Raw genomic sequence first — 72,089 nt, 5'->3', positions numbered from 1 at the left:
AAAGGAAAATGGATAAAAGCTCAACCTCAGGGAGTGTTAGACGCATGCAATCTAATCTACAAAAAGTTTCAACTTACACCAGTCGGCTGACCATCAGCAAAAAGTCTACAAACAATAAATGCTGAAGGGGTTTTAGAGAACTGTGTACCCTCTCCCTGCTGGTGAGACGTAAAGGGGTAACAGCCAGTAATGAGAACAGAAAGGAGCTGCATTTAAAAGTAAAAATGGAGGTACTATTCAATCCAGCAGGCGCACCATTGGACCTCTCACCTGAGAAGACAATCGAGAAGACACAGGCCGCAAAAGCTGCAGTGCAGCCTTATTCACAATAGCCAAGACAGTGAAGCAATCAAAATGTCCAACAACAGGTAAATGGATAAAGAAGAAGTGGTCCGTGTACACAATGGAATATTAGCCATGGAAGACAATGAACCATTGCTCTTTGAGGCACCACAAATGAGTCTGGAGATAATCACGAAAGATGAGGTAAGTTGGAAAGCAAAAGACCTGTGTTCTGTGATAGCACTTATAGGCGTTATCTAATAACTGACACAAATGAACATATTTCCACAGAGAAAGACACTCACAGATTTAGAAAACAAACTATGCTCATCTAAAACGACAGGTGGGGGGAATGGATAAATTAAGATTAGTGTTACTATACGTATACAAACACATATGATATACATATCTCAAAACGACCAACCATATAGCAAGGGAAGTCTGCGGAATCCTCTGTAACATTTTACATGGGAAGAGGATCTGTACTTGAATAGACATATATAATGTGCAAATGAACCAGATTGTGTACACCTAGGACAAACAATATTCTAAGCTTTACCCCAATTAAAACACTTTTAAAAACCAAGAAGAAATAATGACACATAAACTTATGGGGGTTTCTCCACGCACATTCCAATGTAATTTACAACCTAGGAACACGACTTCCAGAAAGGCTCTGCTGCCCTACACCCCAGATTTGGGAATGGAGAAATGCTGCCTCCTTGAGGCCACTTCCCACAACAGCAGCTTTAAACCCATTGCTAAAGGTCACTAAATATTCACCAAACTTGCAGTTTGGGAAATGACACCTGCTCTCTAAAAAAACGCTGGGGTGGAAAATCGACCAAATAACTCAAAAGAGGGCAACCTTCAAAGAAGACAATTTCAAGAGTTATATCGTACTGCCAATTGTTTCCTTTTTTTAACGGAAAAGAAAACGGCGGAGAAAAATGATGAGTTTTACGAATTTTCAAAGACATGCAAACCCAAATTACAAAAACCTATCAGCTCACAGCAGCCAGAAGGGCCATTAGCATCAATGCTGTAAACAATAAATGCTGAAGCGATTGTGGAGAAATGCGTACCCTCGATTCTAAGGGGGACGTGGTAAGAGCCACTAATGAAAACACAAAGAAGGTGCTTTGAAAAGGGAAACACGGTGCTACCAGTCAATCAATCACACCCACTGCTGGGCCTATCACCTGAGAAAATGAGAATCAAAAAGTCACAGGCTGGCAATCCTGCACTCCAACAATATTTACCATAGCCAACACTTGGAAGCAATGAAAATGTCCATCAACCGAGGAATGCACAAAGAAGAAGTGGTCCACGTACACAGTGGAAAATTACTCCAATAAAAAATAAAAATTAAATTTAAAAATCCAACGAAAGTAAGGAGACATCAGCTTGTGTGGGTTTGTCCGGGCACACTCCACTCTAATTTATAACCGAGAAACACCACAGGCCGCCAGGGCTTTTCCCTAGTTCCCAGGGTGGGGAACATAGAAAGGCTGCCGCCCTCTGGCAGTTACCTGCAAAAGCAGTTTTAAAGCCTGTGCTAATGGTCATTTCATAGGAACAAGTACTGCAGAACTGTAAATGAAACCTGCCCTCAAAATGTCTTCAGGGAGGTAACGGCCAAAACATTTCAAAAGGTGACACGTACGTTAAGAGAACACTTTGAAGAACTAAGGGGTAATCACTGCTTGAAAAATAAAAAGGACATGCCTTAAAGCTCAATTTCAACGGATTATGAGGCACATGCGAATTCAACCACAAAGAGGTATCAGCTCACACTTGTCAGAATAACCATGAGCAAGAAAACTACAAACAATAAATGCTGAAGGTGTTGTGGAGAAATGCATACCCTCAACTTCAAGGGGGACGTAAGTTGGAAAGGGCCACGAATGAGAACAGAATGGAGGTGCCTTAAAAAGGTAAACATTGTGCTACCATATGATCCAGCAGGCCCACTCCTCCACCTATAATCTAAGAAGAGAGAATTGGAAAGACACAGGCAGGCAAATCTGCATTGCCCAGTATTACAATAGCCAAGATATGGAAGTAACCAAAAAGACCACCAACAGATGGGTGGGCAAAGAAGAACTCCTCCATGTACAGATGGAATATTCGCTAGTGAAAAAAATGAAACAATGCCATTTGCAGCACCATAGATGAGTCTAGACGTAATCACGCCACGTGTAGTAAGTGAGAAAGCAAAAGGCACATATCCTATCATATCACTTTCAGGAGTTACTTAAAAATTGATACCAATGAAGATATTTCCACAGAGAAAGGCAATCACAGATTCATTAAAAAACTTATGGTTCACCAAATAGAAAGGGATGAGGATTGGATACATTGCCATATTGGGGTTAACAGAGATATACAAACCATGTGAAATATATAACCCCCAAAGACGTACGGAAGACCAGGAGAAGACTACTCAACATTGTGTCATAACCTACATTGGCAAAGGATGCGAGGAAGAATAGATACATGTATATGTGTGAAAGAACCACATCTTGCACACCTAGAACAAACAAACCATTGTAATCAAATTTGCTGGGATAAAAAATAAAAAGTAAATTACAAATACGAACAAGAAGTAATGAGACATAAAGTTAAAGGGCTTTTTCCTGGCACATTCCATTCTAATATACAACCTCGAACACCACTTCCATTAAGGCTCTGTTTCCCTAGGAACCAAATTTGGTAAAGGAGAAATGCTGCCACCTAGTGGCCGTTTCCTGCAAGAGCAGCTTTAAAGTCACAGCTAATGGTCACTTAACATTCACAAGGACTCAGGGCTGTAAAGGACACTTGCCCTAAATATTTGTGCTGAAGTAGGGAATGGACAAAAAATTCAAAACAGGCAAATGTTTCAAGAAGAGATTAGGAAGAGTTAAGTTTTACTCACACTCTTTGTAAAAAAAAGGAAAATGGATAAAAGCTCAACCTCAGGGAGTGTTAGACGCATGCAATCTAATCTACAAAAAGTTTCAACTTACACCAGTCGGCTGACCATCAGCAAAAAGTCTACAAACAATAAATGCTGAAGGGGTTTTAGAGAACTGTGTACCCTCTCCCTGCTGGTGAGACGTAAAGGGGTAACAGCCAGTAATGAGAACAGAAAGGAGCTGCATTTAAAAGTAAAAATGGAGGTACTATTCAATCCAGCAGGCGCACCATTGGACCTCTCACCTGAGAAGACAATCGAGAAGACACAGGCCGCAAAAGCTGCAGTGCAGCCTTATTCACAATAGCCAAGACAGTGAAGCAATCAAAATGTCCAACAACAGGTAAATGGATAAAGAAGAAGTGGTCCGTGTACACAATGGAATATTAGCCATGGAAGACAATGAACCATTGCTCTTTGAGGCACCACAAATGAGTCTGGAGATAATCACGAAAGATGAGGTAAGTTGGAAAGCAAAAGACCTGTGTTCTGTGATAGCACTTATAGGCGTTATCTAATAACTGACACAAATGAACATATTTCCACAGAGAAAGACACTCACAGATTTAGAAAACAAACTATGCTCATCTAAAACGACAGGTGGGGGGAATGGATAAATTAAGATTAGTGTTACTATACGTATACAAACACATATGATATACATATCTCAAAAAGACCAACCATATAGCAAGGGAAGTCTGCGGAATCCTCTGTAACATTTTACATGGGAAGAGGATCTGTACTTGAATAGACATATATAATGTGCAAATGAACCAGATTGTGTACACCTAGGACAAACAATATTCTAAGCTTTACCCCAATTAAAACACTTTTAAAAACCAAGAAGAAATAATGACACATAAACTTATGGGGGTTTCTCCACGCACATTCCAATGTAATTTACAACCTAGGAACACGACTTCCAGAAAGGCTCTGCTGCCCTACACCCCAGATTTGGGAATGGAGAAATGCTGCCTCCTTGAGGCCACTTCCCACAACAGCAGCTTTAAACCCATTGCTAAAGGTCACTAAATATTCACCAAACTTGCAGTTTGGGAAATGACACCTGCTCTCTAAAAAAACGCTGGGGTGGAAAATCGACCAAATAACTCAAAAGAGGGCAACCTTCAAAGAAGACAATTTCAAGAGTTATATCGTACTGCCAATTGTTTCCTTTTTTTAACGGAAAAGAAAACGGCGGAGAAAAATGATGAGTTTTACGAATTTTCAAAGACATGCAAACCCAAATTACAAAAACCTATCAGCTCACAGCAGCCAGAAGGGCCATTAGCATCAATGCTGTAAACAATAAATGCTGAAGCGATTGTGGAGAAATGCGTACCCTCGATTCTAAGGGGGACGTGGTAAGAGCCACTAATGAAAACACAAAGAAGGTGCTTTGAAAAGGGAAACACGGTGCTACCAGTCAATCAATCACACCCACTGCTGGGCCTATCACCTGAGAAAATGAGAATCAAAAAGTCACAGGCTGGCAATCCTGCACTCCAACAATATTTACCATAGCCAACACTTGGAAGCAATGAAAATGTCCATCAACCGAGGAATGCACAAAGAAGAAGTGGTCCACGTACACAGTGGAAAATTACTCCAATAAAAAATAAAAATTAAATTTAAAAATCCAACGAAAGTAAGGAGACATCAGCTTGTGTGGGTTTGTCCGGGCACACTCCACTCTAATTTATAACCGAGAAACACCACAGGCCGCCAGGGCTTTTCCCTAGTTCCCAGGGTGGGGAACATAGAAAGGCTGCCGCCCTCTGGCAGTTACCTGCAAAAGCAGTTTTAAAGCCTGTGCTAATGGTCATTTCATAGGAACAAGTACTGCAGAACTGTAAATGAAACCTGCCCTCAAAATGTCTTCAGGGAGGTAACGGCCAAAACATTTCAAAAGGTGACACGTACGTTAAGAGAACACTTTGAAGAACTAAGGGGTAATCACTGCTTGAAAAATAAAAAGGACATGCCTTAAAGCTCAATTTCAACGGATTATGAGGCACATGCGAATTCAACCACAAAGAGGTATCAGCTCACACTTGTCAGAATAACCATGAGCAAGAAAACTACAAACAATAAATGCTGAAGGTGTTGTGGAGAAATGCATACCCTCAACTTCAAGGGGGACGTAAGTTGGAAAGGGCCACGAATGAGAACAGAATGGAGGTGCCTTAAAAAGGTAAACATTGTGCTACCATATGATCCAGCAGGCCCACTCCTCCACCTATAATCTAAGAAGAGAGAATTGGAAAGACACAGGCAGGCAAATCTGCATTGCCCAGTATTACAATAGCCAAGATATGGAAGTAACCAAAAAGACCACCAACAGATGGGTGGGCAAAGAAGAACTCCTCCATGTACAGATGGAATATTCGCTAGTGAAAAAAATGAAACAATGCCATTTGCAGCACCATAGATGAGTCTAGACGTAATCACGCCACGTGTACTAAGTGAGAAAGCAAAAGGCACATATCCTATCATATCACTTTCAGGAGTTACTTAAAAATTGATACCAATGAAGATATTTCCACAGAGAAAGGCAATCACAGATTCATTAAAAAACTTATGGTTCACCAAATAGAAAGGGATGAGGATTGGATACATTGCCATATTGGGGTTAACAGAGATATACAAACCATGTGAAATATATAACCCCCAAAGACGTACGGAAGACCAGGAGAAGACTACTCAACATTGTGTCATAACCTACATTGGCAAAGGATGCGAGGAAGAATAGATACATGTATATGTGTGAAAGAACCACATCTTGCACACCTAGAACAAACAAACCATTGTAATCAAATTTGCTGGGATAAAAAATAAAAAGTAAATTACAAATACGAACAAGAAGTAATGAGACATAAAGTTAAAGGGCTTTTTCCTGGCACATTCCATTCTAATATACAACCTCGAACACCACTTCCATTAAGGCTCTGTTTCCCTAGGAACCAAATTTGGTAAAGGAGAAATGCTGCCACCTAGTGGCCGTTTCCTGCAAGAGCAGCTTTAAAGTCACAGCTAATGGTCACTTAACATTCACAAGGACTCAGGGCTGTAAAGGACACTTGCCCTAAATATTTGTGCTGAAGTAGGGAATGGACAAAAAATTCAAAACAGGCAAATGTTTCAAGAAGAGATTAGGAAGAGTTAAGTTTTACTCACACTCTTTGTAAAAAAAAGGAAAATGGATAAAAGCTCAACCTCAGGGAGTGTTAGACGCATGCAATCTAATCTACAAAAAGTTTCAACTTACACCAGTCGGCTGACCATCAGCAAAAAGTCTACAAACAATAAATGCTGAAGGGGTTTTAGAGAACTGTGTACCCTCTCCCTGCTGGTGAGACGTAAAGGGGTAACAGCCAGTAATGAGAACAGAAAGGAGCTGCATTTAAAAGTAAAAATGGAGGTACTATTCAATCCAGCAGGCGCACCATTGGACCTCTCACCTGAGAAGACAATCGAGAAGACACAGGCCGCAAAAGCTGCAGTGCAGCCTTATTCACAATAGCCAAGACAGTGAAGCAATCAAAATGTCCAACAACAGGTAAATGGATAAAGAAGAAGTGGTCCGTGTACACAATGGAATATTAGCCATGGAAGACAATGAACCATTGCTCTTTGAGGCACCACAAATGAGTCTGGAGATAATCACGAAAGATGAGGTAAGTTGGAAAGCAAAAGACCTGTGTTCTGTGATAGCACTTATAGGCGTTATCTAATAACTGACACAAATGAACATATTTCCACAGAGAAAGACACTCACAGATTTAGAAAACAAACTATGCTCATCTAAAACGACAGGTGGGGGGAATGGATAAATTAAGATTAGTGTTACTATACGTATACAAACACATATGATATACATATCTCAAAACGACCAACCATATAGCAAGGGAAGTCTGCGGAATCCTCTGTAACATTTTACATGGGAAGAGGATCTGTACTTGAATAGACATATATAATGTGCAAATGAACCAGATTGTGTACACCTAGGACAAACAATATTCTAAGCTTTACCCCAATTAAAACACTTTTAAAAACCAAGAAGAAATAATGACACATAAACTTATGGGGGTTTCTCCACGCACATTCCAATGTAATTTACAACCTAGGAACACGACTTCCAGAAAGGCTCTGCTGCCCTACACCCCAGATTTGGGAATGGAGAAATGCTGCCTCCTTGAGGCCACTTCCCACAACAGCAGCTTTAAACCCATTGCTAAAGGTCACTAAATATTCACCAAACTTGCAGTTTGGGAAATGACACCTGCTCTCTAAAAAAACGCTGGGGTGGAAAATCGACCAAATAACTCAAAAGAGGGCAACCTTCAAAGAAGACAATTTCAAGAGTTATATCGTACTGCCAATTGTTTCCTTTTTTAACGGAAAAGAAAACGGCGGAGAAAAATGATGAGTTTTACGAATTTTCAAAGACATGCAAACCCAAATTACAAAAACCTATCAGCTCACAGCAGCCAGAAGGGCCATTAGCATCAATGCTGTAAACAATAAATGCTGAAGCGATTGTGGAGAAATGCGTACCCTCGATTCTAAGGGGGACGTGGTAAGAGCCACTAATGAAAACACAAAGAAGGTGCTTTGAAAAGGGAAACACGGTGCTACCAGTCAATCAATCACACCCACTGCTGGGCCTATCACCTGAGAAAATGAGAATCAAAAAGTCACAGGCTGGCAATCCTGCACTCCAACAATATTTACCATAGCCAACACTTGGAAGCAATGAAAATGTCCATCAACCGAGGAATGCACAAAGAAGAAGTGGTCCACGTACACAGTGGAAAATTACTCCAATAAAAAATAAAAATTAAATTTAAAAATCCAACGAAAGTAAGGAGACATCAGCTTGTGTGGGTTTGTCCGGGCACACTCCACTCTAATTTATAACCGAGAAACACCACAGGCCGCCAGGGCTTTTCCCTAGTTCCCAGGGTGGGGAACATAGAAAGGCTGCCGCCCTCTGGCAGTTACCTGCAAAAGCAGTTTTAAAGCCTGTGCTAATGGTCATTTCATAGGAACAAGTACTGCAGAACTGTAAATGAAACCTGCCCTCAAAATGTCTTCAGGGAGGTAACGGCCAAAACATTTCAAAAGGTGACACGTACGTTAAGAGAACACTTTGAAGAACTAAGGGGTAATCACTGCTTGAAAAATAAAAAGGACATGCCTTAAAGCTCAATTTCAACGGATTATGAGGCACATGCGAATTCAACCACAAAGAGGTATCAGCTCACACTTGTCAGAATAACCATGAGCAAGAAAACTACAAACAATAAATGCTGAAGGTGTTGTGGAGAAATGCATACCCTCAACTTCAAGGGGGACGTAAGTTGGAAAGGGCCACGAATGAGAACAGAATGGAGGTGCCTTAAAAAGGTAAACATTGTGCTACCATATGATCCAGCAGGCCCACTCCTCCACCTATAATCTAAGAAGAGAGAATTGGAAAGACACAGGCAGGCAAATCTGCATTGCCCAGTATTACAATAGCCAAGATATGGAAGTAACCAAAAAGACCACCAACAGATGGGTGGGCAAAGAAGAACTCCTCCATGTACAGATGGAATATTCGCTAGTGAAAAAAATGAAACAATGCCATTTGCAGCACCATAGATGAGTCTAGACGTAATCACGCCACGTGTAGTAAGTGAGAAAGCAAAAGGCACATATCCTATCATATCACTTTCAGGAGTTACTTAAAAATTGATACCAATGAAGATATTTCCACAGAGAAAGGCAATCACAGATTCATTAAAAAACTTATGGTTCACCAAATAGAAAGGGATGAGGATTGGATACATTGCCATATTGGGGTTAACAGAGATATACAAACCATGTGAAATATATAACCCCCAAAGACGTACGGAAGACCAGGAGAAGACTACTCAACATTGTGTCATAACCTACATTGGCAAAGGATGCGAGGAAGAATAGATACATGTATATGTGTGAAAGAACCACATCTTGCACACCTAGAACAAACAAACCATTGTAATCAAATTTGCTGGGATAAAAAATAAAAAGTAAATTACAAATACGAACAAGAAGTAATGAGACATAAAGTTAAAGGGCTTTTTCCTGGCACATTCCATTCTAATATACAACCTCGAACACCACTTCCATTAAGGCTCTGTTTCCCTAGGAACCAAATTTGGTAAAGGAGAAATGCTGCCACCTAGTGGCCGTTTCCTGCAAGAGCAGCTTTAAAGTCACAGCTAATGGTCACTTAACATTCACAAGGACTCAGGGCTGTAAAGGACACTTGCCCTAAATATTTGTGCTGAAGTAGGGAATGGACAAAAAATTCAAAACAGGCAAATGTTTCAAGAAGAGATTAGGAAGAGTTAAGTTTTACTCACACTCTTTGTAAAAAAAAGGAAAATGGATAAAAGCTCAACCTCAGGGAGTGTTAGACGCATGCAATCTAATCTACAAAAAGTTTCAACTTACACCAGTCGGCTGACCATCAGCAAAAAGTCTACAAACAATAAATGCTGAAGGGGTTTTAGAGAACTGTGTACCCTCTCCCTGCTGGTGAGACGTAAAGGGGTAACAGCCAGTAATGAGAACAGAAAGGAGCTGCATTTAAAAGTAAAAATGGAGGTACTATTCAATCCAGCAGGCGCACCATTGGACCTCTCACCTGAGAAGACAATCGAGAAGACACAGGCCGCAAAAGCTGCAGTGCAGCCTTATTCACAATAGCCAAGACAGTGAAGCAATCAAAATGTCCAACAACAGGTAAATGGATAAAGAAGAAGTGGTCCGTGTACACAATGGAATATTAGCCATGGAAGACAATGAACCATTGCTCTTTGAGGCACCACAAATGAGTCTGGAGATAATCACGAAAGATGAGGTAAGTTGGAAAGCAAAAGACCTGTGTTCTGTGATAGCACTTATAGGCGTTATCTAATAACTGACACAAATGAACATATTTCCACAGAGAAAGACACTCACAGATTTAGAAAACAAACTATGCTCATCTAAAACGACAGGTGGGGGGAATGGATAAATTAAGATTAGTGTTACTATACGTATACAAACACATATGATATACATATCTCAAAAAGACCAACCATATAGCAAGGGAAGTCTGCGGAACCCTCTGTAACATTTTACATGGGAAGAGGATCTGTACTTGAATAGACATATATAATGTACAAATGAACCAGATTGTGTACACCTAGGACAAACAATATTCTATGCTTTACCCCAATTAAAACACTTTTAAAAACCAAGAAGAAATAATGACACATAAACTTATGGGGGTTTCTCCACGCACATTCCAATGGAATTTACAACCTAGGAACACGACTTCCAGAAAGGCTCTGCTGCCCTACTCCCCAGATTTGGGAATGGAGAAATGCTGCCTCCTTGAGGCCACTTCCCACAACAGCAGCTTTAAACCCATTGCTAAAGGTCACTAAATATTCACCAAACTTGCAGTTCGGGAAATGACACCTGCTCTCTAAAAAAACGCTGGGGTGGAAAATCGACCAAATAACTCAAAAGAGGGCAACCTTCAAAGAAGACAATTTCAAGAGTTATATCGTACTGCCAATTGTTTCCTTTTTTTAACGGAAAAGAAAACGGCGGAGAAAAATGATGAGTTTTACGAATTTTCAAAGACATGCAAACCCAAATTACAAAAACCTATCAGCTCACAGCAGCCAGAAGGGCCATTAGCATCAATGCTGTAAACAATAAATGCTGAAGCGATTGTGGAGAAATGCGTACCCTCGATTCTAAGGGGGACGTGGTAAGAGCCACTAATGAAAACACAAAGAAGGTGCTTTGAAAAGGGAAACACGGTGCTACCAGTCAATCAATCACACCCACTGCTGGGCCTATCACCTGAGAAAATGAGAATCAAAAAGTCACAGGCTGGCAATCCTGCACTCCAACAATATTTACCATAGCCAACACTTGGAAGCAATGAAAATGTCCATCAACCGAGGAATGCACAAAGAAGAAGTGGTCCACGTACACAGTGGAAAATTACTCCAATAAAAAATAAAAATTAAATTTAAAAATCCAACGAAAGTAAGGAGACATCAGCTTGTGTGGGTTTGTCCGGGCACACTCCACTCTAATTTATAACCGAGAAACACCACAGGCCGCCAGGGCTTTTCCCTAGTTCCCAGGGTGGGGAACATAGAAAGGCTGCCGCCCTCTGGCAGTTACCTGCAAAAGCAGTTTTAAAGCCTGTGCTAATGGTCATTTCATAGGAACAAGTACTGCAGAACTGTAAATGAAACCTGCCCTCAAAATGTCTTCAGGGAGGTAACGGCCAAAACATTTCAAAAGGTGACACGTACGTTAAGAGAACACTTTGAAGAACTAAGGGGTAATCACTGCTTGAAAAATAAAAAGGACATGCCTTAAAGCTCAATTTCAACGGATTATGAGGCACATGCGAATTCAACCACAAAGAGGTATCAGCTCACACTTGTCAGAATAACCATGAGCAAGAAAACTACAAACAATAAATGCTGAAGGTGTTGTGGAGAAATGCATACCCTCAACTTCAAGGGGGACGTAAGTTGGAAAGGGCCACGAATGAGAACAGAATGGAGGTGCCTTAAAAAGGTAAACATTGTGCTACCATATGATCCAGCAGGCCCACTCCTCCACCTATAATCTAAGAAGAGAGAATTGGAAAGACACAGGCAGGCAAATCTGCATTGCCCAGTATTACAATAGCCAAGATATGGAAGTAACCAAAAAGACCACCAACAGATGGGTGGGCAAAGAAGAACTCCTCCATGTACAGATGGAATATTCGCTAGTGAAAAAAATGAAACAATGCCATTTGCAGCACCATAGATGAGTCTAGACGTAATCACGCCACGTGTACTAAGTGAGAAAGCAAAAGGCACATATCCTATCATATCACTTTCAGGAGTTACTTAAAAATTGATACCAATGAAGATATTTCCACAGAGAAAGGCAATCACAGATTCATTAAAAAACTTATGGTTCACCAAATAGAAAGGGATGAGGATTGGATACATTGCCATATTGGGGTTAACAGAGATATACAAACCATGTGAAATATATAACCCCCAAAGACGTACGGAAGACCAGGAGAAGACTACTCAACATTGTGTCATAACCTACATTGGCAAAGGATGCGAGGAAGAATAGATACATGTATATGTGTGAAAGAACCACATCTTGCACACCTAGAACAAACAAACCATTGTAATCAAATTTGCTGGGATAAAAAATAAAAAGTAAATTACAAATACGAACAAGAAGTAATGAGACATAAAGTTAAAGGGCTTTTTCCTGGCACATTCCATTCTAATATACAACCTCGAACACCACTTCCATTAAGGCTCTGTTTCCCTAGGAACCAAATTTGGTAAAGGAGAAATGCTGCCACCTAGTGGCCGTTTCCTGCAAGAGCAGCTTTAAAGTCACAGCTAATGGTCACTTAACATTCACAAGGACTCAGGGCTGTAAAGGACACTTGCCCTAAATATTTGTGCTGAAGTAGGGAATGGACAAAAAATTCAAAACAGGCAAATGTTTCAAGAAGAGATTAGGAAGAGTTAAGTTTTACTCACACTCTTTGTAAAAAAAAGGAAAATGGATAAAAGCTCAACCTCAGGGAGTGTTAGACGCATGCAATCTAATCTACAAAAAGTTTCAACTTACACCAGTCGGCTGACCATCAGCAAAAAGTCTACAAACAATAAATGCTGAAGGGGTTTTAGAGAACTGTGTACCCTCTCCCTGCTGGTGAGACGTAAAGGGGTAACAGCCAGTAATGAGAACAGAAAGGAGCTGCATTTAAAAGTAAAAATGGAGGTACTATTCAATCCAGCAGGCGCACCATTGGACCTCTCACCTGAGAAGACAATCGAGAAGACACAGGCCGCAAAAGCTGCAGTGCAGCCTTATTCACAATAGCCAAGACAGTGAAGCAATCAAAATGTCCAACAACAGGTAAATGGATAAAGAAGAAGTGGTCCGTGTACACAATGGAATATTAGCCATGGAAGACAATGAACCATTGCTCTTTGAGGCACCACAAATGAGTCTGGAGATAATCACGAAAGATGAGGTAAGTTGGAAAGCAAAAGACCTGTGTTCTGTGATAGCACTTATAGGCGTTATCTAATAACTGACACAAATGAACATATTTCCACAGAGAAAGACACTCACAGATTTAGAAAACAAACTATGCTCATCTAAAACGACAGGTGGGGGGAATGGATAAATTAAGATTAGTGTTACTATACGTATACAAACACATATGATATACATATCTCAAAACGACCAACCATATAGCAAGGGAAGTCTGCGGAATCCTCTGTAACATTTTACATGGGAAGAGGATCTGTACTTGAATAGACATATATAATGTGCAAATGAACCAGATTGTGTACACCTAGGACAAACAATATTCTAAGCTTTACCCCAATTAAAACACTTTTAAAAACCAAGAAGAAATAATGACACATAAACTTATGGGGGTTTCTCCACGCACATTCCAATGTAATTTACAACCTAGGAACACGACTTCCAGAAAGGCTCTGCTGCCCTACACCCCAGATTTGGGAATGGAGAAATGCTGCCTCCTTGAGGCCACTTCCCACAACAGCAGCTTTAAACCCATTGCTAAAGGTCACTAAATATTCACCAAACTTGCAGTTTGGGAAATGACACCTGCTCTCTAAAAAAACGCTGGGGTGGAAAATCGACCAAATAACTCAAAAGAGGGCAACCTTCAAAGAAGACAATTTCAAGAGTTATATCGTACTGCCAATTGTTTCCTTTTTTTAACGGAAAAGAAAACGGCGGAGAAAAATGATGAGTTTTACGAATTTTCAAAGACATGCAAACCCAAATTACAAAAACCTATCAGCTCACAGCAGCCAGAAGGGCCATTAGCATCAATGCTGTAAACAATAAATGCTGAAGCGATTGTGGAGAAATGCGTACCCTCGATTCTAAGGGGGACGTGGTAAGAGCCACTAATGAAAACACAAAGAAGGTGCTTTGAAAAGGGAAACACGGTGCTACCAGTCAATCAATCACACCCACTGCTGGGCCTATCACCTGAGAAAATGAGAATCAAAAAGTCACAGGCTGGCAATCCTGCACTCCAACAATATTTACCATAGCCAACACTTGGAAGCAATGAAAATGTCCATCAACCGAGGAATGCACAAAGAAGAAGTGGTCCACGTACACAGTGGAAAATTACTCCAATAAAAAATAAAAATTAAATTTAAAAATCCAACGAAAGTAAGGAGACATCAGCTTGTGTGGGTTTGTCCGGGCACACTCCACTCTAATTTATAACCGAGAAACACCACAGGCCGCCAGGGCTTTTCCCTAGTTCCCAGGGTGGGGAACATAGAAAGGCTGCCGCCCTCTGGCAGTTACCTGCAAAAGCAGTTTTAAAGCCTGTGCTAATGGTCATTTCATAGGAACAAGTACTGCAGAACTGTAAATGAAACCTGCCCTCAAAATGTCTTCAGGGAGGTAACGGCCAAAACATTTCAAAAGGTGACACGTACGTTAAGAGAACACTTTGAAGAACTAAGGGGTAATCACTGCTTGAAAAATAAAAAGGACATGCCTTAAAGCTCAATTTCAACGGATTATGAGGCACATGCGAATTCAACCACAAAGAGGTATCAGCTCACACTTGTCAGAATAACCATGAGCAAGAAAACTACAAACAATAAATGCTGAAGGTGTTGTGGAGAAATGCATACCCTCAACTTCAAGGGGGACGTAAGTTGGAAAGGGCCACGAATGAGAACAGAATGGAGGTGCCTTAAAAAGGTAAACATTGTGCTACCATATGATCCAGCAGGCCCACTCCTCCACCTATAATCTAAGAAGAGAGAATTGGAAAGACACAGGCAGGCAAATCTGCATTGCCCAGTATTACAATAGCCAAGATATGGAAGTAACCAAAAAGACCACCAACAGATGGGTGGGCAAAGAAGAACTCCTCCATGTACAGATGGAATATTCGCTAGTGAAAAAAATGAAACAATGCCATTTGCAGCACCATAGATGAGTCTAGACGTAATCACGCCACGTGTAGTAAGTGAGAAAGCAAAAGGCACATATCCTATCATATCACTTTCAGGAGTTACTTAAAAATTGATACCAATGAAGATATTTCCACAGAGAAAGGCAATCACAGATTCATTAAAAAACTTATGGTTCACCAAATAGAAAGGGATGAGGATTGGATACATTGCCATATTGGGGTTAACAGAGATATACAAACCATGTGAAATATATAACCCCCAAAGACGTACGGAAGACCAGGAGAAGACTACTCAACATTGTGTCATAACCTACATTGGCAAAGGATGCGAGGAAGAATAGATACATGTATATGTGTGAAAGAACCACATCTTGCACACCTAGAACAAACAAACCATTGTAATCAAATTTGCTGGGATAAAAAATAAAAAGTAAATTACAAATACGAACAAGAAGTAATGAGACATAAAGTTAAAGGGCTTTTTCCTGGCACATTCCATTCTAATATACAACCTCGAACACCACTTCCATTAAGGCTCTGTTTCCCTAGGAACCAAATTTGGTAAAGGAGAAATGCTGCCACCTAGTGGCCGTTTCCTGCAAGAGCAGCTTTAAAGTCACAGCTAATGGTCACTTAACATTCACAAGGACTCAGGGCTGTAAAGGACACTTGCCCTAAATATTTGTGCTGAAGTAGGGAATGGACAAAAAATTCAAAACAGGCAAATGTTTCAAGAAGAGATTAGGAAGAGTTAAGTTTTACTCACACTCTTTGTAAAAAAAAAGGAAAATGGATAAAAGCTCAACCTCAGGGAGTGTTAGACGCATGCAATCTAATCTACAAAAAGTTTCAACTTACACCAGTCGGCTGACCATCAGCAAAAAGTCTACAAACAATAAATGCTGAAGGGGTTTTAGAGAACTGTGTACCCTCTGCCTGCTGGTGAGACGTAAAGGGGTAACAGCCAATAATGAGAACAGAAAGGAGCTGCGTTTAAAAGTAAAAATGGAGGTACTATTCAATCCAGCAGGCGCACCATTGGACCTCTCACCTGGGAAGACAATCGAGAAGACACAGGCCGCAAAAGCTGCAGTGCAGCCTTATTCACAATAGCCAAGACAGTGAAGCAATCAAAATGTCCAACAACAGGTAAATGGATAAAGAAGAAGTGGTCCGTGTACACAATGGAATATTAGCCATGGAAGACAATGAACCATTGCTCTTTGAGGCACCACAAATGAGTCTGGAGATAATCACGAAAGATGAGGTAAGTTGGAAAGCAAAAGACCTGTGTTCTATGATAGCACTTATAGGCGTTATCTAATAACTGACACAAATGAACATATTTCCACAGAGAAAGACACTCACGGATTTAGAAAACAAACTATGCTCATCTAAAACGACAGGTGGGGGGAATGGATAAATTAAGATTAGTGTTACTATACGTATACAAACACATATGATATACATATCTCAAAAAGACCAACCATATAGCAAGGGAAGTCTGCGGAACCCTCTGTAACATTTTACATGGGAAGAGGATCTGTACTTGAATAGACATATATAATGTACAAATGAACCAGATTGTGTACACCTAGGACAAACAATATTCTAAGCTTTACCCCAATTAAAACACTTTTAAAAACCAAGAAGAAATAATGACACATAAACTTATGGGGGTTTCTCCACGCACATTCCAATGTAATTTACAACCTAGGAACACGACGTCCAGAAAGGCTCTGCTGCCCTACTCCCCAGATTTGGGAATGGAGAAATGCTGCCTCCTTGAGGCCACTTCCCACAACAGCAGCTTTAAACCCATTGCTAAAGGTCACTAAATATTCACCAAACTTGCAGTTTGGGAAATGACACCTGCTCTCTAAAAAAACGCTGGGGTGGAAAATCGACCAAATAACTCAAAAGAGGGCAACCTTCAAAGAAGACAATTTCAAGAGTTATATCGTACTGCCAATTGTTTCCTTTTTTTAACGGAAAAGAAAACGGCGGAGAAAAATGATGAGTTTTACGAATTTTCAAAGACATGCAAACCCAAATTACAAAAACCTATCAGCTCACAGCAGCCAGAAGGGCCATTAGCATCAATGCTGTAAACAATAAATGCTGAAGCGATTGTGGAGAAATGCGTACCCTCGATTCTAAGGGGGACGTGGTAAGAGCCACTAATGAAAACACAAAGAAGGTGCTTTGAAAAGGGAAACACGGTGCTACCAGTCAATCAATCACACCCACTGCTGGGCCTATCACCTGAGAAAATGAGAATCAAAAAGTCACAGGCTGGCAATCCTGCACTCCAACAATATTTACCATAGCCAACACTTGGAAGCAATGAAAATGTCCATCAACCGAGGAATGCACAAAGAAGAAGTGGTCCACGTACACAGTGGAAAATTACTCCAATAAAAAATAAAAATTAAATTTAAAAATCCAACGAAAGTAAGGAGACATCAGCTTGTGTGGGTTTGTCCGGGCACACTCCACTCTAATTTATAACCGAGAAACACCACAGGCCGCCAGGGCTTTTCCCTAGTTCCCAGGGTGGGGAACATAGAAAGGCTGCCGCCCTCTGGCAGTTACCTGCAAAAGCAGTTTTAAAGCCTGTGCTAATGGTCATTTCATAGGAACAAGTACTGCAGAACTGTAAATGAAACCTGCCCTCAAAATGTCTTCAGGGAGGTAACGGCCAAAACATTTCAAAAGGTGACACGTACGTTAAGAGAACACTTTGAAGAACTAAGGGGTAATCACTGCTTGAAAAATAAAAAGGACATGCCTTAAAGCTCAATTTCAACGGATTATGAGGCACATGCGAATTCAACCACAAAGAGGTATCAGCTCACACTTGTCAGAATAACCATGAGCAAGAAAACTACAAACAATAAATGCTGAAGGTGTTGTGGAGAAATGCATACCCTCAACTTCAAGGGGGACGTAAGTTGGAAAGGGCCACGAATGAGAACAGAATGGAGGTGCCTTAAAAAGGTAAACATTGTGCTACCATATGATCCAGCAGGCCCACTCCTCCACCTATAATCTAAGAAGAGAGAATTGGAAAGACACAGGCAGGCAAATCTGCATTGCCCAGTATTACAATAGCCAAGATATGGAAGTAACCAAAAAGACCACCAACAGATGGGTGGGCAAAGAAGAACTCCTCCATGTACAGATGGAATATTCGCTAGTGAAAAAAATGAAACAATGCCATTTGCAGCACCATAGATGAGTCTAGACGTAATCACGCCACGTGTACTAAGTGAGAAAGCAAAAGGCACATATCCTATCATATCACTTTCAGGAGTTACTTAAAAATTGATACCAATGAAGATATTTCCACAGAGAAAGGCAATCACAGATTCATTAAAAAACTTATGGTTCACCAAATAGAAAGGGATGAGGATTGGATACATTGCCATATTGGGGTTGACAGAGATATACAAACCATGTGAAATATATAACCCCCAAAGACGTACGGAAGACCAGGAGAAGACTACTCAACATTGTGTCATAACCTACATTGGCAAAGGATGCGAGGAAGAATAGATACATGTATATGTGTGAAAGAACCACATCTTGCACACCTAGAACAAACAAACCATTGTAATCAAATTTGCTGGGATAAAAAATAAAAAGTAAATTACAAATACGAACAAGAAGTAATGAGACATAAAGTTAAAGGGCTTTTTCCTGGCACATTCCATTCTAATATACAACCTCGAACACCACTTCCATTAAGGCTCTGTTTCCCTAGGAACCAAATTTGGTAAAGGAGAAATGCTGCCACCTAGTGGCCGTTTCCTGCAAGAGCAGCTTTAAAGTCACAGCTAATGGTCACTTAACATTCACAAGGACTCAGGGCTGTAAAGGACACTTGCCCTAAATATTTGTGCTGAAGTAGGGAATGGACAAAAAATTCAAAACAGGCAAATGTTTCAAGAAGAGATTAGGAAGAGTTAAGTTTTACTCACACTCTTTGTAAAAAAAAAGGAAAATGGATAAAAGCTCAACCTCAGGGAGTGTTAGACGCATGCAATCTAATCTACAAAAAGTTTCAACTTACACCAGTCGGCTGACCATCAGCAAAAAGTCTACAAACAATAAATGCTGAAGGGGTTTTAGAGAACTGTGTACCCTCTGCCTGCTGGTGAGACGTAAAGGGGTAACAGCCAATAATGAGAACAGAAAGGAGCTGCGTTTAAAAGTAAAAATGGAGGTACTATTCAATCCAGCAGGCGCACCATTGGACCTCTCACCTGAGAAGACAATCGAGAAGACACAGGCCGCAAAAGCTGCAGTGCAGCCTTATTCACAATAGCCAAGACAGTGAAGCAATCAAAATGTCCAACAACAGGTAAATGGATAAAGAAGAAGTGGTCCGTGTACACAATGGAATATTAGCCATGGAAGACAATGAACCATTGCTCTTTGAGGCACCACAAATGAGTCTGGAGATAATCACAAAAGATGAGGTAAGTTGGAAAGCAAAAGACCTGTGTTCTATGATAGCACTTATAGGCGTTATCTAATAACTGACACAAATGAACATATTTCCACAGAGAAAGACACTCACGGATTTAGAAAACAAACTATGCTCATCTAAAACGACAGGTGGGGGGAATGGATAAATTAAGATTAGTGTTACTATACGTATACAAACACATATGGTATACATATCTGAAAAAGACCAACCATATAGCAAGGGAAGTCTGCGGAACCCTCTGTAACATTTTACATGGGAAGAGGATCTGTACTTGAATAGACATATATAATGTACAAATGAACCAGATTGTGTACACCTAGGACAAACAATATTCTATGCTTTACCCCAATTAAAACACTTTTAAAAACCAAGAAGAAATAATGACACATAAACTTATGGGGGTTTCTCCACGCACATTCCAATGGAATTTACAACCTAGGAACACGACTTCCAGAAAGGCTCTGCTGCCCTACTCCCCAGATTTGGGAATGGAGAAATGCTGCCTCCTTGAGGCCACTTCCCACAACAGCAGCTTTAAACCCATTGCTAAAGGTCACTAAATATTCACCAAACTTGCAGTTCGGGAAATGACACCTGCTCTCTAAAAAAACGCTGGGGTGGAAAATCGACCAAATAACTCAAAAGAGGGCAACCTTCAAAGAAGACAATTTCAAGAGTTATATCGTACTGCCAATTGTTTCCTTTTTTTAACGGAAAAGAAAACGGCGGAGAAAAATGATGAGTTTTACGAATTTTCAAAGACATGCAAACCCAAATTACAAAAACCTATCAGCTCACAGCAGCCAGAAGGGCCATTAGCATCAATGCTGTAAACAATAAATGCTGAAGCGATTGTGGAGAAATGCGTACCCTCGATTCTAAGGGGGACGTGGTAAGAGCCACTAATGAAAACACAAAGAAGGTGCTTTGAAAAGGGAAACACGGTGCTACCAGTCAATCAATCACACCCACTGCTGGGCCTATCACCTGAGAAAATGAGAATCAAAAAGTCACAGGCTGGCAATCCTGCACTCCAACAATATTTACCATAGCCAACACTTGGAAGCAATGAAAATGTCCATCAACCGAGGAATGCACAAAGAAGAAGTGGTCCACGTACACAGTGGAAAATTACTCCAATAAAAAATAAAAATTAAATTTAAAAATCCAACGAAAGTAAGGAGACATCAGCTTGTGTGGGTTTGTCCGGGCACACTCCACTCTAATTTATAACCGAGAAACACCACAGGCCGCCAGGGCTTTTCCCTAGTTCCCAGGGTGGGGAACATAGAAAGGCTGCCGCCCTCTGGCAGTTACCTGCAAAAGCAGTTTTAAAGCCTGTGCTAATGGTCATTTCATAGGAACAAGTACTGCAGAACTGTAAATGAAACCTGCCCTCAAAATGTCTTCAGGGAGGTAACGGCCAAAACATTTCAAAAGGTGACACGTACGTTAAGAGAACACTTTGAAGAACTAAGGGGTAATCACTGCTTGAAAAATAAAAAGGACATGCCTTAAAGCTCAATTTCAACGGATTATGAGGCACATGCGAATTCAACCACAAAGAGGTATCAGCTCACACTTGTCAGAATAACCATGAGCAAGAAAACTACAAACAATAAATGCTGAAGGTGTTGTGGAGAAATGCATACCCTCAACTTCAAGGGGGACGTAAGTTGGAAAGGGCCACGAATGAGAACAGAATGGAGGTGCCTTAAAAAGGTAAACATTGTGCTACCATATGATCCAGCAGGCCCACTCCTCCACCTATAATCTAAGAAGAGAGAATTGGAAAGACACAGGCAGGCAAATCTGCATTGCCCAGTATTACAATAGCCAAGATATGGAAGTAACCAAAAAGACCACCAACAGATGGGTGGGCAAAGAAGAACTCCTCCATGTACAGATGGAATATTCGCTAGTGAAAAAAATGAAACAATGCCATTTGCAGCACCATAGATGAGTCTAGACGTAATCACGCCACGTGTACTAAGTGAGAAAGCAAAAGGCACATATCCTATCATATCACTTTCAGGAGTTACTTAAAAATTGATACCAATGAAGATATTTCCACAGAGAAAGGCAATCACAGATTCATTAAAAAACTTATGGTTCACCAAATAGAAAGGGATGAGGATTGGATACATTGCCATATTGGGGTTAACAGAGATATACAAACCATGTGAAATATATAACCCCCAAAGACGTACGGAAGACCAGGAGAAGACTACTCAACATTGTGTCATAACCTACATTGGCAAAGGATGCGAGGAAGAATAGATACATGTATATGTGTGAAAGAACCACATCTTGCACACCTAGAACAAACAAACCATTGTAATCAAATTTGCTGGGATAAAAAATAAAAAGTAAATTACAAATACGAACAAGAAGTAATGAGACATAAAGTTAAAGGGCTTTTTCCTGGCACATTCCATTCTAATATACAACCTCGAACACCACTTCCATTAAGGCTCTGTTTCCCTAGGAACCAAATTTGGTAAAGGAGAAATGCTGCCACCTAGTGGCCGTTTCCTGCAAGAGCAGCTTTAAAGTCACAGCTAATGGTCACTTAACATTCACAAGGACTCAGGGCTGTAAAGGACACTTGCCCTAAATATTTGTGCTGAAGTAGGGAATGGACAAAAAATTCAAAACAGGCAAATGTTTCAAGAAGAGATTAGGAAGAGTTAAGTTTTACTCACACTCTTTGTAAAAAAAAAGGAAAATGGATAAAAGCTCAACCTCAGGGAGTGTTAGACGCATGCAATCTAATCTACAAAAAGTTTCAACTTACACCAGTCGGCTGACCATCAGCAAAAAGTCTACAAACAATAAATGCTGAAGGGGTTTTAGAGAACTGTGTACCCTCTGCCTGCTGGTGAGACGTAAAGGGGTAACAGCCAATAATGAGAACAGAAAGGAGCTGCGTTTAAAAGTAAAAATGGAGGTACTATTCAATCCAGCAGGCGCACCATTGGACCTCTCACCTGAGAAGACAATCGAGAAGACACAGGCCGCAAAAGCTGCAGTGCAGCCTTATTCACAATAGCCAAGACAGTGAAGCAATCAAAATGTCCAACAACAGGTAAATGGATAAAGAAGAAGTGGTCCGTGTACACAATGGAATATTAGCCATGGAAGACAATGAACCATTGCTCTTTGAGGCACCACAAATGAGTCTGGAGATAATCACGAAAGATGAGGTAAGTTGGAAAGCAAAAGACCTGTGTTCTATGATAGCACTTATAGGCGTTATCTAATAACTGACACAAATGAACATATTTCCACAGAGAAAGACACTCACGGATTTAGAAAACAAACTATGCTCATCTAAAACGACAGGTGGGGGGAATGGATAAATTAAGATTAGTGTTACTATACGTATACAAACACATATGATATACATATCTGAAAAAGACCAACCATATAGCAAGGGAAGTCTGCGGAACCCTCTGTAACATTTTACATGGGAAGAGGATCTGTACTTGAATAGACATATATAATGTACAAATGAACCAGATTGTGTACACCTAGGACAAACAATATTCTAAGCTTTACCCCAATTAAAACACTTTTAAAAACCAAGAAGAAATAATGACACATAAACTTATGGGGGTTTCTCCACGCACATTCCAATGTAATTTACAACCTAGGAACACGACTTCCAGAAAGGCTCTGCTGCCCTACTCCCCAGATTTGGGAATGGAGAAATGCTGCCTCCTTGAGGCCACTTCCCACAACAGCAGCTTTAAACCCATTGCTAAAGGTCACTAAATATTCACCAAACTTGCAGTTCGGGAAATGACACCTGCTCTCTAAAAAAACGCTGGGGTGGAAAATCGACCAAATAACTCAAAAGAGGGCAACCTTCAAAGAAGACAATTTCAAGAGTTATATCGTACTGCCAATTGTTTCCTTTTTTTAACGGAAAAGAAAACGGCGGAGAAAAATGATGAGTTTTACGAATTTTCAAAGACATGCAAACCCAAATTACAAAAACCTATCAGCTCACAGCAGCCAGAAGGGCCATTAGCATCAATGCTGTAAACAATAAATGCTGAAGCGATTGTGGAGAAATGCGTACCCTCGATTCTAAGGGGGACGTGGTAAGAGCCACTAATGAAAACACAAAGAAGGTGCTTTGAAAAGGGAAACACGGTGCTACCAGTCAATCAATCACACCCACTGCTGGGCCTATCACCTGAGAAAATGAGAATCAAAAAGTCACAGGCTGGCAATCCTGCACTCCAACAATATTTACCATAGCCAACACTTGGAAGCAATGAAAATGTCCATCAACCGAGGAATGCACAAAGAAGAAGTGGTCCACGTACACAGTGGAAAATTACTCCAATAAAAAATAAAAATTAAATTTAAAAATCCAACGAAAGTAAGGAGACATCAGCTTGTGTGGGTTTGTCCGGGCACACTCCACTCTAATTTATAACCGAGAAACACCACAGGCCGCCAGGGCTTTTCCCTAGTTCCCAGGGTGGGGAACATAGAAAGGCTGCCGCCCTCTGGCAGTTACCTGCAAAAGCAGTTTTAAAGCCTGTGCTAATGGTCATTTCATAGGAACAAGTACTGCAGAACTGTAAATGAAACCTGCCCTCAAAATGTCTTCAGGGAGGTAACGGCCAAAACATTTCAAAAGGTGACACGTACGTTAAGAGAACACTTTGAAGAACTAAGGGGTAATCACTGCTTGAAAAATAAAAAGGACATGCCTTAAAGCTCAATTTCAACGGATTATGAGGCACATGCGAATTCAACCACAAAGAGGTATCAGCTCACACTTGTCAGAATAACCATGAGCAAGAAAACTACAAACAATAAATGCTGAAGGTGTTGTGGAGAAATGCATACCCTCAACTTCAAGGGGGACGTAAGTTGGAAAGGGCCACGAATGAGAACAGAATGGAGGTGCCTTAAAAAGGTCAACATTGTGCTACCATATGATCCAGCAGGCCCACTCCTCCACCTATAATCTAAGAAGAGAGAATTGGAAAGACACAGGCAGGCAAATCTGCATTGCCCAGTATTACAATAGCCAAGATATGGAAGTAACCAAAAAGACCACCAACAGATGGGTGGGCAAAGAAGAACTCCTCCATGTACAGATGGAATATTCGCTAGTGAAAAAAATGAAACAATGCCATTTGCAGCACCATAGATGAGTCTAGACGTAATCACGCCACGTGTACTAAGTGAGAAAGCAAAAGGCACATATCCTATCATATCACTTTCAGGAGTTACTTAAAAATTGATACCAATGAAGATATTTCCACAGAGAAAGGCAATCACAGATTCATTAAAAAACTTATGGTTCACCAAATAGAAAGGGATGAGGATTGGATACATTGCCATATTGGGGTTGACAGAGATATACAAACCATGTGAAATATATAACCCCCAAAGACGTACGGAAGACCAGGAGAAGACTACTCAACATTGTGTCATAACCTACATTGGCAAAGGATGCGAGGAAGAATAGATACATGTATATGTGTGAAAGAACCACATCTTGCACACCTAGAACAAACAAACCATTGTAATCAAATTTGCTGGGATAAAAAATAAAAAGTAAATTACAAATACGAACAAGAAGTAATGAGACATAAAGTTAAAGGGCTTTTTCCTGGCACATTCCATTCTAATATACAACCTCGAACACCACTTCCATTAAGGCTCTGTTTCCCTAGGAACCAAATTTGGTAAAGGAGAAATGCTGCCACCTAGTGGCCGTTTCCTGCAAGAGCAGCTTTAAAGTCACAGCTAATGGTCACTTAACATTCACAAGGACTCAGGGCTGTAAAGGACACTTGCCCTAAATATTTGTGCTGAAGTAGGGAATGGACAAAAAATTCAAAACAGGCAAATGTTTCAAGAAGAGATTAGGAAGAGTTAAGTTTTACTCACACTCTTTGTAAAAAAAAAGGAAAATGGATAAAAGCTCAACCTCAGGGAGTGTTAGACGCATGCAATCTAATCTACAAAAAGTTTCAACTTACACCAGTCGGCTGACCATCAGCAAAAAGTCTACAAACAATAAATGCTGAAGGGGTTTTAGAGAACTGTGTACCCTCTGCCTGCTGGTGAGACGTAAAGGGGTAACAGCCAATAATGAGAACAGAAAGGAGCTGCGTTTAAAAGTAAAAATGGAGGTACTATTCAATCCAGCAGGCGCACCATTGGACCTCTCACCTGAGAAGACAATCGAGAAGACACAGGCCGCAAAAGCTGCAGTGCAGCCTTATTCACAATAGCCAAGACAGTGAAGCAATCAAAATGTCCAACAACAGGTAAATGGATAAAGAAGAAGTGGTCCGTGTACACAATGGAATATTAGCCATGGAAGACAATGAACCATTGCTCTCTGAGGCACCACAAATGAGTCTGGAGATAATCACGAAAGATGAGGTAAGTTGGAAAGCAAAAGACCTGTGTTCTATGATAGCACTTATAGGCGTTATCTAATAACTGACACAAATGAACATATTTCCACAGAGAAAGACACTCACGGATTTAGAAAACAAACTATGCTCATCTAAAACGACAGGTGGGGGGAATGGATAAATTAAGATTAGTGTTACTATACGTATACAAACACATATGGTATACATATCTGAAAAAGACCAACCATATAGCAAGGGAAGTCTGCGGAACCCTCTGTAACATTTTACATGGGAAGAGGATCTGTACTTGAATAGACATATATAATGTACAAATGAACCAGATTGTGTACACCTAGGACAAACAATATTCTAAGCTTTACCCCAATTAAAACACTTTTAAAAACCAAGAAGAAATAATGACACATAAACTTATGGGGGTTTCTCCACGCACATTCCAATGGAATTTACAACCTAGGAACACGACTTCCAGAAAGGCTCTGCTGCCCTACTCCCCAGATTTGGGAATGGAGAAATGCTGCCTCCTTGAGGCCACTTCCCACAACAGCAGCTTTAAACCCATTGCTAAAGGTCACTAAATATTCACCAAACTTGCAGTTCGGGAAATGACACCTGCTCTCTAAAAAAACGCTGGGGTGGAAAATCGACCAAATAACTCAAAAGAGGGCAACCTTCAAAGAAGACAATTTCAAGAGTTATATCGTACTGCCAATTGTTTCCTTTTTTTAACGGAAAAGAAAACGGCGGAGAAAAATGATGAGTTTTACGAATTTTCAAAGACATGCAAACCCAAATTACAAAAACCTATCAGCTCACAGCAGCCAGAAGGGCCATTAGCATCAATGCTGTAAACAATAAATGCTGAAGCGATTGTGGAGAAATGCGTACCCTCGATTCTAAGGGGGACGTGGTAAGAGCCACTAATGAAAACACAAAGAAGGTGCTTTGAAAAGGGAAACACGGTGCTACCAGTCAATCAATCACACCCACTGCTGGGCCTATCACCTGAGAAAATGAGAATCAAAAAGTCACAGGCTGGCAATCCTGCACTCCAACAATATTTACCATAGCCAACACTTGGAAGCAATGAAAATGTCCATCAACCGAGGAATGCACAAAGAAGAAGTGGTCCACGTACACAGTGGAAAATTACTCCAATAAAAAATAAAAATTAAATTTAAAAATCCAACGAAAGTAAGGAGACATCAGCTTGTGTGGGTTTGTCCGGGCACACTCCACTCTAATTTATAACCGAGAAACACCACAGGCCGCCAGGGCTTTTCCCTAGTTCCCAGGGTGGGGAACATAGAAAGGCTGCCGCCCTCTGGCAGTTACCTGCAAAAGCAGTTTTAAAGCCTGTGCTAATGGTCATTTCATAGGAACAAGTACTGCAGAACTGTAAATGAAACCTGCCCTCAAAATGTCTTCAGGGAGGTAACGGCCAAAACATTTCAAAAGGTGACACGTACGTTAAGAGAACACTTTGAAGAACTAAGGGGTAATCACTGCTTGAAAAATAAAAAGGACATGCCTTAAAGCTCAATTTCAACGGATTATGAGGCACATGCGAATTCAACCACAAAGAGGTATCAGCTCACACTTGTCAGAATAACCATGAGCAAGAAAACTACAAACAATAAATGCTGAAGGTGTTGTGGAGAAATGCATACCCTCAACTTCAAGGGGGACGTAAGTTGGAAAGGGCCACGAATGAGAACAGAATGGAGGTGCCTTAAAAAGGTCAACATTGTGCTACCATATGATCCAGCAGGCCCACTCCTCCACCTATAATCTAAGAAGAGAGAATTGGAAAGACACAGGCAGGCAAATCTGCATTGCCCAGTATTACAATAGCCAAGATATGGAAGTAACCAAAAAGACCACCAACAGATGGGTGGGCAAAGAAGAACTCCTCCATGTACAGATGGAATATTCGCTAGTGAAAAAAATGAAACAATGCCATTTGCAGCACCATAGATGAGTCTAGACGTAATCACGCCACGTGTACTAAGTGAGAAAGCAAAAGGCACATATCCTATCATATCACTTTCAGGAGTTACTTAAAAATTGATACCAATGAAGATATTTCCACAGAGAAAGGCAATCACAGATTCATTAAAAAACTTATGGTTCACCAAATAGAAAGGGATGAGGATTGGATACATTGCCATATTGGGGTTAACAGAGATATACAAACCATGTGAAATATATAACCCCCAAAGACGTACGGAAGACCAGGAGAAGACTACTCAACATTGTGTCATAACCTACATTGGCAAAGGATGCGAGGAAGAATAGATACATGTATATGTGTGAAAGAACCACATCTTGCACACCTAGAACAAACAAACCATTGTAATCAAATTTGCTGGGATAAAAAATAAAAAGTAAATTACAAATACGAACAAGAAGTAATGAGACATAAAGTTAAAGGGCTTTTTCCTGGCACATTCCATTCTAATATACAACCTCGAACACCACTTCCATTAAGGCTCTGTTTCCCTAGGAACCAAATTTGGTAAAGGAGAAATGCTGCCACCTAGTGGCCGTTTCCTGCAAGAGCAGCTTTAAAGTCACAGCTAATGGTCACTTAACATTCACAAGGACTCAGGGCTGTAAAGGACACTTGCCCTAAATATTTGTGCTGAAGTAGGGAATGGACAAAAAATTCAAAACAGGCAAATGTTTCAAGAAGAGATTAGGAAGAGTTAAGTTTTACTCACACTCTTTGTAAAAAAAAAGGAAAATGGATAAAAGCTCAACCTCAGGGAGTGTTAGACGCATGCAATCTAATCTACAAAAAGTTTCAACTTACACCAGTCGGCTGACCATCAGCAAAAAGTCTACAAACAATAAATGCTGAAGGGGTTTTAGAGAACTGTGTACCCTCTGCCTGCTGGTGAGACGTAAAGGGGTAACAGCCAATAATGAGAACAGAAAGGAGCTGCGTTTAAAAGTAAAAATGGAGGTACTATTCAATCCAGCAGGCGCACCATTGGACCTCTCACCTGAGAAGACAATCGAGAAGACACAGGCCGCAAAAGCTGCAGTGCAGCCTTATTCACAATAGCCAAGACAGTGAAGCAATCAAAATGTCCAACAACAGGTAAATGGATAAAGAAGAAGTGGTCCGTGTACACAATGGAATATTAGCCATGGAAGACAATGAACCATTGCTCTTTGAGGCACCACAAATGAGTCTGGAGATAATCACGAAAGATGAGGTAAGTTGGAAAGCAAAAGACCTGTGTTCTATGATAGCACTTATAGGCGTTATCTAATAACTGACACAAATGAACATATTTCCACAGAGAAAGACACTCACGGATTTAGAAAACAAACTATGCTCATCTAAAACGACAGGTGGGGGGAATGGATAAATTAAGATTAGTGTTACTATACGTATACAAACACATATGGTATACATATCTGAAAAAGACCAACCATATAGCAAGGGAAGTCTGCGGAACCCTCTGTAACATTTTACATGGGAAGAGGATCTGTACTTGAATAGACATATATAATGTACAAATGAACCAGATTGTGTACACCTAGGAAAAACAATATTCTATGCTTTACCCCAATTAAAACACTTTTAAAAACCAAGAAGAAATAATGACACATAAACTTATGGGGGTTTCTCCACGCACATTCCAATGGAATTTACAACCTAGGAACACGACTTCCAGAAAGGCTCTGCTGCCCTACTCCCCAGATTTGGGAATGGAGAAATGCTGCCTCCTTGAGGCCACTTCCCACAACAGCAGCTTTAAACCCATTGCTAAAGGTCACTAAATATTCACCAAACTTGCAGTTCGGGAAATGACACCTGCTCTCTAAAAAAACGCTGGGGTGGAAAATCGACCAAATAACTCAAAAGAGGGCAACCTTCCAAGAAGACAATTTCAAGAGTTATATCGTACTGCCAATTGTTTCCTTTTTTTAACGGAAAAGAAAACGGCGGAGAAAAATGATGAGTTTTACGAATTTTCAAAGACATGCAAACCCAAATTACAAAAACCTATCAGCTCACAGCAGCCAGAAGGGCCATTAGCATCAATGCTGTAAACAATAAATGCTGAAGCGATTGTGGAGAAATGCGTACCCTCGATTCTAAGGGGGACGTGGTAAGAGCCACTAATGAAAACACAAAGAAGGTGCTTTGAAAAGGGAAACACGGTGCTACCAGTCAATCAATCACACCCACTGCTGGGCCTATCACCTGAGAAAATGAGAATCAAAAAGTCACAGGCTGGCAATCCTGCACTCCAACAATATTTACCATAGCCAACACTTGGAAGCAATGAAAATGTCCATCAACCGAGGAATGCACAAAGAAGAAGTGGTCCACGTACACAGTGGAAAATTACTCCAATAAAAAATAAAAATTAAATTTAAAAATCCAACGAAAGTAAGGAGACATCAGCTTGTGTGGGTTTGTCCGGGCACACTCCACTCTAATTTATAACCGAGAAACACCACAGGCCGCCAGGGCTTTTCCCTAGTTCCCAGGGTGGGGAACATAGAAAGGCTGCCGCCCTCTGGCAGTTACCTGCAAAAGCAGTTTTAAAGCCTGTGCTAATGATCATTTCATAGGAACAAGTACTGCAGAACTGTAAATGAAACCTGCCCTCAAAATGTCTTCAGGGAGGTAACGGCCAAAACATTTCAAAAGGTGACACGTACGTTAAGAGAACACTTTGAAGAACTAAGGGGTAATCACTGCTTGAAAAATAAAAAGGACATGCCTTAAAGCTCAATTTCAACGGATTATGAGGCACATGCGAATTCAACCACAAAGAGGTATCAGCTCACACTTGTCAGAATAACCATGAGCAAGAAAACTACAAACAATAAACGCTGAAGGTGTTGTGGAGAAATGCATACCCTCAACTTCAAGGGGGACGTAAGTTGGAAAGGGCCACGAATGAGAACAGAATGGAGGTGCCTTAAAAAGGTAAACATTGTGCTACCATATGATCCAGCAGGCCCACTCCTCCACCTATAATCTAAGAAGAGAGAATTGGAAAGACACAGGCAGGCAAATCTGCATTGCCCAGTATTACAATAGCCAAGATATGGAAGTAACCAAAAAGACCACCAACAGATGGGTGGGCAAAGAAGAACTCCTCCATGTACAGATGGAATATTCGCTAGTGAAAAAAATGAAACAATGCCATTTGCAGCACCATAGATGAGTCTAGACGTAATCACGCCACGTGTACTAAGTGAGAAAGCAAAAGGCACATATCCTATCATATCACTTTCAGGAGTTACTTAAAAATTGATACCAATGAAGATATTTCCACAGAGAAAGGCAATCACAGATTCATTAAAAAACTTATGGTTCACCAAATAGAAAGGGATGAGGATTGGATACATTGCCATATTGGGGTTAACAGAGATATACAAACCATGTGAAATATATAACCCCCAAAGACGTACGGAAGACCAGGAGAAGACTACTCAACATTGTGTCATAACCTACATTGGCAAAGGATGCGAGGAAGAATAGATACATGTATATGTGTGAAAGAACCACATCTTGCACACCTAGAACAAACAAACCATTGTAATCAAATTTGCTGGGATAAAAAATAAAAAGTAAATTACAAATACGAACAAGAAGTAATGAGACATAAAGTTAAAGGGCTTTTTCCTGGCACATTCCATTCTAATATACAACCTAGAACACCACTTCCATTAAGGCTCTGTTTCCCTAGGAACCAAATTTGGTAAAGGAGAAATGCTGCCACCTAGTGGCCGTTTCCTGCAAGAGCAGCTTTAAAGTCACAGCTAATGGTCACTTAACATTCACAAGGACTCAGGGCTGTAAAGGACACTTGCCCTAAATATTTGTGCTGAAGTAGGGAATGGACAAAAAATTCAAAACAGGCAAATGTTTCAAGAAGAGATTAGGAAGAGTTAAGTTTTACTCACACTCTTTGTAAAAAAAAGGAAAATGGATAAAAGCTCAACTTCAGGGAGTGTTAGACGCATGCAATCTAATCTACAAAAAGTTTCAACTTACACCAGTCGGCTGACCATCAGCAAAAAGTCTACAAACAATAAATGCTGAAGGGGTTTTAGAGAACTGTGTACCCTCTCCCTGCTGGTGAGACGTAAAGGGGTAACAGCCAGTAATGAGAACAGAAAGGAGCTGCATTTAAAAGTAAAAATGGAGGTACTATTCAATCCAGCAGGCGCACCATTGGACCTCTAACCTGAGAAGACAATCGAGAAGACACAGGCCGCAAAAGCTGCAGTGCAGCCTTATTCACAATAGCCAAGACAGTGAAGCAATCAAAATGTCCAACAACAGGTAAATGGATAAAGAAGAAGTGGTCCGTGTACACAATGGAATATTAGCCATGGAAGACAATGAACCATTGCTCTTTGAGGCACCACAAATGAGTCTGGAGATAATCACGAAAGATGAGGTAAGTTGGAAAGCAAAAGACCTGTGTTCTGTGATAGCACTTATAGGCGTTATCTAATAACTGACACAAATGAACATATTTCCACAGAGAAAGACACTCACAGATTTAGAAAACAAACTATGCTCATCTAAAACGACAGGTGGGGGGAATGGATAAATTAAGATTAGTGTTACTATACGTATACAAACACATATGATATACATATCTCAAAACGACCAACCATATAGCAAGGGAAGTCTGCGGAATCCTCTGTAACATTTTACATGGGAAGAGGATCTGTACTTGAATAGACATATATAATGTGCAAATGAACCAGATTGTGTACACCTAGGACAAACAATATTCTAAGCTTTACCCCAATTAAAACACTTTTAAAAACCAAGAAGAAATAATGACACATAAACTTATGGGGGTTTCTCCACGCACATTCCAATGTAATTTACAACCTAGGAACACGACTTCCAGAAAGGCTCTGCTGCCCTACACCCCAGATTTGGGAATGGAGAAATGCTGCCTCCTTGAGGCCACTTCCCACAACAGCAGCTTTAAACCCATTGCTAAAGGTCACTAAATATTCACCAAACTTGCAGTTTGGGAAATGACACCTGCTCTCTAAAAAAACGCTGGGGTGGAAAATCGACCAAATAACTCAAAAGAGGGCAACCTTCAAAGAAGACAATTTCAAGAGTTATATCGTACTGCCAATTGTTTCCTTTTTTTAACGGAAAAGAAAACGGCGGAGAAAAATGATGAGTTTTACGAATTTTCAAAGACATGCAAACCCAAATTACAAAAACCTATCAGCTCACAGCAGCCAGAAGGGCCATTAGCATCAATGCTGTAAACAATAAATGCTGAAGCGATTGTGGAGAAATGCGTACCCTCGATTCTAAGGGGGACGTGGTAAGAGCCACTAATGAAAACACAAAGAAGGTGCTTTGAAAAGGGAAACACGGTGCTACCAGTCAATCAATCACACCCACTGCTGGGCCTATCACCTGAGAAAATGAGAATCAAAATGTCACAGGCTGGCAATCCTGCACTCCAACAATATTTACCATAGCCAACACTTGGAAGCAATGAAAATGTCCATCAACCGAGGAATGCACAAAGAAGAAGTGGTCCACGTACACAGTGGAAAATTACTCCAATAAAAAATAAAAATTAAATTTAAAAATCCAACGAAAGTAAGGAGACATCAGCTTGTGTGGGTTTGTCCGGGCACACTCCACTCTAATTTATAACCGAGAAACACCACAGGCCGCCAGGGCTTTTCCCTAGTTCCCAGGGTGGGGAACATAGAAAGGCTGCCGCCCTCTGGCAGTTACCTGCAAAAGCAGTTTTAAAGCCTGTGCTAATGGTCATTTCATAGGAACAAGTACTGCAGAACTGTAAATGAAACCTGCCCTCAAAATGTCTTCAGGGAGGTAACGGCCAAAACATTTCAAAAGGTGACACGTACGTTAAGAGAACACTTTGAAGAACTAAGGGGTAATCACTGCTTGAAAAATAAAAAGGACATGCCTTAAAGCTCAATTTCAACGGATTATGAGGCACATGCGAATTCAACCACAAAGAGGTATCAGCTCACACTTGTCAGAATAACCATGAGCAAGAAAACTACAAACAATAAATGCTGAAGGTGTTGTGGAGAAATGCATACCCTCAACTTCAAGGGGGACGTAAGTTGGAAAGGGCCACGAATGAGAACAGAATGGAGGTGCCTTAAAAAGGTAAACATTGTGCTACCATATGATCCAGCAGGCCCACTCCTCCACCTATAATCTAAGAAGAGAGAATTGGAAAGACACAGGCAGGCAAATCTGCATTGCCCAGTATTACAATAGCCAAGATATGGAAGTAACCAAAAAGACCACCAACAGATGGGTGGGCAAAGAAGAACTCCTCCATGTACAGATGGAATATTCGCTAGTGAAAAAAATGAAACAATGCCATTTGCAGCACCATAGATGAGTCTAGACGTAATCACGCCACGTGTACTAAGTGAGAAAGCAAAAGGCACATATCCTATCATATCACTTTCAGGAGTTACTTAAAAATTGATACCAATGAAGATATTTCCACAGAGAAAGGCAATCACAGATTCATTAAAAAACTTATGGTTCACCAAATAGAAAGGGATGAGGATTGGATACATTGCCATATTGGGGTTAACAGAGATATACAAACCATGTGAAATATATAACCCCCAAAGACGTACGGAAGACCAGGAGAAGACTACTCAACATTGTGTCATAACCTACATTGGCAAAGGATGCGAGGAAGAATAGATACATGTATATGTGTGAAAGAACCACATCTTGCACACCTAGAACAAACAAACCATTGTAATCAAATTTGCTGGGATAAAAAATAAAAAGTAAATTACAAATACGAACAAGAAGTAATGAGACATAAAGTTAAAGGGCTTTTTCCTGGCACATTCCATTCTAATATACAACCTAGAACACCACTTCCATTAAGGCTCTGTTTCCCTAGGAACCAAATTTGGTAAAGGAGAAATGCTGCCACCTAGTGGCCGTTTCCTGCAAGAGCAGCTTTAAAGTCACAGCTAATGGTCACTTAACATTCACAAGGACTCAGGGCTGTAAAGGACACTTGCCCTAAATATTTGTGCTGAAGTAGGGAATGGACAAAAAATTCAAAACAGGCAAATGTTTCAAGAAGAGATTAGGAAGAGTTAAGTTTTACTCACACTCTTTGTAAAAAAAAAGGAAAATGGATAAAAGCTCAACCTCAGGGAGTGTTAGACGCATGCAATCTAATCTACAAAAAGTTTCAACTTACACCAGTCGGCTGACCATCAGCAAAAAGTCTACAAACAATAAATGCTGAAGGGGTTTTAGAGAACTGTGTACCCTCTGCCTGCTGGTGAGACGTAAAGGGGTAACAGCCAATAATGAGAACAGAAAGGAGCTGCGTTTAAAAGTAAAAATGGAGGTACTATTCAATCCAGCAGGCGCACCATTGGACCTCTCACCTGAGAAGACAATCGAGAAGACACAGGCCGCAAAAGCTGCAGTGCAGCCTTATTCACAATAGCCAAGACAGTGAAGCAATCAAAATGTCCAACAACAGGTAAATGGATAAAGAAGAAGTGGTCCGTGTACACAATGGAATATTAGCCATGGAAGACAATGAACCATTGCTCTTTGAGGCACCACAAATGAGTCTGGAGATAATCACGAAAGATGAGGTAAGTTGGAAAGCAAAAGACCTGTGTTCTATGATAGCACTTATAGGCGTTATCTAATAACTGACACAAATGAACATATTTCCACAGAGAAAGACACTCACGGATTTAGAAAACAAACTATGCTCATCTAAAACGACAGGTGGGGGGAATGGATAAATTAAGATTAGTGTTACTATACGTATACAAACACATATGATATACATATCTCAAAAAGACCAACCATATAGCAAGGGAAGTCTGCGGAACCCTCTGTAACATTTTACATGGGAAGAGGATCTGTACTTGAATAGACATATATAATGTACAAATGAACCAGATTGTGTACACCTAGGACAAACAATATTCTAAGCTTTACCCCAATTAAAACACTTTTAAAAACCAAGAAGAAATAATGACACATAAACTTATGGGGGTTTCTCCACGCACATTCCAATGTAATTTACAACCTAGGAACACGACTTCCAGAAAGGCTCTGCTGCCCTACTCCCCAGATTTGGGAATGGAGAAATGCTGCCTCCTTGAGGCCACTTCCCACAACAGCAGCTTTAAACCCATTGCTAAAGGTCACTAAATATTCACCAAACTTGCAGTTCGGGAAATGACACCTGCTCTCTAAAAAAACGCTGGGGTGGAAAATCGACCAAATAACTCAAAAGAGGGCAACCTTCAAAGAAGACAATTTCAAGAGTTATATCGTACTGCCAATTGTTTCCTTTTTTTAACGGAAAAGAAAACGGCGGAGAAAAATGATGAGTTTTACGAATTTTCAAAGACATGCAAACCCAAATTACAAAAACCTATCAGCTCACAGCAGCCAGAAGGGCCATTAGCATCAATGCTGTAAACAATAAATGCTGAAGCGATTGTGGAGAAATGCGTACCCTCGATTCTAAGGGGGACGTGGTAAGAGCCACTAATGAAAACACAAAGAAGGTGCTTTGAAAAGGGAAACACGGTGCTACCAGTCAATCAATCACACCCACTGCTGGGCCTATCACCTGAGAAAATGAGAATCAAAAAGTCACAGGCTGGCAATCCTGCACTCCAACAATATTTACCATAGCCAACACTTGGAAGCAATGAAAATGTCCATCAACCGAGGAATGCACAAAGAAGAAGTGGTCCACGTACACAGTGGAAAATTACTCCAATAAAAAATAAAAATTAAATTTAAAAATCCAACGAAAGTAAGGAGACATCAGCTTGTGTGGGTTTGTCCGGGCACACTCCACTCTAATTTATAACCGAGAAACACCACAGGCCGCCAGGGCTTTTCCCTAGTTCCCAGGGTGGGGAACATAGAAAGGCTGCCGCCCTCTGGCAGTTACCTGCAAAAGCAGTTTTAAAGCCTGTGCTAATGGTCATTTCATAGGAACAAGTACTGCAGAACTGTAAATGAAACCTGCCCTCGAAATGTCTTCAGGGAGGTAACGGCCAAAACATTTCAAAAGGTGACACGTACGTTAAGAGAACACTTTGAAGAACTAAGGGGTAATCACTGCTTGAAAAATAAAAAGGACATGCCTTAAAGCTCAATTTCAACGGATTATGAGGCACATGCGAATTCAACCACAAAGAGGTATCAGCTCACACTTGTCAGAATAACCATGAGCAAGAAAACTACAAACAATAAATGCTGAAGGTGTTGTGGAGAAATGCATACCCTCAACTTCAAGGGGGACGTAAGTTGGAAAGGGCCACGAATGAGAACAGAATGGAGGTGCCTTAAAAAGGTAAACATTGTGCTACCATATGATCCAGCAGGCCCACTCCTCCACCTATAATCTAAGAAGAGAGAATTGGAAAGACACAGGCAGGCAAATCTGCATTGCCCAGTATTACAATAGCCAAGATATGGAAGTAACCAAAAAGACCACCAACAGATGGGTGGGCAAAGAAGAACTCCTCCATGTACAGATGGAATATTCGCTAGTGAAAAAAATGAAACAATGCCATTTGCAGCACCATAGATGAGTCTAGACGTAATCACGCCACGTGTAGTAAGTGAGAAAGCAAAAGGCACATATCCTATCATATCACTTTCAGGAGTTACTTAAAAATTGATACCAATGAAGATATTTCCACAGAGAAAGGCAATCACAGATTCATTAAAAAACTTATGGTTCACCAAATAGAAAGGGATGAGGATTGGATACATTGCCATATTGGGGTTAACAGAGATATACAAACCATGTGAAATATATAACCCCCAAAGACGTACGGAAGACCAGGAGAAGACTACTCAACATTGTGTCATAACCTACATTGGCAAAGGATGCGAGGAAGAATAGATACATGTATATGTGTGAAAGAACCACATCTTGCACACCTAGAACAAACAAACCATTGTAATCAAATTTGCTGGGATAAAAAATAAAAAGTAAATTACAAATACGAACAAGAAGTAATGAGACATAAAGTTAAAGGGCTTTTTCCTGGCACATTCCATTCTAATATACAACCTAGAACACCACTTCCATTAAGGCTCTGTTTCCCTAGGAACCAAATTTGGTAAAGGAGAAATGCTGCCACCTAGTGGCCGTTTCCTGCAAGAGCAGCTTTAAAGTCACAGCTAATGGTCACTTAACATTCACAAGGACTCAGGGCTGTAAAGGACACTTGCCCTAAATATTTGTGCTGAAGTAGGGAATGGACAAAAAATTCAAAACAGGCAAATGTTTCAAGAAGAGATTAGGAAGAGTTAAGTTTTACTCACACTCTTTGTAAAAAAAAAGGAAAATGGATAAAAGCTCAACCTCAGGGAGTGTTAGACGCATGCAATCTAATCTACAAAAAGTTTCAACTTACACCAGTCGGCTGACCATCAGCAAAAAGTCTACAAACAATAAATGCTGAAGGGGTTTTAGAGAACTGTGTACCCTCTGCCTGCTGGTGAGACGTAAAGGGGTAACAGCCAATAATGAGAACAGAAAGGAGCTGCGTTTAAAAGTAAAAATGGAGGTACTATTCAATCCAGCAGGCGCACCATTGGACCTCTCACCTGAGAAGACAATCGAGAAGACACAGGCCGCAAAAGCTGCAGTGCAGCCTTATTCACAATAGCCAAGACAGTGAAGCAATCAAAATGTCCAACAACAGGTAAATGGATAAAGAAGAAGTGGTCCGTGTACACAATGGAATATTAGCCATGGAAGACAATGAACCATTGCTCTTTGAGGCACCACAAATGAGTCTGGAGATAATCACGAAAGATGAGGTAAGTTGGAAAGCAAAAGACCTGTGTTCTATGATAGCACTTATAGGCGTTATCTAATAACTGACACAAATGAACATATTTCCACAGAGAAAGACACTCACGGATTTAGAAAACAAACTATGCTCATCTAAAACGACAGGTGGGGGGAATGGATAAATTAAGATTAGTGTTACTATACGTATACAAACACATATGGTATACATATCTCAAAAAGACCAACCATATAGCAAGGGAAGTCTGCGGAACCCTCTGTAACATTTTACATGGGAAGAGGATCTGTACTTGAATAGACATATATAATGTACAAATGAACCAGATTGTGTACACCTAGGACAAACAATATTCTAAGCTTTACCCCAATTAAAACACTTTTAAAAACCAAGAAGAAATAATGACACATAAACTTATGGGGGTTTCTCCACGCACATTCCAATGTAATTTACAACCTAGGAACACGACTTCCAGAAAGGCTCTGCTGCCCTACTCCCCAGATTTGGGAATGGAGAAATGCTGCCTCCTTGAGGCCACTTCCCACAACAGCAGCTTTAAACCCATTGCTAAAGGTCACTAAATATTCACCAAACTTGCAGTTCGGGAAATGACACCTGCTCTCTAAAAAAACGCTGGGGTGGAAAATCGACCAAATAACTCAAAAGAGGGCAACCTTCAAAGAAGACAATTTCAAGAGTTATATCGTACTGCCAATTGTTTCCTTTTTTTAACGGAAAAGAAAACGGCGGAGAAAAATGATGAGTTTTACGAATTTTCAAAGACATGCAAACCCAAATTACAAAAACCTATCAGCTCACAGCAGCCAGAAGGGCCATTAGCATCAATGCTGTAAACAATAAATGCTGAAGCGATTGTGGAGAAATGCGTACCCTCGATTCTAAGGGGGACGTGGTAAGAGCCACTAATGAAAACACAAAGAAGGTGCTTTGAAAAGGGAAACACGGTGCTACCAGTCAATCAATCACACCCACTGCTGGGCCTATCACCTGAGAAAATGAGAATCAAAAAGTCACAGGCTGGCAATCCTGCACTCCAACAATATTTACCATAGCCAACACTTGGAAGCAATGAAAATGTCCATCAACCGAGGAATGCACAAAGAAGAAGTGGTCCACGTACACAGTGGAAAATTACTCCAATAAAAAATAAAAATTAAATTTAAAAATCCAACGAAAGTAAGGAGACATCAGCTTGTGTGGGTTTGTCCGGGCACACTCCACTCTAATTTATAACCGAGAAACACCACAGGCCGCCAGGGCTTTTCCCTAGTTCCCAGGGTGGGGAACATAGAAAGGCTGCCGCCCTCTGGCAGTTACCTGCAAAAGCAGTTTTAAAGCCTGTGCTAATGGTCATTTCATAGGAACAAGTACTGCAGAACTGTAAATGAAACCTGCCCTCAAAATGTCTTCAGGGAGGTAACGGCCAAAACATTTCAAAAGGTGACACGTACGTTAAGAGAACACTTTGAAGAACTAAGGGGTAATCACTGCTTGAAAAATAAAAAGGACATGCCTTAAAGCTCAATTTCAACGGATTATGAGGCACATGCGAATTCAACCACAAAGAGGTATCAGCTCACACTTGTCAGAATAACCATGAGCAAGAAAACTACAAACAATAAATGCTGAAGGTGTTGTGGAGAAATGCATACCCTCAACTTCAAGGGGGACGTAAGTTGGAAAGGGCCACGAATGAGAACAGAATGGAGGTGCCTTAAAAAGGTAAACATTGTGCTACCATATGATCCAGCAGGCCCACTCCTCCACCTATAATCTAAGAAGAGAGAATTGGAAAGACACAGGCAGGCAAATCTGCATTGCCCAGTATTACAATAGCCAAGATATGGAAGTAACCAAAAAGACCACCAACAGATGGGTGGGCAAAGAAGAACTCCTCCATGTACAGATGGAATATTCGCTAGTGAAAAAAATGAAACAATGCCATTTGCAGCACCATAGATGAGTCTAGACGAAATCACGCCACGTGTACTAAGTGAGAAAGCAAAAGGCACATATCCTATCATATCACTTTCAGGAGTTACTTAAAAATTGATACCAATGAAGATATTTCCACAGAGAAAGGCAATCACAGATTCATTAAAAAACTTATGGTTCACCAAATAGAAAGGGATGAGGATTGGATACATTGCCATATTGGGGTTAACAGAGATATACAAACCATGTGAAATATATAACCCCCAAAGACGTACGGAAGACCAGGAGAAGACTACTCAACATTGTGTCATAACCTACATTGGCAAAGGATGCGAGGAAGAATAGATACATGTATATGTGTGAAAGAACCACATCTTGCACACCTAGAACAAACAAACCATTGTAATCAAATTTGCTGGGATAAAAAATAAAAAGTAAATTACAAATACGAACAAGAAGTAATGAGACATAAAGTTAAAGGGCTTTTTCCTGGCACATTCCATTCTAATATACAACCTCGAACACCACTTCCATTAAGGCTCTGTTTCCCTAGGAACCAAATTTGGTAAAGGAGAAATGCTGCCACCTAGTGGCCGTTTCCTGCAAGAGCAGCTTTAAAGTCACAGCTAATGGTCACTTAACATTCACAAGGACTCAGGGCTGTAAAGGACACTTGCCCTAAATATTTGTGCTGAAGTAGGGAATGGACAAAAAATTCAAAACAGGCAAATGTTTCAAGAAGAGATTAGGAAGAGTTAAGTTTTACTCACACTCTTTGTAAAAAAAAAGGAAAATGGATAAAAGCTCAACCTCAGGGAGTGTTAGACGCATGCAATCTAATCTACAAAAAGTTTCAACTTACACCAGTCGGCTGACCATCAGCAAAAAGTCTACAAACAATAAATGCTGAAGGGGTTTTAGAGAACTGTGTACCCTCTGCCTGCTGGTGAGACGTAAAGGGGTAACAGCCAATAATGAGAACAGAAAGGAGCTGCGTTTAAAAGTAAAAATGGAGGTACTATTCAATCCAGCAGGCGCACCATTGGACCTCTCACCTGAGAAGACAATCGAGAAGACACAGGCCGCAAAAGCTGCAGTGCAGCCTTATTCACAATAGCCAAGACAGTGAAGCAATCAAAATGTCCAACAACAGGTAAATGGATAAAGAAGAAGTGGTCCGTGTACACAATGGAATATTAGCCATGGAAGACAATGAACCATTGCTCTTTGAGGCACCACAAATGAGTCTGGAGATAATCACGAAAGATGAGGTAAGTTGGAAAGCAAAAGACCTGTGTTCTATGATAGCACTTATAGGCGTTATCTAATAACTGACACAAATGAACATATTTCCACAGAGAAAGACACTCACGGATTTAGAAAACAAACTATGCTCATCTAAAACGACAGGTGGGGGGAATGGATAAATTAAGATTAGTGTTACTATACGTATACAAACACATATGATATACATATCTCAAAAAGACCAACCATATAGCAAGGGAAGTCTGCGGAACCCTCTGTAACATTTTACATGGGAAGAGGATCTGTACTTGAATAGACATATATAATGTACAAATGAACCAGATTGTGTACACCTAGGACAAACAATATTCTAAGCTTTACCCCAATTAAAACACTTTTAAAAACCAAGAAGAAATAATGACACATAAACTTATGGGGGTTTCTCCACGCACATTCCAATGTAATTTACAACCTAGGAACACGACTTCCAGAAAGGCTCTGCTGCCCTACTCCCCAGATTTGGGAATGGAGAAATGCTGCCTCCTTGAGGCCACTTCCCACAACAGCAGCTTTAAACCCATTGCTAAAGGTCACTAAATATTCACCAAACTTGCAGTTTGGGAAATGACACCTGCTCTCTAAAAAAACGCTGGGGTGGAAAATCGACCAAATAACTCAAAAGAGGGCAACCTTCAAAGAAGACAATTTCAAGAGTTATATCGTACTGCCAATTGTTTCCTTTTTTTAACGGAAAAGAAAACGGCGGAGAAAAATGATGAGTTTTACGAATTTTCAAAGACATGCAAACCCAAATTACAAAAACCTATCAGCTCACAGCAGCCAGAAGGGCCATTAGCATCAATGCTGTAAACAATAAATGCTGAAGCGATTGTGGAGAAATGCGTACCCTCGATTCTAAGGGGGACGTGGTAAGAGCCACTAATGAAAACACAAAGAAGGTGCTTTGAAAAGGGAAACACGGTGCTACCAGTCAATCAATCACACCCACTGCTGGGCCTATCACCTGAGAAAATGAGAATCAAAAAGTCACAGGCTGGCAATCCTGCACTCCAACAATATTTACCATAGCCAACACTTGGAAGCAATGAAAATGTCCATCAACCGAGGAATGCACAAAGAAGAAGTGGTCCACGTACACAGTGGAAAATTACTCCAATAAAAAATAAAAATTAAATTTAAAAATCCAACGAAAGTAAGGAGACATCAGCTTGTGTGGGTTTGTCCGGGCACACTCCACTCTAATTTATAACCGAGAAACACCACAGGCCGCCAGGGCTTTTCCCTAGTTCCCAGGGTGGGGAACATAGAAAGGCTGCCGCCCTCTGGCAGTTACCTGCAAAAGCAGTTTTAAAGCCTGTGCTAATGGTCATTTCATAGGAACAAGTACTGCAGAACTGTAAATGAAACCTGCCCTCAAAATGTCTTCAGGGAGGTAACGGCCAAAACATTTCAAAAGGTGACACGTACGTTAAGAGAACACTTTGAAGAACTAAGGGGTAATCACTGCTTGAAAAATAAAAAGGACATGCCTTAAAGCTCAATTTCAACGGATTATGAGGCACATGCGAATTCAACCACAAAGAGGTATCAGCTCACACTTGTCAGAATAACCATGAGCAAGAAAACTACAAACAATAAATGCTGAAGGTGTTGTGGAGAAATGCATACCCTCAACTTCAAGGGGGACGTAAGTTGGAAAGGGCCACGAATGAGAACAGAATGGAGGTGCCTTAAAAAGGTAAACATTGTGCTACCATATGATCCAGCAGGCCCACTCCTCCACCTATAATCTAAGAAGAGAGAATTGGAAAGACACAGGCAGGCAAATCTGCATTGCCCAGTATTACAATAGCCAAGATATGGAAGTAACCAAAAAGACCACCAACAGATGGGTGGGCAAAGAAGAACTCCTCCATGTACAGATGGAATATTCGCTAGTGAAAAAAATGAAACAATGCCATTTGCAGCACCATAGATGAGTCTAGACGTAATCACGCCACGTGTACTAAGTGAGAAAGCAAAAGGCACATATCCTATCATATCACTTTCAGGAGTTACTTAAAAATTGATACCAATGAAGATATTTCCACAGAGAAAGGCAATCACAGATTCATTAAAAAACTTATGGTTCACCAAATAGAAAGGGATGAGGATTGGATACATTGCCATATTGGGGTTAACAGAGATATACAAACCATGTGAAATATATAACCCCCAAAGACGTACGGAAGACCAGGAGAAGACTACTCAACATTGTGTCATAACCTACATTGGCAAAGGATGCGAGGAAGAATAGATACATGTATATGTGTGAAAGAACCACATCTTGCACACCTAGAACAAACAAACCATTGTAATCAAATTTGCTGGGATAAAAAATAAAAAGTAAATTACAAATACGAACAAGAAGTAATGAGACATAAAGTTAAAGGGCTTTTTCCTGGCACATTCCATTCTAATATACAACCTAGAACACCACTTCCATTAAGGCTCTGTTTCCCTAGGAACCAAATTTGGTAAAGGAGAAATGCTGCCACCTAGTGGCCGTTTCCTGCAAGAGCAGCTTTAAAGTCACAGCTAATGGTCACTTAACATTCACAAGGACTCAGGGCTGTAAAGGACACTTGCCCTAAATATTTGTGCTGAAGTAGGGAATGGACAAAAAATTCAAAACAGGCAAATGTTTCAAGAAGAGATTAGGAAGAGTTAAGTTTTACTCACACTCTTTGTAAAAAAAAAGGAAAATGGATAAAAGCTCAACCTCAGGGAGTGTTAGACGCATGCAATCTAATCTACAAAAAGTTTCAACTTACACCAGTCGGCTGACCATCAGCAAAAAGTCTACAAACAATAAATGCTGAAGGGGTTTTAGAGAACTGTGTACCCTCTGCCTGCTGGTGAGACGTAAAGGGGTAACAGCCAATAATGAGAACAGAAAGGAGCTGCGTTTAAAAGTAAAAATGGAGGTACTATTCAATCCAGCAGGCGCACCATTGGACCTCTCACCTGAGAAGACAATCGAGAAGACACAGGCCGCAAAAGCTGCAGTGCAGCCTTATTCACAATAGCCAAGACAGTGAAGCAATCAAAATGTCCAACAACAGGTAAATGGATAAAGAAGAAGTGGTCCGTGTACACAATGGAATATTAGCCATGGAAGACAATGAACCATTGCTCTTTGAGGCACCACAAATGAGTCTGGAGATAATCACGAAAGATGAGGTAAGTTGGAAAGCAAAAGACCTGTGTTCTATGATAGCACTTATAGGCGTTATCTAATAACTGACACAAATGAACATATTTCCACAGAGAAAGACACTCACGGATTTAGAAAACAAACTATGCTCATCTAAAACGACAGGTGGGGGGAATGGATAAATTAAGATTAGTGTTACTATACGTATACAAACACATATGGTATACATATCTCAAAAAGACCAACCATATAGCAAGGGAAGTCTGCGGAACCCTCTGTAACATTTTACATGGGAAGAGGATCTGTACTTGAATAGACATATATAATGTACAAATGAACCAGATTGTGTACACCTAGGACAAACAATATTCTAAGCTTTACCCCAATTAAAACACTTTTAAAAACCAAGAAGAAATAATGACACATAAACTTATGGGGGTTTCTCCACGCACATTCCAATGTAATTTACAACCTAGGAACACGACTTCCAGAAAGGCTCTGCTGCCCTACTCCCCAGATTTGGGAATGGAGAAATGCTGCCTCCTTGAGGCCACTTCCCACAACAGCAGCTTTAAACCCATTGCTAAAGGTCACTAAATATTCACCAAACTTGCAGTTCGGGAAATGACACCTGCTCTCTAAAAAAACGCTGGGGTGGAAAATCGACCAAATAACTCAAAAGAGGGCAACCTTCAAAGAAGACAATTTCAAGAGTTATATCGTACTGCCAATTGTTTCCTTTTTTTAACGGAAAAGAAAACGGCGGAGAAAAATGATGAGTTTTACGAATTTTCAAAGACATGCAAACCCAAATTACAAAAACCTATCAGCTCACAGCAGCCAGAAGGGCCATTAGCATCAATGCTGTAAACAATAAATGCTGAAGCGATTGTGGAGAAATGCGTACCCTCGATTCTAAGGGGGACGTGGTAAGAGCCACTAATGAAAACACAAAGAAGGTGCTTTGAAAAGGGAAACACGGTGCTACCAGTCAATCAATCACACCCACTGCTGGGCCTATCACCTGAGAAAATGAGAATCAAAAAGTCACAGGCTGGCAATCCTGCACTCCAACAATATTTACCATAGCCAACACTTGGAAGCAATGAAAATGTCCATCAACCGAGGAATGCACAAAGAAGAAGTGGTCCACGTACACAGTGGAAAATTACTCCAATAAAAAATAAAAATTAAATTTAAAAATCCAACGAAAGTAAGGAGACATCAGCTTGTGTGGGTTTGTCCGGGCACACTCCACTCTAATTTATAACCGAGAAACACCACAGGCCGCCAGGGCTTTTCCCTAGTTCCCAGGGTGGGGAACATAGAAAGGCTGCCGCCCTCTGGCAGTTACCTGCAAAAGCAGTTTTAAAGCCTGTGCTAATGGTCATTTCATAGGAACAAGTACTGCAGAACTGTAAATGAAACCTGCCCTCAAAATGTCTTCAGGGAGGTAACGGCCAAAACATTTCAAAAGGTGACACGTACGTTAAGAGAACACTTTGAAGAACTAAGGGGTAATCACTGCTTGAAAAATAAAAAGGACATGCCTTAAAGCTCAATTTCAACGGATTATGAGGCACATGCGAATTCAACCACAAAGAGGTATCAGCTCACACTTGTCAGAATAACCATGAGCAAGAAAACTACAAACAATAAATGCTGAAGGTGTTGTGGAGAAATGCATACCCTCAACTTCAAGGGGGACGTAAGTTGGAAAGGGCCACGAATGAGAACAGAATGGAGGTGCCTTAAAAAGGTAAACATTGTGCTACCATATGATCCAGCAGGCCCACTCCTCCACCTATAATCTAAGAAGAGAGAATTGGAAAGACACAGGCAGGCAAATCTGCATTGCCCAGTATTACAATAGCCAAGATATGGAAGTAACCAAAAAGACCACCAACAGATGGGTGGGCAAAGAAGAACTCCTCCATGTACAGATGGAATATTCGCTAGTGAAAAAAATGAAACAATGCCATTTGCAGCACCATAGATGAGTCTAGACGAAATCACGCCACGTGTACTAAGTGAGAAAGCAAAAGGCACATATCCTATCATATCACTTTCAGGAGTTACTTAAAAATTGATACCAATGAAGATATTTCCACAGAGAAAGGCAATCACAGATTCATTAAAAAACTTATGGTTCACCAAATAGAAAGGGATGAGGATTGGATACATTGCCATATTGGGGTTAACAGAGATATACAAACCATGTGAAATATATAACCCCCAAAGACGTACGGAAGACCAGGAGAAGACTACTCAACATTGTGTCATAACCTACATTGGCAAAGGATGCGAGGAAGAATAGATACATGTATATGTGTGAAAGAACCACATCTTGCACACCTAGAACAAACAAACCATTGTAATCAAATTTGCTGGGATAAAAAATAAAAAGTAAATTACAAATACGAACAAGAAGTAATGAGACATAAAGTTAAAGGGCTTTTTCCTGGCACATTCCATTCTAATATACAACCTCGAACACCACTTCCATTAAGGCTCTGTTTCCCTAGGAACCAAATTTGGTAAAGGAGAAATGCTGCCACCTAGTGGCCGTTTCCTGCAAGAGCAGCTTTAAAGTCACAGCTAATGGTCACTTAACATTCACAAGGACTCAGGGCTGTAAAGGACACTTGCCCTAAATATTTGTGCTGAAGTAGGGAATGGACAAAAAATTCAAAACAGGCAAATGTTTCAAGAAGAGATTAGGAAGAGTTAAGTTTTACTCACACTCTTTGTAAAAAAAAAGGAAAATGGATAAAAGCTCAACCTCAGGGAGTGTTAGACGCATGCAATCTAATCTACAAAAAGTTTCAACTTACACCAGTCGGCTGACCATCAGCAAAAAGTCTACAAACAATAAATGCTGAAGGGGTTTTAGAGAACTGTGTACCCTCTGCCTGCTGGTGAGACGTAAAGGGGTAACAGCCAATAATGAGAACAGAAAGGAGCTGCGTTTAAAAGTAAAAATGGAGGTACTATTCAATCCAGCAGGCGCACCATTGGACCTCTCACCTGAGAAGACAATCGAGAAGACACAGGCCGCAAAAGCTGCAGTGCAGCCTTATTCACAATAGCCAAGACAGTGAAGCAATCAAAATGTCCAACAACAGGTAAATGGATAAAGAAGAAGTGGTCCGTGTACACAATGGAATATTAGCCATGGAAGACAATGAACCATTGCTCTTTGAGGCACCACAAATGAGTCTGGAGATAATCACGAAAGATGAGGTAAGTTGGAAAGCAAAAGACCTGTGTTCTATGATAGCACTTATAGGCGTTATCTAATAACTGACACAAATGAACATATTTCCACAGAGAAAGACACTCACGGATTTAGAAAACAAACTATGCTCATCTAAAACGACAGGTGGGGGGAATGGATAAATTAAGATTAGTGTTACTATACGTATACAAACACATATGATATACATATCTCAAAACGACCAACCATATAGCAAGGGAAGTCTGCGGAACCCTCTGTAACATTTTACATGGGAAGAGGATCTGTACTTGAATAGACATATATAATGTACAAATGAACCAGATTGTGTACACCTAGGACAAACAATATTCTAAGCTTTACCCCAATTAAAACACTTTTAAAAACCAAGAAGAAATAATGACACATAAACTTATGGGGGTTTCTCCACGCACATTCCAATGTAATTTACAACCTAGGAACACGACTTCCAGAAAGGCTCTGCTGCCCTACTCCCCAGATTTGGGAATGGAGAAATGCTGCCTCCTTGAGGCCACTTCCCACAACAGCAGCTTTAAACCCATTGCTAAAGGTCACTAAATATTCACCAAACTTGCAGTTTGGGAAATGACACCTGCTCTCTAAAAAAACGCTGGGGTGGAAAATCGACCAAATAACTCAAAAGAGGGCAACCTTCCAAGAAGACAATTTCAAGAGTTATATCGTACTGCCAATTGTTTCCTTTTTTTAACGGAAAAGAAAACGGCGGAGAAAAATGATGAGTTTTACGAATTTTCAAAGACATGCAAACCCAAATTACAAAAACCTATCAGCTCACAGCAGCCAGAAGGGCCATTAGCATCAATGCTGTAAACAATAAATGCTGAAGCGATTGTGGAGAAATGCGTACCCTCGATTCTAAGGGGGACGTGGTAAGAGCCACTAATGAAAACACAAAGAAGGTGCTTTGAAAAGGGAAACACGGTGCTACCAGTCAATCAATCACACCCACTGCTGGGCCTATCACCTGAGAAAATGAGAATCAAAAAGTCACAGGCTGGCAATCCTGCACTCCAACAATATTTACCATAGCCAACACTTGGAAGCAATGAAAATGTCCATCAACCGAGGAATGCACAAAGAAGAAGTGGTCCACGTACACAGTGGAAAATTACTCCAATAAAAAATAAAAATTAAATTTAAAAATCCAACGAAAGTAAGGAGACATCAGCTTGTGTGGGTTTGTCCGGGCACACTCCACTCTAATTTATAACCGAGAAACACCACAGGCCGCCAGGGCTTTTCCCTAGTTCCCAGGGTGGGGAACATAGAAAGGCTGCCGCCCTCTGGCAGTTACCTGCAAAAGCAGTTTTAAAGCCTGTGCTAATGGTCATTTCATAGGAACAAGTACTGCAGAACTGTAAATGAAACCTGCCCTCAAAATGTCTTCAGGGAGGTAACGGCCAAAACATTTCAAAAGGTGACACGTACGTTAAGAGAACACTTTGAAGAACTAAGGGGTAATCACTGCTTGAAAAATAAAAAGGACATGCCTTAAAGCTCAATTTCAACGGATTATGAGGCACATGCGAATTCAACCACAAAGAGGTATCAGCTCACACTTGTCAGAATAACCATGAGCAAGAAAACTACAAACAATAAATGCTGAAGGTGTTGTGGAGAAATGCATACCCTCAACTTCAAGGGGGACGTAAGTTGGAAAGGGCCACGAATGAGAACAGAATGGAGGTGCCTTAAAAAGGTAAACATTGTGCTACCATATGATCCAGCAGGCCCACTCCTCCACCTATAATCTAAGAAGAGAGAATTGGAAAGACACAGGCAGGCAAATCTGCATTGCCCAGTATTACAATAGCCAAGATATGGAAGTAACCAAAAAGACCACCAACAGATGGGTGGGCAAAGAAGAACTCCTCCATGTACAGATGGAATATTCGCTAGTGAAAAAAATGAAACAATGCCATTTGCAGCACCATAGATGAGTCTAGACGTAATCACGCCACGTGTAGTAAGTGAGAAAGCAAAAGGCACATATCCTATCATATCACTTTCAGGAGTTACTTAAAAATTGATACCAATGAAGATATTTCCACAGAGAAAGGCAATCACAGATTCATTAAAAAACTTATGGTTCACCAAATAGAAAGGGATGAGGATTGGATACATTGCCATATTGGGGTTAACAGAGATATACAAACCATGTGAAATATATAACCCCCAAAGACGTACGGAAGACCAGGAGAAGACTACTCAACATTGTGTCATAACCTACATTGGCAAAGGATGCGAGGAAGAATAGATACATGTATATGTGTGAAAGAACCACATCTTGCACACCTAGAACAAACAAACCATTGTAATCAAATTTGCTGGGATAAAAAATAAAAAGTAAATTACAAATACGAACAAGAAGTAATGAGACATAAAGTTAAAGGGCTTTTTCCTGGCACATTCCATTCTAATATACAACCTCGAACACCACTTCCATTAAGGCTCTGTTTCCCTAGGAACCAAATTTGGTAAAGGAGAAATGCTGCCACCTAGTGGCCGTTTCCTGCAAGAGCAGCTTTAAAGTCACAGCTAATGGTCACTTAACATTCACAAGGACTCAGGGCTGTAAAGGACACTTGCCCTAAATATTTGTGCTGAAGTAGGGAATGGACAAAAAATTCAAAACAGGCAAATGTTTCAAGAAGAGATTAGGAAGAGTTAAGTTTTACTCACACTCTTTGTAAAAAAAAAGGAAAATGGATAAAAGCTCAACCTCAGGGAGTGTTAGACGCATGCAATCTAATCTACAAAAAGTTTCAACTTACACCAGTCGGCTGACCATCAGCAAAAAGTCTACAAACAATAAATGCTGAAGGGGTTTTAGAGAACTGTGTACCCTCTGCCTGCTGGTGAGACGTAAAGGGGTAACAGCCAATAATGAGAACAGAAAGGAGCTGCGTTTAAAAGTAAAAATGGAGGTACTATTCAATCCAGCAGGCGCACCATTGGACCTCTCACCTGAGAAGACAATCGAGAAGACACAGGCCGCAAAAGCTGCAGTGCAGCCTTATTCACAATAGCCAAGACAGTGAAGCAATCAAAATGTCCAACAACAGGTAAATGGATAAAGAAGAAGTGGTCCGTGTACACAATGGAATATTAGCCATGGAAGACAATGAACCATTGCTCTTTGAGGCACCACAAATGAGTCTGGAGATAATCACGAAAGATGAGGTAAGTTGGAAAGCAAAAGACCTGTGTTCTATGATAGCACTTATAGGCGTTATCTAATAACTGACACAAATGAACATATTTCCACAGAGAAAGACACTCACGGATTTAGAAAACAAACTATGCTCATCTAAAACGACAGGTGGGGGGAATGGATAAATTAAGATTAGTGTTACTATACGTATACAAACACATATGGTATACATATCTCAAAAAGACCAACCATATAGCAAGGGAAGTCTGCGGAACCCTCTGTAACATTTTACATGGGAAGAGGATCTGTACTTGAATAGACATATATAATGTACAAATGAACCAGATTGTGTACACCTAGGACAAACAATATTCTAAGCTTTACCCCAATTAAAACACTTTTAAAAACCAAGAAGAAATAATGACACATAAACTTATGGGGGTTTCTCCACGCACATTCCAATGTAATTTACAACCTAGGAACACGACTTCCAGAAAGGCTCTGCTGCCCTACTCCCCAGATTTGGGAATGGAGAAATGCTGCCTCCTTGAGGCCACTTCCCACAACAGCAGCTTTAAACCCATTGCTAAAGGTCACTAAATATTCACCAAACTTGCAGTTCGGGAAATGACACCTGCTCTCTAAAAAAACGCTGGGGTGGAAAATCGACCAAATAACTCAAAAGAGGGCAACCTTCCAAGAAGACAATTTCAAGAGTTATATCGTACTGCCAATTGTTTCCTTTTTTTAACGGAAAAGAAAACGGCGGAGAAAAATGATGAGTTTTACGAATTTTCAAAGACATGCAAACCCAAATTACAAAAACCTATCAGCTCACAGCAGCCAGAAGGGCCATTAGCATCAATGCTGTAAACAATAAATGCTGAAGCGATTGTGGAGAAATGCGTACCCTCGATTCTAAGGGGGACGTGGTAAGAGCCACTAATGAAAACACAAAGAAGGTGCTTTGAAAAGGGAAACACGGTGCTACCAGTCAATCAATCACACCCACTGCTGGGCCTATCACCTGAGAAAATGAGAATCAAAAAGTCACAGGCTGGCAATCCTGCACTCCAACAATATTTACCATAGCCAACACTTGGAAGCAATGAAAATGTCCATCAACCGAGGAATGCACAAAGAAGAAGTGGTCCACGTACACAGTGGAAAATTACTCCAATAAAAAATAAAAATTAAATTTAAAAATCCAACGAAAGTAAGGAGACATCAGCTTGTGTGGGTTTGTCCGGGCACACTCCACTCTAATTTATAACCGAGAAACACCACAGGCCGCCAGGGCTTTTCCCTAGTTCCCAGGGTGGGGAACATAGAAAGGCTGCCGCCCTCTGGCAGTTACCTGCAAAAGCAGTTTTAAAGCCTGTGCTAATGGTCATTTCATAGGAACAAGTACTGCAGAACTGTAAATGAAACCTGCCCTCAAAATGTCTTCAGGGAGGTAACGGCCAAAACATTTCAAAAGGTGACACGTACGTTAAGAGAACACTTTGAAGAACTAAGGGGTAATCACTGCTTGAAAAATAAAAAGGACATGCCTTAAAGCTCAATTTCAACGGATTATGAGGCACATGCGAATTCAACCACAAAGAGGTATCAGCTCACACTTGTCAGAATAACCATGAGCAAGAAAACTACAAACAATAACTGCTGAAGGTGTTGTGGAGAAATGCATACCCTCAACTTCAAGGGGGACGTAAGTTGGAAAGGGCCACGAATGAGAACAGAATGGAGGTGCCTTAAAAAGGTAAACATTGTGCTACCATATGATCCAGCAGGCCCACTCCTCCACCTATAATCTAAGAAGAGAGAATTGGAAAGACACAGGCAGGCAAATCTGCATTGCCCAGTATTACAATAGCCAAGATATGGAAGTAACCAAAAAGACCACCAACAGATGGGTGGGCAAAGAAGAACTCCTCCATGTACAGATGGAATATTCGCTAGTGAAAAAAATGAAACAATGCCATTTGCAGCACCATAGATGAGTCTAGACGTAATCACGCCACGTGTAGTAAGTGAGAAAGCAAAAGGCACATATCCTATCATATCACTTTCAGGAGTTACTTAAAAATTGATACCAATGAAGATATTTCCACAGAGAAAGGCAATCACAGATTCATTAAAAAACTTATGGTTCACCAAATAGAAAGGGATGAGGATTGGATACATTGCCATATTGGGGTTAACAGAGATATACAAACCATGTGAAATATATAACCCCCAAAGACGTACGGAAGACCAGGAGAAGACTACTCAACATTGTGTCATAACCTACATTGGCAAAGGATGCGAGGAAGAATAGATACATGTATATGTGTGAAAGAACCACATCTTGCACACCTAGAACAAACAAACCATTGTAATCAAATTTGCTGGGATAAAAAATAAAAAGTAAATTACAAATACGAACAAGAAGTAATGAGACATAAAGTTAAAGGGCTTTTTCCTGGCACATTCCATTCTAATATACAACCTCGAACACCACTTCCATTAAGGCTCTGTTTCCCTAGGAACCAAATTTGGTAAAGGAGAAATGCTGCCACCTAGTGGCCGTTTCCTGCAAGAGCAGCTTTAAAGTCACAGCTAATGGTCACTTAACATTCACAAGGACTCAGGGCTGTAAAGGACACTTGCCCTAAATATTTGTGCTGAAGTAGGGAATGGACAAAAAATTCAAAACAGGCAAATGTTTCAAGAAGAGATTAGGAAGAGTTAAGTTTTACTCACACTCTTTGTAAAAAAAAAGGAAAATGGATAAAAGCTCAACCTCAGGGAGTGTTAGACGCATGCAATCTAATCTACAAAAAGTTTCAACTTACACCAGTCGGCTGACCATCAGCAAAAAGTCTACAAACAATAAATGCTGAAGGGGTTTTAGAGAACTGTGTACCCTCTGCCTGCTGGTGAGACGTAAAGGGGTAACAGCCAATAATGAGAACAGAAAGGAGCTGCGTTTAAAAGTAAAAATGGAGGTACTATTCAATCCAGCAGGCGCACCATTGGACCTCTCACCTGAGAAGACAATCGAGAAGACACAGGCCGCAAAAGCTGCAGTGCAGCCTTATTCACAATAGCCAAGACAGTGAAGCAATCAAAATGTCCAACAACAGGTAAATGGATAAAGAAGAAGTGGTCCGTGTACACAATGGAATATTAGCCATGGAAGACAATGAACCATTGCTCTTTGAGGCACCACAAATGAGTCTGGAGATAATCACGAAAGATGAGGTAAGTTGGAAAGCAAAAGACCTGTGTTCTATGATAGCACTTATAGGCGTTATCTAATAACTGACACAAATGAACATATTTCCACAGAGAAAGACACTCACGGATTTAGAAAACAAACTATGCTCATCTAAAACGACAGGTGGGGGGAATGGATAAATTAAGATTAGTGTTACTATACGTATACAAACACATATGGTATACATATCTCAAAAAGACCAACCATATAGCAAGGGAAGTCTGCGGAACCCTCTGTAACATTTTACATGGGAAGAGGATCTGTACTTGAATAGACATATATAATGTACAAATGAACCAGATTGTGTACACCTAGGACAAACAATATTCTATGCTTTACCCCAATTAAAACACTTTTAAAAACCAAGAAGAAATAATGACACATAAACTTATGGGGGTTTCTCCACGCACATTCCAATGGAATTTACAACCTAGGAACACGACTTCCAGAAAGGCTCTGCTGCCCTACTCCCCAGATTTGGGAATGGAGAAATGCTGCCTCCTTGAGGCCACTTCCCACAACAGCAGCTTTAAACCCATTGCTAAAGGTCACTAAATATTCACCAAACTTGCAGTTCGGGAAATGACACCTGCTCTCTAAAAAAACGCTGGGGTGGAAAATCGACCAAATAACTCAAAAGAGGGCAACCTTCCAAGAAGACAATTTCAAGAGTTATATCGTACTGCCAATTGTTTCCTTTTTTTAACGGAAAAGAAAACGGCGGAGAAAAATGATGAGTTTTACGAATTTTCAAAGACATGCAAACCCAAATTACAAAAACCTATCAGCTCACAGCAGCCAGAAGGGCCATTAGCATCAATGCTGTAAACAATAAATGCTGAAGCGATTGTGGAGAAATGCGTACCCTCGATTCTAAGGGGGACGTGGTAAGAGCCACTAATGAAAACACAAAGAAGGTGCTTTGAAAAGGGAAACACGGTGCTACCAGTCAATCAATCACACCCACTGCTGGGCCTATCACCTGAGAAAATGAGAATCAAAAAGTCACAGGCTGGCAATCCTGCACTCCAACAATATTTACCATAGCCAACACTTGGAAGCAATGAAAATGTCCATCAACCGAGGAATGCACAAAGAAGAAGTGGTCCACGTACACAGTGGAAAATTACTCCAATAAAAAATAAAAATTAAATTTAAAAATCCAACGAAAGTAAGGAGACATCAGCTTGTGTGGGTTTGTCCGGGCACACTCCACTCTAATTTATAACCGAGAAACACCACAGGCCGCCAGGGCTTTTCCCTAGTTCCCAGGGTGGGGAACATAGAAAGGCTGCCGCCCTCTGGCAGTTACCTGCAAAAGCAGTTTTAAAGCCTGTGCTAATGGTCATTTCATAGGAACAAGTACTGCAGAACTGTAAATGAAACCTGCCCTCAAAATGTCTTCAGGGAGGTAACGGCCAAAACATTTCAAAAGGTGACACGTACGTTAAGAGAACACTTTGAAGAACTAAGGGGTAATCACTGCTTGAAAAATAAAAAGGACATGCCTTAAAGCTCAATTTCAACGGATTATGAGGCACATGCGAATTCAACCACAAAGAGGTATCAGCTCACACTTGTCAGAATAACCATGAGCAAGAAAACTACAAACAATAAATGCTGAAGGTGTTGTGGAGAAATGCATACCCTCAACTTCAAGGGGGACGTAAGTTGGAAAGGGCCACGAATGAGAACAGAATGGAGGTGCCTTAAAAAGGTAAACATTGTGCTACCATATGATCCAGCAGGCCCACTCCTCCACCTATAATCTAAGAAGAGAGAATTGGAAAGACACAGGCAGGCAAATCTGCATTGCCCAGTATTACAATAGCCAAGATATGGAAGTAACCAAAAAGACCACCAACAGATGGGTGGGCAAAGAAGAACTCCTCCATGTACAGATGGAATATTCGCTAGCGAAAAAAATGAAACAATGCCATTTGCAGCACCATAGATGAGTCTAGACGTAATCACGCCACGTGTAGTAAGTGAGAAAGCAAAAGGCACATATCCTATCATATCACTTTCAGGAGTTACTTAAAAATTGATACCAATGAAGATATTTCCACAGAGAAAGGCAATCACAGATTCATTAAAAAACTTATGGTTCACCAAATAGAAAGGGATGAGGATTGGATACATTGCCATATTGGGGTTAACAGAGATATACAAACCATGTGAAATATATAACCCCCAAAGACGTACGGAAGACCAGGAGAAGACTACTCAACATTGTGTCATAACCTACATTGGCAAAGGATGCGAGGAAGAATAGATACATGTATATGTGTGAAAGAACCACATCTTGCACACCTAGAACAAACAAACCATTGTAATCAAATTTGCTGGGATAAAAAATAAAAAGTAAATTACAAATACGAACAAGAAGTAATGAGACATAAAGTTAAAGGGCTTTTTCCTGGCACATTCCATTCTAATATACAACCTCGAACACCACTTCCATTAAGGCTCTGTTTCCCTAGGAACCAAATTTGGTAAAGGAGAAATGCTGCCACCTAGTGGCCGTTTCCTGCAAGAGCAGCTTTAAAGTCACAGCTAATGGTCACTTAACATTCACAAGGACTCAGGGCTGTAAAGGACACTTGCCCTAAATATTTGTGCTGAAGTAGGGAATGGACAAAAAATTCAAAACAGGCAAATGTTTCAAGAAGAGATTAGGAAGAGTTAAGTTTTACTCACACTCTTTGTAAAAAAAAAGGAAAATGGATAAAAGCTCAACCTCAGGGAGTGTTAGACGCATGCAATCTAATCTACAAAAAGTTTCAACTTACACCAGTTGGCTGACCATCAGCAAAAAGTCTACAAACAATAAATGCTGAAGGGGTTTTAGAGAACTGTGTACCCTCTGCCTGCTGGTGAGACGTAAAGGGGTAACAGCCAATAATGAGAACAGAAAGGAGCTGCGTTTAAAAGTAAAAATGGAGGTACTATTCAATCCAGCAGGCGCACCATTGGACCTCTCACCTGAGAAGACAATCGAGAAGACACAGGCCGCAAAAGCTGCAGTGCAGCCTTATTCACAATAGCCAAGACAGTGAAGCAATCAAAATGTCCAACAACAGGTAAATGGATAAAGAAGAAGTGGTCCGTGTACACAATGGAATATTAGCCATGGAAGACAATGAACCATTGCTCTTTGAGGCACCACAAATGAGTCTGGAGATAATCACGAAAGATGAGGTAAGTTGGAAAGCAAAAGACCTGTGTTCTATGATAGCACTTATAGGCGTTATCTAATAACTGACACAAATGAACATATTTCCACAGAGAAAGACACTCACGGATTTAGAAAACAAACTATGCTCATCTAAAACGACAGGTGGGGGGAATGGATAAATTAAGATTAGTGTTACTATACGTATACAAACACATATGGTATACATATCTCAAAAAGACCAACCATATAGCAAGGGAAGTCTGCGGAACCCTCTGTAACATTTTACATGGGAAGAGGATCTGTACTTGAATAGACATATATAATGTACAAATGAACCAGATTGTGTACACCTAGGACAAACAATATTCTAAGCTTTACCCCAATTAAAACACTTTTAAAAACCAAGAAGAAATAATGACACATAAACTTATGGGGGTTTCTCCACGCACATTCCAATGTAATTTACAACCTAGGAACACGACTTCCAGAAAGGCTCTGCTGCCCTACTCCCCAGATTTGGGAATGGAGAAATGCTGCCTCCTTGAGGCCACTTCCCACAACAGCAGCTTTAAACCCATTGCTAAAGGTCACTAAATATTCACCAAACTTGCAGTTCGGGAAATGACACCTGCTCTCTAAAAAAACGCTGGGGTGGAAAATCGACCAAATAACTCAAAAGAGGGCAACCTTCAAAGAAGACAATTTCAAGAGTTATATCGTACTGCCAATTGTTTCCTTTTTTTAACGGAAAAGAAAACGGCGGAGAAAAATGATGAGTTTTACGAATTTTCAAAGACATGCAAACCCAAATTACAAAAACCTATCAGCTCACAGCAGCCAGAAGGGCCATTAGCATCAATGCTGTAAACAATAAATGCTGAAGCGATTGTGGAGAAATGCGTACCCTCGATTCTAAGGGGGACGTGGTAAGAGCCACTAATGAAAACACAAAGAAGGTGCTTTGAAAAGGGAAACACGGTGCTACCAGTCAATCAATCACACCCACTGCTGGGCCTATCACCTGAGAAAATGAGAATCAAAAAGTCACAGGCTGGCAATCCTGCACTCCAACAATATTTACCATAGCCAACACTTGGAAGCAATGAAAATGTCCATCAACTGAGGAATGCACAAAGAAGAAGTGGTCCACGTACACAGTGGAAAATTACTCCAATAAAAAATAAAAATTAAATTTAAAAATCCAACGAAAGTAAGGAGACATCAGCTTGTGTGGGTTTGTCCGGGCACACTCCACTCTAATTTATAACCGAGAAACACCACAGGCCGCCAGGGCTTTTCCCTAGTTCCCAGGGTGGGGAACATAGAAAGGCTGCCGCCCTCTGGCAGTTACCTGCAAAAGCAGTTTTAAAGCCTGTGCTAATGGTCATTTCATAGGAACAAGTACTGCAGAACTGTAAATGAAACCTGCCCTCAAAATGTCTTCAGGGAGGTAACGGCCAAAACATTTCAAAAGGTGACACGTACGTTAAGAGAACACTTTGAAGAACTAAGGGGTAATCACTGCTTGAAAAATAAAAAGGACATGCCTTAAAGCTCAATTTCAACGGATTATGAGGCACATGCGAATTCAACCACAAAGAGGTATCAGCTCACACTTGTCAGAATAACCATGAGCAAGAAAACTACAAACAATAACTGCTGAAGGTGTTGTGGAGAAATGCATACCCTCAACTTCAAGGGGGACGTAAGTTGGAAAGGGCCACGAATGAGAACAGAATGGAGGTGCCTTAAAAAGGTAAACATTGTGCTACCATATGATCCAGCAGGCCCACTCCTCCACCTATAATCTAAGAAGAGAGAATTGGAAAGACACAGGCAGGCAAATCTGCATTGCCCAGTATTACAATAGCCAAGATATGGAAGTAACCAAAAAGACCACCAACAGATGGGTGGGCAAAGAAGAACTCCTCCATGTACAGATGGAATATTCGCTAGTGAAAAAAATGAAACAATGCCATTTGCAGCACCATAGATGAGTCTAGACGTAATCACGCCACGTGTAGTACGTGAGAAAGCAAAAGGCACATATCCTATCATATCACTTTCAGGAGTTACTTAAAAATTGATACCAATGAAGATATTTCCACAGAGAAAGGCAATCACAGATTCATTAAAAAACTTATGGTTCACCAAATAGAAAGGGATGAGGATTGGATACATTGCCATATTGGGGTTAACAGAGATATACAAACCATGTGAAATATATAACCCCCAAAGACGTACGGAAGACCAGGAGAAGACTACTCAACATTGTGTCATAACCTACATTGGCAAAGGATGCGAGGAAGAATAGATACATGTATATGTGTGAAAGAACCACATCTTGCACACCTAGAACAAACAAACCATTGTAATCAAATTTGCTGGGATAAAAAATAAAAAGTAAATTACAAATACGAACAAGAAGTAATGAGACATAAAGTTAAAGGGCTTTTTCCTGGCACATTCCATTCTAATATACAACCTCGAACACCACTTCCATTAAGGCTCTGTTTCCCTAGTAACCAAATTTGGTAAAGGAGAAATGCTGCCACCTAGTGGCCGTTTCCTGCAAGAGCAGCTTTAAAGTCACAGCTAATGGTCACTTAACATTCACAAGGACTCAGGGCTGTAAAGGACACTTGCCCTAAATATTTGTGCTGAAGTAGGGAATGGACAAAAAATTCAAAACAGGCAAATGTTTCAAGAAGAGATTATGAAGAGTTAAGTTTTACTCACACTCTTTGTAAAAAAAAGGAAAATGGATAAAAGCTCAACCTCAGGGAGTGTTAGACGCATGCAATCTAATCTACAAAAAGTTTCAACTTACACCAGTCGGCTGACCATCAGCAAAAAGTCTACAAACAATAAATGCTGAAGGGGTTTTAGAGAACTGTGTACCCTCTGCCTGCTGGTGAGACGTAAAGGGGTAACAGCCAGTAATGAGAACAGAAAGGAGCTGCGTTTAAAAGTAAAAATGGAGGTACTATTCAATCCAGCAGGCGCACCATTGGACCTCTCACCTGAGAAGACAATCGAGAAGACACAGGCCGCAAAAGCTGCAGTGCAGCCTTATTCACAATAGCCAAGACAGTGAAGCAATCAAAATGTCCAACAACAGGTAAATGGATAAAGAAGAAGTGGTCCGTGTACACAATGGAATATTAGCCATGGAAGACAATGAACCATTGCTCTTTGAGGCACCACAAATGAGTCTGGAGATAATCACGAAAGATGAGGTAAGTTGGAAAGCAAAAGACCTGTGTTCTATGATAGCACTTATAGGCGTTATCTAATAACTGACACAAATGAACATATTTCCACGGAGAAAGACACTCACAGATTTAGAAAACAAACTATGCTCATCTAAAACGACAGGTGGGGGGAATGGATAAATTAAGATTAGTGTTACTATACGTATACAAACACATATGGTATACATATCTCAAAAAGACCAACCATATAGCAAGGGAAGTCTGCGGAACCCTCTGTAACATTTTACATGGGAAGAGGATCTGTACTTGAATAGACATATATAATGTACAAATGAACCAGATTGTGTACACCTAGGACAAACAATATTCTAAGCTTTACCCCAATTAAAACACTTTTAAAAACCAAGAAGAAATAATGACACATAAACTTATGGGGGTTTCTCCACGCACATTCCAATGTAATTTACAACCTAGGAACACGACTTCCAGAAAGGCTCTGCTGCCCTACTCCCCAGATTTGGGAATGGAGAAATGCTGCCTCCTTGAGGCCACTTCCCACAACAGCAGCTTTAAACCCATTGCTAAAGGTCACTAAATATTCACCAAACTTGCAGTTCGGGAAATGACACCTGCTCTCTAAAAAAACGCTGGGGTGGAAAATCGACCAAATAACTCAAAAGAGGGCAACCTTCAAAGAAGACAATTTCAAGAGTTATATCGTACTGCCAATTGTTTCCTTTTTTTAACGGAAAAGAAAACGGCGGAGAAAAATGATGAGTTTTACGAATTTTCAAAGACATGCAAACCCAAATTACAAAAACCTATCAGCTCACAGCAGCCAGAAGGGCCATTAGCATCAATGCTGTAAACAATAAATGCTGAAGCGATTGTGGAGAAATGCGTACCCTCGATTCTAAGGGGGACGTGGTAAGAGCCACTAATGAAAACACAAAGAAGGTGCTTTGAAAAGGGAAACACGGTGCTACCAGTCAATCAATCACACCCACTGCTGGGCCTATCACCTGAGAAAATGAGAATCAAAAAGTCACAGGCTGGCAATCCTGCACTCCAACAATATTTACCATAGCCAACACTTGGAAGCAATGAAAATGTCCATCAACCGAGGAATGCACAAAGAAGAAGTGGTCCACGTACACAGTGGAAAATTACTCCAATAAAAAATAAAAATTAAATTTAAAAATCCAACGAAAGTAAGGAGACATCAGCTTGTGTGGGTTTGTCCGGGCACACTCCACTCTAATTTATAACCGAGAAACACCACAGGCCGCCAGGGCTTTTCCCTAGTTCCCAGGGTGGGGAACATAGAAAGGCTGCCGCCCTCTGGCAGTTACCTGCAAAAGCAGTTTTAAAGCCTGTGCTAATGGTCATTTCATAGGAACAAGTACTGCAGAACTGTAAATGAAACCTGCCCTCAAAATGTCTTCAGGGAGGTAACGGCCAAAACATTTCAAAAGGTGACACGTACGTTAAGAGAACACTTTGAAGAACTAAGGGGTAATCACTGCTTGAAAAATAAAAAGGACATGCCTTAAAGCTCAATTTCAACGGATTATGAGGCACATGCGAATTCAACCACAAAGAGGTATCAGCTCACACTTGTCAGAATAACCATGAGCAAGAAAACTACAAACAATAACTGCTGAAGGTGTTGTGGAGAAATGCATACCCTCAACTTCAAGGGGGACGTAAGTTGGAAAGGGCCACGAATGAGAACAGAATGGAGGTGCCTTAAAAAGGTAAACATTGTGCTACCATATGATCCAGCAGGCCCACTCCTCCACCTATAATCTAAGAAGAGAGAATTGGAAAGACACAGGCAGGCAAATCTGCATTGCCCAGTATTACAATAGCCAAGATATGGAAGTAACCAAAAAGACCACCAACAGATGGGTGGGCAAAGAAGAACTCCTCCATGTACAGATGGAATATTCGCTAGTGAAAAAAATGAAACAATGCCATTTGCAGCACCATAGATGAGTCTAGACGTAATCACGCCACGTGTAGTAAGTGAGAAAGCAAAAGGCACATATCCTATCATATCACTTTCAGGAGTTACTTAAAAATTGATACCAATGAAGATATTTCCACAGAGAAAGGCAATCACAGATTCATTAAAAAACTTATGGTTCACCAAATAGAAAGGGATGAGGATTGGATACATTGCCATATTGGGGTTAACAGAGATATACAAACCATGTGAAATATATAACCCCCAAAGACGTACGGAAGACCAGGAGAAGACTACTCAACATTGTGTCATAACCTACATTGGCAAAGGATGCGAGGAAGAATAGATACATGTATATGTGTGAAAGAACCACATCTTGCACACCTAGAACAAACAAACCATTGTAATCAAATTTGCTGGGATAAAAAATAAAAAGTAAATTACAAATACGAACAAGAAGTAATGAGACATAAAGTTAAAGGGCTTTTTCCTGGCACATTCCATTCTAATATACAACCTCGAACACCACTTCCATTAAGGCTCTGTTTCCCTAGTAACCAAATTTGGTAAAGGAGAAATGCTGCCACCTAGTGGCCGTTTCCTGCAAGAGCAGCTTTAAAGTCACAGCTAATGGTCACTTAACATTCACAAGGACTCAGGGCTGTAAAGGACACTTGCCCTAAATATTTGTGCTGAAGTAGGGAATGGACAAAAAATTCAAAACAGGCAAATGTTTCAAGAAGAGATTATGAAGAGTTAAGTTTTACTCACACTCTTTGTAAAAAAAAGGAAAATGGATAAAAGCTCAACCTCAGGGAGTGTTAGACGCATGCAATCTAATCTACAAAAAGTTTCAACTTACACCAGTCGGCTGACCATCAGCAAAAAGTCTACAAACAATAAATGCTGAAGGGGTTTTAGAGAACTGTGTACCCTCTGCCTGCTGGTGAGACGTAAAGGGGTAACAGCCAGTAATGAGAACAGAAAGGAGCTGCGTTTAAAAGTAAAAATGGAGGTACTATTCAATCCAGCAGGCGCACCATTGGACCTCTCACCTGAGAAGACAATCGAGAAGACACAGGCCGCAAAAGCTGCAGTGCAGCCTTATTCACAATAGCCAAGACAGTGAAGCAATCAAAATGTCCAACAACAGGTAAATGGATAAAGAAGAAGTGGTCCGTGTACACAATGGAATATTAGCCATGGAAGACAATGAACCATTGCTCTTTGAGGCACCACAAATGAGTCTGGAGATAATCACGAAAGATGAGGTAAGTTGGAAAGCAAAAGACCTGTGTTCTATGATAGCACTTATAGGCGTTATCTAATAACTGACACAAATGAACATATTTCCACGGAGAAAGACACTCACAGATTTAGAAAACAAACTATGCTCATCTAAAACGACAGGTGGGGGGAATGGATAAATTAAGATTAGTGTTACTATACGTATACAAACACATATGATATACATATCTCAAAACGACCAACCATATAGCAAGGGAAGTCTGCGGAACCCTCTGTAACATTTTACATGGGAAGAGGATCTGTACTTGAATAGACATATATAATGTACAAATGAACCAGATTGTGTACACCTAGGACAAACAATATTCTATGCTTTACCCCAATTAAAACACTTTTAAAAACCAAGAAGAAATAATGACACATAAACTTATGGGGGTTTCTCCACGCACATTCCAATGTAATTTACAACCTAGGAACACGACTTCCAGAAAGGCTCTGCTGCCCTACTCCCCAGATTTGGGAATGGAGAAATGCTGCCTCCTTGAGGCCACTTCCCACAACAGCAGCTTTAAACCCATTGCTAAAGGTCACTAAATATTCACCAAACTTGCAGTTCGGGAAATGACACCTGCTCTCTAAAAAAACGCTGGGGTGGAAAATCGACCAAATAACTCAAAAGAGGGCAACCTTCCAAGAAGACAATTTCAAGAGTTATATCGTACTGCCAATTGTTTCCTTTTTTTAACGGAAAAGAAAACGGCGGAGAAAAATGATGAGTTTTACGAATTTTCAAAGACATGCAAACCCAAATTACAAAAACCTATCAGCTCACAGCAGCCAGAAGGGCCATTAGCATCAATGCTGTAAACAATAAATGCTGAAGCGATTGTGGAGAAATGCGTACCCTCGATTCTAAGGGGGACGTGGTAAGAGCCACTAATGAAAACACAAAGAAGGTGCTTTGAAAAGGGAAACACGGTGCTACCAGTCAATCAATCACACCCACTGCTGGGCCTATCACCTGAGAAAATGAGAATCAAAAAGTCACAGGCTGGCAATCCTGCACTCCAACAATATTTACCATAGCCAACACTTGGAAGCAATGAAAATGTCCATCAACCGAGGAATGCACAAAGAAGAAGTGGTCCACGTACACAGTGGAAAATTACTCCAATAAAAAATAAAAATTAAATTTAAAAATCCAACGAAAGTAAGGAGACATCAGCTTGTGTGGGTTTGTCCGGGCACACTCCACTCTAATTTATAACCGAGAAACACCACAGGCCGCCAGGGCTTTTCCCTAGTTCCCAGGGTGGGGAACATAGAAAGGCTGCCGCCCTCTGGCAGTTACCTGCAAAAGCAGTTTTAAAGCCTGTGCTAATGGTCATTTCATAGGAACAAGTACTGCAGAATTGTAAATGAAACCTGCCCTCAAAATGTCTTCAGGGAGGTAACGGCCAAAACATTTCAAAAGGTGACACGTACGTTAAGAGAACACTTTGAAGAACTAAGGGGTAATCACTGCTTGAAAAATAAAAAGGACATGCCTTAAAGCTCAATTTCAACGGATTATGAGGCACATGCGAATTCAACCACAAAGAGGTATCAGCTCACACTTGTCAGAATAACCATGAGCAAGAAAACTACAAACAATAAATGCTGAAGGTGTTGTGGAGAAATGCATACCCTCAACTTCAAGGGGGACGTAAGTTGGAAAGGGCCACGAATGAGAACAGAATGGAGGTGCCTTAAAAAGGTAAACATTGTGCTACCATATGATCCAGCAGGCCCACTCCTCCACCTATAATCTAAGAAGAGAGAATTGGAAAGACACAGGCAGGCAAATCTGCATTGCCCAGTATTACAATAGCCAAGATATGGAAGTAACCAAAAAGACCACCAACAGATGGGTGGGCAAAGAAGAACTCCTCCATGTACAGATGGAATATTCGCTAGTGAAAAAAATGAAACAATGCCATTTGCAGCACCATAGATGAGTCTAGACGTAATCACGCCACGTGTAGTACGTGAGAAAGCAAAAGGCACATATCCTATCATATCACTTTCAGGAGTTACTTAAAAATTGATACCAATGAAGATATTTCCACAGAGAAAGGCAATCACAGATTCATTAAAAAACTTATGGTTCACCAAATAGAAAGGGATGAGGATTGGATACATTGCCATATTGGGGTTAACAGAGATATACAAACCATGTGAAATATATAACCCCCAAAGACGTACGGAAGACCAGGAGAAGACTACTCAACATTGTGTCATAACCTACATTGGCAAAGGATGCGAGGAAGAATAGATACATGTATATGTGTGAAAGAACCACATCTTGCACACCTAGAACAAACAAACCATTGTAATCAAATTTGCTGGGATAAAAAATAAAAAGTAAATTACAAATACGAACAAGAAGTAATGAGACATAAAGTTAAAGGGCTTTTTCCTGGCACATTCCATTCTAATATACAACCTCGAACACCACTTCCATTAAGGCTCTGTTTCCCTAGGAACCAAATTTGGTAAAGGAGAAATGCTGCCACCTAGTGGCCGTTTCCTGCAAGAGCAGCTTTAAAGTCACAGCTAATGGTCACTTAACATTCACAAGGACTCAGGGCTGTAAAGGACACTTGCCCTAAATATTTGTGCTGAAGTAGGGAATGGACAAAAAATTCAAAACAGGCAAATGTTTCAAGAAGAGATTATGAAGAGTTAAGTTTTACTCACACTCTTTGTAAAAAAAAGGAAAATGGATAAAAGCTCAACCTCAGGGAGTGTTAGACGCATGCAATCTAATCTACAAAAAGTTTCAACTTACACCAGTCGGCTGACCATCAGCAAAAAGTCTACAAACAATAAATGCTGAAGGGGTTTTAGAGAACTGTGTACCCTCTGCCTGCTGGTGAGACGTAAAGGGGTAACAGCCAGTAATGAGAACAGAAAGGAGCTGCGTTTAAAAGTAAAAATGGAGGTACTATTCAATCCAGCAGGCGCACCATTGGACCTCTCACCTGAGAAGACAATCGAGAAGACACAGGCCGCAAAAGCTGCAGTGCAGCCTTATTCACAATAGCCAAGACAGTGAAGCAATCAAAATGTCCAACAACAGGTAAATGGATAAAGAAGAAGTGGTCCGTGTACACAATGGAATATTAGCCATGGAAGACAATGAACCATTGCTCTTTGAGGCACCACAAATGAGTCTGGAGATAATCACGAAAGATGAGGTAAGTTGGAAAGCAAAAGACCTGTGTTCTATGATAGCACTTATAGGCGTTATCTAATAACTGACACAAATGAACATATTTCCACGGAGAAAGACACTCACAGATTTAGAAAACAAACTATGCTCATCTAAAACGACAGGTGGGGGGAATGGATAAATTAAGATTAGTGTTACTATACGTATACAAACACATATGATATACATATCTCAAAACGACCAACCATATAGCAAGGGAAGTCTGCGGAACCCTCTGTAACATTTTACATGGGAAGAGGATCTGTACTTGAATAGACATATATAATGTACAAATGAACCAGATTGTGTACACCTAGGACAAACAATATTCTATGCTTTACCCCAATTAAAACACTTTTAAAAACCAAGAAGAAATAATGACACATAAACTTATGGGGGTTTCTCCACGCACATTCCAATGTAATTTACAACCTAGGAACACGACTTCCAGAAAGGCTCTGCTGCCCTACTCCCCAGATTTGGGAATGGAGAAATGCTGCCTCCTTGAGGCCACTTCCCACAACAGCAGCTTTAAACCCATTGCTAAAGGTCACTAAATATTCACCAAACTTGCAGTTCGGGAAATGACACCTGCTCTCTAAAAAAACGCTGGGGTGGAAAATCGACCAAATAACTCAAAAGAGGGCAACCTTCCAAGAAGACAATTTCAAGAGTTATATCGTACTGCCAATTGTTTCCTTTTTTTAACGGAAAAGAAAACGGCGGAGAAAAATGATGAGTTTTACGAATTTTCAAAGACATGCAAACCCAAATTACAAAAACCTATCAGCTCACAGCAGCCAGAAGGGCCATTAGCATCAATGCTGTAAACAATAAATGCTGAAGCGATTGTGGAGAAATGCGTACCCTCGATTCTAAGGGGGACGTGGTAAGAGCCACTAATGAAAACACAAAGAAGGTGCTTTGAAAAGGGAAACACGGTGCTACCAGTCAATCAATCACACCCACTGCTGGGCCTATCACCTGAGAAAATGAGAATCAAAAAGTCACAGGCTGGCAATCCTGCACTCCAACAATATTTACCATAGCCAACACTTGGAAGCAATGAAAATGTCCATCAACCGAGGAATGCACAAAGAAGAAGTGGTCCACGTACACAGTGGAAAATTACTCCAATAAAAAATAAAAATTAAATTTAAAAATCCAACGAAAGTAAGGAGACATCAGCTTGTGTGGGTTTGTCCGGGCACACTCCACTCTAATTTATAACCGAGAAACACCACAGGCCGCCAGGGCTTTTCCCTAGTTCCCAGGGTGGGGAACATAGAAAGGCTGCCGCCCTCTGGCAGTTACCTGCAAAAGCAGTTTTAAAGCCTGTGCTAATGGTCATTTCATAGGAACAAGTACTGCAGAATTGTAAATGAAACCTGCCCTCAAAATGTCTTCAGGGAGGTAACGGCCAAAACATTTCAAAAGGTGACACGTACGTTAAGAGAACACTTTGAAGAACTAAGGGGTAATCACTGCTTGAAAAATAAAAAGGACATGCCTTAAAGCTCAATTTCAACGGATTATGAGGCACATGCGAATTCAACCACAAAGAGGTATCAGCTCACACTTGTCAGAATAACCATGAGCAAGAAAACTACAAACAATAAATGCTGAAGGTGTTGTGGAGAAATGCATACCCTCAACTTCAAGGGGGACGTAAGTTGGAAAGGGCCACGAATGAGAACAGAATGGAGGTGCCTTAAAAAGGTAAACATTGTGCTACCATATGATCCAGCAGGCCCACTCCTCCACCTATAATCTAAGAAGAGAGAATTGGAAAGACACAGGCAGGCAAATCTGCATTGCCCAGTATTACAATAGCCAAGATATGGAAGTAACCAAAAAGACCACCAACAGATGGGTGGGCAAAGAAGAACTCCTCCATGTACAGATGGAATATTCGCTAGTGAAAAAAATGAAACAATGCCATTTGCAGCACCATAGATGAGTCTAGACGTAATCACGCCACGTGTAGTACGTGAGAAAGCAAAAGGCACATATCCTATCATATCACTTTCAGGAGTTACTTAAAAATTGATACCAATGAAGATATTTCCACAGAGAAAGGCAATCACAGATTCATTAAAAAACTTATGGTTCACCAAATAGAAAGGGATGAGGATTGGATACATTGCCATATTGGGGTTAACAGAGATATACAAACCATGTGAAATATATAACCCCCAAAGACGTACGGAAGACCAGGAGAAGACTACTCAACATTGTGTCATAACCTACATTGGCAAAGGATGCGAGGAAGAATAGATACATGTATATGTGTGAAAGAACCACATCTTGCACACCTAGAACAAACAAACCATTGTAATCAAATTTGCTGGGATAAAAAATAAAAAGTAAATTACAAATACGAACAAGAAGTAATGAGACATAAAGTTAAAGGGCTTTTTCCTGGCACATTCCATTCTAATATACAACCTCGAACACCACTTCCATTAAGGCTCTGTTTCCCTAGGAACCAAATTTGGTAAAGGAGAAATGCTGCCACCTAGTGGCCGTTTCCTGCAAGAGCAGCTTTAAAGTCACAGCTAATGGTCACTTAACATTCACAAGGACTCAGGGCTGTAAAGGACACTTGCCCTAAATATTTGTGCTGAAGTAGGGAATGGACAAAAAATTCAAAACAGGCAAATGTTTCAAGAAGAGATTATGAAGAGTTAAGTTTTACTCACACTCTTTGTAAAAAAAAGGAAAATGGATAAAAGCTCAACCTCAGGGAGTGTTAGACGCATGCAATCTAATCTACAAAAAGTTTCAACTTACACCAGTCGGCTGACCATCAGCAAAAAGTCTACAAACAATAAATGCTGAAGGGGTTTTAGAGAACTGTGTACCCTCTGCCTGCTGGTGAGACGTAAAGGGGTAACAGCCAGTAATGAGAACAGAAAGGAGCTGCGTTTAAAAGTAAAAATGGAGGTACTATTCAATCCAGCAGGCGCACCATTGGACCTCTCACCTGAGAAGACAATCGAGAAGACACAGGCCGCAAAAGCTGCAGTGCAGCCTTATTCACAATAGCCAAGACAGTGAAGCAATCAAAATGTCCAACAACAGGTAAATGGATAAAGAAGAAGTGGTCCGTGTACACAATGGAATATTAGCCATGGAAGACAATGAACCATTGCTCTTTGAGGCACCACAAATGAGTCTGGAGATAATCACGAAAGATGAGGTAAGTTGGAAAGCAAAAGACCTGTGTTCTATGATAGCACTTATAGGCGTTATCTAATAACTGACACAAATGAACATATTTCCACGGAGAAAGACACTCACAGATTTAGAAAACAAACTATGCTCATCTAAAACGACAGGTGGGGGGAATGGATAAATTAAGATTAGTGTTACTATACGTATACAAACACATATGATATACATATCTCAAAACGACCAACCATATAGCAAGGGAAGTCTGCGGAACCCTCTGTAACATTTTACATAGGAAGAGGATCTGTACTTGAATAGACATATATAATGTACAAATGAACCAGATTGTGTACACCTAGGACAAACAATATTCTAAGCTTTACCCCAATTAAAACACTTTTAAAAACCAAGAAGAAATAATGACACATAAACTTATGGGGGTTTCTCCACGCACATTCCAATGGAATTTACAACCTAGGAACACGACTTCCAGAAAGGCTCTGCTGCCCTACTCCCCAGATTTGGGAATGGAGAAATGCTGCCTCCTTGAGGCCACTTCCCACAACAGCAGCTTTAAACCCATTGCTAAAGGTCACTAAATATTCACCAAACTTGCAGTTCGGGAAATGACACCTGCTCTCTAAAAAAACGCTGGGGTGGAAAATCGACCAAATAACTCAAAAGAGGGCAACCTTCAAAGAAGACAATTTCAAGAGTTATATCGTACTGCCAATTGTTTCCTTTTTTTAACGGAAAAGAAAACGGCAGAGAAAAATGATGAGTTTTACGAATTTTCAAAGACATGCAAACCCAAATTACAAAAACCTATCAGCTCACAGCAGCCAGAAGGGCCATTAGCATCAATGC

This window comes from Balaenoptera borealis, assembly GCF_965194805.1.
Source record: "Balaenoptera borealis genome assembly, chromosome: 9".
Lineage (NCBI taxonomy): Eukaryota > Metazoa > Chordata > Mammalia > Artiodactyla > Balaenopteridae > Balaenoptera > Balaenoptera borealis.
Note: the sequence above shows the minus strand (reverse complement) of the source record.